Genomic DNA, 72,089 nt, shown 5'->3' on the forward strand with positions numbered 1-72,089 from the left:
TCTTGCTGACCTGCTGATCACTTATACCATCTCCAAGCATGGGATCGAGCCTGGTTGTTTTTACTTTACCTCCTCTTTCTAGTAGAAGATATGTACAGACCTTTCTTCTTCCGAGAAGAAGTGGAAGGAGAGGATGATAATTGTTAGGGGGAACTGGTTTGTATCCCAGTCGAGTAAACTCCATATTCCTCACAAAATTCTGGAAGCTAGGTATAGAGTATTCTCCCTCTCTTCACAGGAAGTGCTCTAGTTGTCTTCCATGTCAAGTTCTAACTTTTCGTTATACTTATGAATTTCTTGGCATTATTTCAGTGATCTTTCCCTCCTCTATAGCTAAGAACAGGCTCTCCTTTCTAGAGGGACAAGTCTGGAGTGAACCCCCATCTATTGAGGAGTTGCTTACTTTGTCCAACCTCCAAGAAATCGCTTCCAGTGCCACAGCTGCAGACCTTATGGATTTGGCACTTCCATCTTTCGACAGCTTCCCCTTGACTGAGGAAGAAAAACAGAGAGCTGAAGCTCTAAAAAAGAAAGCTGCTGAAGAGTAGCCTTTGGTAGTCATCAGATCTACTGAGCCTGAACAGGAAGTTAATGAGGCTCCTCTAAAGAATACAAGGCCGAATCCGTCTTCCACCAGCAAGGACAAAAATGTCCCCAAAAGTAGGGGGAAGAAGGCTTGGGAAACTAACCCAGAGGAGGAAGTTCAGGCTTATGTCCAAGCCGAATCTGGAGAACCTTGGAGAGCTTTCTTCTCAAGGGCTGACAAGTCAGTTATCCATTATGGGGATTCAATAGTCACTAACCCCTTTGTTGTTTTGGCTGTAGCCTGGGGGATATGGCTACCCAAGGATGAAGAGATCATTGGGAACATGGGGCTGGACTAGCTACTACTATTTGCCCCAGTTCATGCCGTAAAGGTTTGAACTTTCCCTTACCTCTGATATTTGTTTAACTTTCCTTTAGCATTAATCTCACCACTGCTATTTGGGTAGAGTATATACCATACCATAGCCCTACGCGCCACTGCTGAGGCTCAGTCCCTTTCACTTAAGAAACTAAAGAGGGGCCTTGCCAACGCTGAGAAGAAGGCTTCAAATGCTGCTCTGAATTTGAAGATAGCTTCCGAGGTGAGGGACGTCTATAAAAACCGCTTGGCTGCTTCTGAAACTAAGGTGGAGGCATTGGAGGCTGAGGTCTGGTGTTTGAAAGACACAATCGGCACCTGCGTTACTGCTAGAAAATAGATGCAAGGATGTTACACCACTTTGGTGTGCTTATCCAGTGCGAAGGCCTTCAGGTTTAGCTTCAACCAGGGCTCTAGTGACAAAACGAAGGATCTAGACGCCTTTGATGCTGACATGGAAGTGTCTTTTCCTTATACTGAGGGTCCACCAGCCTAAGAAGCTAAGGTGTTATTTGCCAAGATGCTGAAGTCTTATCAAAAGGACCATCTAGCTCCAAGTTCTTCAATTCCACTAGCTCTAAGGCCTTTACTCCCTTCAGAAACTGCTTCCAACCTGAATGTGGTTGATGTTTTCGACTCTGCTCTTTTTGATCCAAAAAGGAAGTAGGGTTGTGTAATTTCTTATTTTGAACCGATGAATGCTGAGATAATATATTTTTACTCCTTCGGCTGTAATGATTAAATTTATTTGGAGGTGATTTGCATGTCTGTGAGTGCTTCTGAGTTTCACATTATCACCAAGTAGTAATGTTCTCCTATCTTTGAGGAAGACTCACTGCTTGAGGGCTTCGTACTCCTTGATGTCCGAAGCAAAAACAGGAAAGATGATAAGAAGGGAATCCCTTTGATAGTTCGATTAATATTCGAGGATGGCTTTCCCATCTAGCAATCTAACCGTCAAGGGAACCCTTTTTGCCATTGATTCATATGGAGTAGATATATCAATACTCATTTTCCTTGTATTATTTCGATGTGGGACAAGTTATTTACTTGACTTAGTAATTGTCTTAGTCAGACTTATTGATTTTGGGGATAAAATGTCAAAGAATACAGCAACCTATACTTAGACTTTTGCTAATTCATTTGGGCTTTATCCCAATTCCTTATACTCAGATTCTTTGTGTCTGAGGCATGGAGTTCCTTGTCTTGGAGGAATATGTTGATGGCTTTAAAATACCAACCTTTTGATGCAGCATTCGTGCCATTGTGATCCGAGGATTTTGAAAAGAATTGGCTCAAGAAAGAGGGTTCCTTGATATGTTGATCTCTAAATTTCGCATGAAGATCTAGTTATCAAAGGGCACCGTTCTTGGCGATCAATGAGTATGGGATTGCACCATATATTGAACTCATGTCTTCTATCTGCTTTCGATGTGGGACAAAACTTTCCATGGGTTATATGCCATTGGGCCAAATAAAAAGGGCTTGTAGGTGTGTTACCAAAGAGAATTCTTGCCCCCGGTTGGTCTCAAACCTTATTGACGTAGCCTTGGATTTAAATCGTCCGATGTGGTATACTCTTCGGCTACACGCCTGAGAAGAACTGTATTGTGCCAGACTCTTGAGGTCCGAAGTGATGTATTCCTCGGCTATGAGCCTGAGAGGAACTGTATTGTGTCAGACTCTTAAGGTCCGAAGCGATGTATTCCTCGGTTATAAGTCTAAGAGGAAATGTATTGTGCCAGATTGTTGATGTCTGAAGCGCTGTGTTCCTCGGCTATGAGCCTAAGAGGAACTGTATTGTGCCAGACTCTTGATGTCCGAAGTGATGTGTTCCTCGGCTATGAGCCTGAGAGGAGTTGTATTGTGCTGGACTCTTAAGGTCTAAAGCAATGTGTTCCTCAGCTATGAGCCTGAGAGGAACTGTATTGTACTGGACTCTTGAGGTCCGAAGCGATGTATTCCTCGGCTATAAGCCTGAGAAGAACTATATTGTGCCGAACTCTTGAGGTCCGAAGCGCTGTATTCCTCGGCTATGAGCCTAAAAGGAACTATATTGTGATGGACTTTTGAGGTTCGAAGCACTGTGTTCCTCAGTTATGAGCTTGAGAGGAACTATATTGTGCTAGACTTTTGAGGTCCGAAGCGATGTGTTCCTCGACTATGAGCCTGAGAATAACTGTATTATGCCGGACTCTTAAGGTCCGAAGCCTGAGCTGGAAAACTTACCGAGTATGCAAAACAGGCCAGAGATTCAGAAATGATATGAGGCTAATAAAAAGAGTAACTGTGACTGAGAGGTCTCCCATACAATTGTTTAGGAGACTATCTTCCACAGAGACTCTCTTTGTGGCAACCAGATATGGTGTGCCACCTTTATATCAACTATACACCTCTTGTACTCCTATTCGATGTGGGACAAATAATATAATTTATAATATGGGCCAGAAAGGTAGGTTTTTAAAAGAATTATTGCAAAGAATGCTCACTGGTACCAAGGTTTTGAATACAATTTGGGCTGTGCCGTTACTATTACCAGCGGGCCCTCTTTGTAATGCACTAAAATACTTTAATATTTCCCTATATAAAGGAATGTATAGAGGTATATTTTTATCGATGTGGGACCATAGTATAATATATGTTCTGAGTGGTATAAATTTGTACTTTGTGTGCAAAAATGAGAAAAAAACATTGCAAAGAATTTCCAATGGGTACCTTTGCAATTTACACTCATTCTAAAGTACGTCCTTATGTAAAAGGACTTGTAGAATAATAGTTACAACAGTATAACCAAAAATCAAAAAATGATATAGCGTTGTTTTATTTTTTGTTGTAATATCAGTAGTAGGGTATATGTATTGCCCCCTATGACGACAAAGAAAGTAGCAATAAGTAATATCCCACATCACTAAAGTTTAGAGAGAAAAGGAGCAAAGAAGTGTATCGATCAAGAAACTTTTATTATGTGGGCTTATAAACAGCCATGTCTGTAGAAAAAACAGACATATACTATTTGTAAAAGAAAAGTAAATGGACTTTATTGTCTAATGATAGTACCTTTTTAGGTGTATTGCATTCCATGGACACGCAATTGGATGCCCATCAGCTTTAACCAACTAGTAAGCTCCTTTTCCTACCACTTCAGTGACTCTGTAAGGTCCAGTCCAATTGGGTTGTAACAATTTAACATGGGATGTCTCTTGCTTCAGCACCCAATCACCTTCCACAAAACTTCTGAACCTGACTCACTTTTTATAACTGTTATACAACTGTTGTTGGTATGTAGTGAGCCTAATTACTACAGCATCCCTATTTTCTTCCAAGAGATCGAGGCTGTGCTCGAGCTGTTGATCATTGTTTCCTTCGAGCACCAAATGGGTCTGAAGAGTAGGGACTACTGACTCCATAGGGATGATAGCTTCAGACCCATAAGCCATGGCAAAGGGGTTTCCCCCGTCGGCCTTTGCGGGGTGGTTCGATATGCCCAAAGTACCTGAGGTAGATTCTCGTACTACTTTAACTTGAGCTTCTCTAACTTTTTCTTCAAGCAACTAAAAATGGTTTGGTTAGTTATTTCAGCCTACCTATTCCCCTGTGGATGGCTAACTATGGCTAACTTTTACCTGATCCCATGCTCGACGAAGAATTTTCTTGTGCTTCTATTATCCAAGTTTGGATCATTATCCATCATGATAACCTTTGGTACCCCAAATCGGCATATTATGTTATTCCATAGAAAAATCTTTACTTGCTCATGGGTTACACTTGAATAAGCCTCTACCTCCACCCATTTTGTGAAGTAATATGTGGCTTGCAACCCGTATTCCTTTTGCTCCACAGTTTTGGGTAAAGGACCAACCATATCAATCCCCCATTGTGCGAATGCCATGGATTCACCATCGCGTGCAAGTCTTCAGCAGGCTGGTGTTTCATTAGACCATGTTGCTGGCATTTATCGCATCTCCGAGCATACTCTTCATCTGAGCCAGGTATGGCCAGAAATAACCTTGAGTTAGGACCTTATGTGCTAAAGATCTACCGCCAGAGTAGTTGTCACAGTCCCCGTCATGGATTTGTTTTAGTATCATAAGGGCCTCAGTGGGGCTTAAACATTTCAAGTAAGGACCTGAGAATTACTTCCTATACAATTGATTATTGATGATAGAATATTTAGCTGTGACGATTCTGAGTTTCCTTGCCTCGACTTTCTGGTTCGAAAGAGTTTCATGCTTGAGGTAAGCTTCCAGTGAATCTATCCAGCATGATTCTCGTGGGATATCTGGGATCACCGCTATCTCTTGCCGAGGGCTTATGCTAGGTTCATCCAGGATGTCAATTGGGACTATCTGGACCAAATCTTCGTCTGAAGAAGATGCTGTTGCGGCCAACTGATCTGCTTCAAAATTCTCATCACGAGGTACTTGGTGGAATTCAATTTGATCGAATCCTCATGTAGCACTCTCTACAGCCTCTTTGTATGCTTTCATTCTTTCTTCTTTAGGCTGATATTTGCCTGTTACCTGATTCACAATAAGTTAGGAGTCATTAAAACCTTTAGATACCTTACCTGAAGTTGGTTTGCTAACTAGAGCCCTGTGAGTAAGGCCTCATACTCGGCTTCGTTTTTAGTAGCAGGAAAAGTCAAACAGATTGATTACTACAGTTTGGTGTCTTCAGGGGTTGTGATAACGACTTTGGCCCCGGCACTAGTTAGGTTCGAGGAACCGTTTACCCGAAGCTCCCATTATGGTTCAGGAGGGTCTGGCTCTTTAGGTTTATCTTCATACTCAAGGAGGAAGTCAGCCAATGTCTGTCCTTTATGTGACACCTTTGGCTCATAAGATATATCGAAGGAACTAAGTTCGATGGCCCTAGTTATTCTTCCGAATAAGCCTGGCTTGGAAAGAATAACTCGCGTGGGATAGTTGGTTGGGACTATGATGCTATGTGACTCAAAATAGTGTCGAAGCTTCCTCTTTGCATATACCAATGCTAGTATGATCTTTTCTGCTTTGTGGTACCATGTTTCAGCATCTGTCATTGTCTTACTTATGTAAAAGACTGGATATTAATTCTTCCCTTCTTCTCTAATCAGTACAGCAGTTTTGGCTATGCCAGAGATTGCTAAATACATAATGAGAATCTCACCAGACTTTGAAGCAGACATAATTGGAGGTTCAGCCACGTAGCACTTCAATTAATTGAGAGTAACTTGCTGTTGGGGTCCCCATATATCCTTGTTCTTGGATCTTATTGCATTAAAGAATGGTTTGCACTTATCTGACAACCGGGAGATGAAGCGGGTAAGGGCTGCGATTCGGCCAGTCAGAACCTATACTTCCCTGTGAGTTTTTGGTTCTTGATTTTGTATTAGGGCTTGAGCCTGAGCTGGACTTACCTCGATTGCCCTCTTGTTGATAATATGGCCGAGGAACTGCCCTAAAAAAACCGCAAAGGAAAACTTTGAAGGGTTCAGCTTTATGTTATACTTTCTCAAAGTGTTAAAGACTTCTTGGAGGTGCTTGGGATGTTCCTCCTTCTTCACATTTTTAACCACCATGTCATCGATATAGGCCTCGATCGTCTTTCCCAACATCTCATCGAAGATCTTGTTAACAAGGCATTGGTAAGTTGCCCTAGCATTTTTGAGTCCGAAGAGCATGACTCTGTAACAGTAGGTGCCCTTCTCTGTTATGAAGGCAGTTTTCTCTTCATCTTCTGGATTCATAGGGATTTGGTAAAGCTAGAATACGCATTGAGGAATGTGAGTCTCTCAAAACTAATAGTAGCGTCAACTATCTGATCTATTTTGGGTAATGGAAAGTTGTCTTTAGGGCAATCTTTATTGAGATTGGTAAAATCTATGCACACCCTCCATTTCATATTTTTCTTCTGAACCACCACCACGTTAGAGAGCCATTGTGGGTAGTGCACTTCTCAGATGAAGCCTACTTGAAGCAATTTGTTTACTGCTTCAGCAATAATTCGATTGCGCTCAGAAGCGAACCTTCTGTGTCTTTATTTGACTGGCTTAAATGTCGAATCCACCTTCAAGTTATGGCATGAGACTGAAGGATTGATTCCTACCATATCTAAATGATCCCAAGCAAATGTATCTGCATTTCGTCGAATGACATCAATTAACACTTCCTTTTCTTTGGCAGTGGGAGAAAAGCCTATATAGGTGACTTTCTGGGGATCACCGAGGATTACTTCAACAGCCTCGAGAGATTCCTCGGTAATCTTTGTAGCTTCAGCTTCATCCCCCGCTTTCAAATACTTGGGCAGAGGGCTTCGTAATTGCTGTTTAGACAGACTTCCAGGAGTCGCAACTGATTGGGACTGCTTAAGTATCTTCTTTACCTCATTCTGTGTCAACATGTAGTATTCTTTGGCAGTGACTTGATCTTTCTAAAGATTAATAACCTCCTTACTATCTGGAGACAAGCATCGCATCACTTAATGAAGGGTAAATGGGACCCTGTTCAGTCGGTGGATCCAGCCTCTTCCCATAATAAGATTATAAGAATGATGGATCTCTGTTAGAACAAAGTTCTCATTCAATGTTCCTTTTACCCCAGTGACGGATAAATCAATTACCCCTAGGGGTTCTACCTTCGTGCCATTAAACCCCATCAAGGGACTGGAGGTGGGCCGAATTGATGATGATGGGATCTCTAACTGCTCAAAGACCGCCTTTGTGATAATATTGGCGCTATTACCCAGGTCTATCAGAACCATTTTAATCATGTAGTTTGCCACCAGAAGGCTGATGACTAGTTGATCCTCGTGGGGGAGTTGAACTCTAGATAAATCTGCATCGCCGAACCTAATACTGATACTGCCTGAGGTGATAATGTTCACCAAGGACAACTTTCTTAGCTTATGGGCTAACCTCAGCCTGGATCTATATACTTCTTCCAATTCTTGGTTATCCTTTGATCTCCTATGTATTGCATGGATGACCTTCACTTGATTACCATTTACCCTCTGAGGATTGACCTCCCGAGGCTTTATGTACTCCTTTGCTGTGAGCTAGTCTGCCAGCTCACCCCTAATTATCATATTTTCCACTTGCTACCTAAAGGATCTGCAATGATTGGTTGTATGCCCATAATCTCTATGGTAGGCGCAGTGCTTGTTCATATCCTTATGCTCCAAGGGTTGTTTCATTGGCTGAAGGGCTACGAATTTCATCTTGTTTTCTTGGAATAGCCGAGCCAAGGTGGTGCCAAGGGGTGTGAACTTTTCCTCTATCCTTTGCCTCTTTCAGGTGCCTGAGTGACCGGTGCTGAGGCGTACTGGCTTTTCTAACTTTTCAAATTTGACACCTTTTCTCGAGGCTTATTCTCTACTGTGATGAGGGTGGCATATTGCGTTCGGTGGGCTATATTCTCCTCAAGTTGGATGTAGATCTATGCCCTAGCTGTGACGACCCAAGTTTTTCAACCTGGTGTGTCAATAATGAACCGAAAGAATGACCCGATAACGGATCCAAAATGCAGAAACGAAAGAAAAAAAATGGCCACTAGAGATGTACATCATCCCTAAGGCACCAAAATGACTCCCCATGAAGCCATGGAACTCAAATGAGCCAAACAAATGAAGCAAGAAGGCCTAACCTGAAAGGAAGTGAACCAAGGGTAAAATAGTCATTTCAAACTGAAATGGATGCTACCGGGTATACCATTGGAAGGACAACAAAGAGTGAATGAAGTTGGACTCAAGAATCGCCTGATTCAGAGTCCAAACGGAAAAGATACAAAGAGAATAAAACGCACCCTCCGTTTAAGAGATGTCATGCACCTATCTCACTAAAATAAAAATAACTCTCACTATAGGTAGAGTTTTGAAATGTGGTTGGTACCATTGGAAATCCAACTTCAAGCTCTTGAACTTAGACTCAAGAACAAAGGGCTCTGAAGTTATGGTACTCTGAAGTCGATGTAAGGATTAAGAATGAAAAAGTTATGGTACTCTGAAGTCGATGCAAGGAAACTGCCCAAGGGAAATGAAGTGAGATGCTTCCAGGGAGGATCGGTCGACCAAAGGGCTCTCATCAGCCGGTTGAACCTCCATCGTCGGTCGGCTAAACCCCAATCATCAGACGGCCGAAATGATGAAAATCCTAAATTTGCTACTAGACGCTCCTCGAGCATGTGGTAGTCAGTTAATGGGCTTCATCAGCCAACTAACGCCTCTGCTGTTGTAATTTAAAAGCTGCTGTAGAGTGTGCAAAGCTTACCCTATCTAACTTTGATGCTATGCATGTATTCTATTTGATTCATAATGAGTTTAAACATGATTCCTAGCCTCAATGAAGTATAAACAACATGCAAAACCAGAAAGAAACTTGAAACTTACTCCTATACATGAATTTTTGTATAAAATCCATAAATCTTTCCATAAATAGTTCAAAACTTGTATCTTGAGAGTTTTATGAAATGTGAGCATGTCGGCAAGTGTAAAATGATGTTTTAGACGCACAAAAATGGCCTACAGCCCCATTTCAATCCATTTACAAAAATTGGCCTTTCAACCCCCATTTTCATAAAATAGGCAATTAGGGCAAACACAAGCTTTAAAAGTATACATGTAAACTTGAAATTTAATGGCCCTTGGCCTCATGTTATACATACCAAATAGCCTCCAAAATTATGCTTAGATACACATTAAATGTCAAACAAGCCATCTTAGCTTACAAAATACCATACATCCATGGTAAACAAAATATATAACATCCAAAAGTAAGCATGCTAAGCAAGTGCATTGTGAGGACCTGCATTTTTATCATTTTTTTTTGAACATTTTAGCATTCATGCATTTTATTTTTTATTGTCAAAAATATGATTATTTTGCAAATGTGAATTAAACATCATTATGTGTTAAGAAATATTATAAACTATGTTATGCAAATAGCATATTTGTCAATTAGTATTTCATAAAGGGCATTATGGAATTTTTGTTTTACAAATGGAATACATGGTATTTGATAATTTGATCAAGGGCAAAGTAGACTTTTACTATGCAAAATAGCATAATTGGCATTTGGTTAGTTGTGAAAGGGTATTCTTGTCTTTTATCATGCAAATGGCATGAATGGTATTTAGTAGGAAATAAATGGACTTTTGAGTCATTTCTTATGATTTTGGTTTTAATCCATGGAGGGGATGACATGTGTAGGTGTATGTGGTTGCACCATATCCATTCATTTTATAACATATAGTATTCCTAGTGTTTTGTTCTTAGAAACCATTTTGGCAAAACCCAATTTTCGTGCATTCTATTTCCTTTCCATAGTGATACCTTTTAAGCTAAATTTTGGAAGCTTTGTGTTGGGATTTTGATGGGTCTTTGTGAAGGAAAAATGTTCCTTAGATAGTGAGGGTTCTTTTGATATCAAACTTGAGTCCATTTGTTTTGTTGCTGGGTTTGGAAAGTGGTGTTAAACGAAGAGGGTTTTGGTTGCAAACAAAGAAGGAAAGTGTTCTTCACCTTCTAGTTGCTGATTTTGATCCATTTTTGGTGTGGTTTTGAATTGTTGAGCAAGTGTTCAAGCTTCCCTTGAGTTAGGATTGTCTAACCCTCAATTCCTTTGCCTTTAGTGAGTTATCTCTTTCAATTTGAGTTGCAAAGTGTATAAACAACCTAAGCTGATGCTGAAACTGCTTGGCTGAAATTGCATGCTGCTATTTTGCTCTAATTCATATAAATTCGTAATTTATCATTCAGAGATGATTTAATATTATGATAATATAGTGAATTAGCTTTCATTTAGAATTGGTTTCACATAAATTGGTTGAGAAATGAATTTACCATGAATTTTTGAAGTTAGAGGGTTCTTGCTGGGCATTCTGGGTTGGGGTAGATTCTGTCCGAGATTTTTTCATCAAACCTGCTTTAGATGGTATGGTATTTTGATGAAATAAAATTTTATCTTAAAAATATAGTATTTTAAATTTCAGTGGCCTTTGGATTCACTCCATTTGGATAAAAATTGAATTTACTATGAATTTTTGAAGATGGAAGCTACAGGCTGGAAATCAGTGTCTGACAGATTTTTATTTCGAAATTGTGGATTAAAACTGTTCCAATTGGGAAGGTATTTTGTTAAACTAAATTGACACTTTCAAATCACATTGTTTAAGCTTTCATTAGGCTTTGGACTCACTCAATTTGACTTAGAATTGAATTTGTTATGAATTTTCAAAGATGGAAGCTACAGGCTGGAAATCAGTTTCTGGCAGATTTTAGTTCAAACTTTTGGGTCAAAACTGTTCCAATTGGGAAGGGATTTTGTTAAAATAAATTGACACTCTCAAAGTACATTGTTTAAGCTTTCATTAGGCTTTGGAATCACTCAATTTTACTTATAATTGAATTTGTTATGAATTTTCAAAGATGGAAGTAACATGCTCCATGTGAACTGTTTACTGTTTAGCCTTGACTTATAATTGAATTTGCTATGAATTTTCAAAGATGGAAGTAACATGCTGCATGTGAACTGTTTACTGTTTAGAAACTTTGGAATATGACACAAATGTGCATTCATCTTGCATGGTCATGGGGTTAAGGTTAGAATGGAAAGAGGAAGTGAAAGTTCAGTAAAATGATTTTGAAAACCGGATAACAGGGAGGTGCCTTGTATCCATGAGTTAGGAATGTGGGATTGATTCAATGATTTCAAAACTGGACAAGGAGTTGCCTTGTCTGTGCAGTTAATGGAAATCTAGAGAAGACGTAGGAGTTTCCTACACATAATTATGTCACTAGGCCCCAAATGATTACAAGGAGTTGCCTTGGATCAGGGACAGATGATCAATTCTCTTCTCGTGGTACAGGGAGCAGCTCTGGCCAGATTACATTAACTTTTTGTGATGGAAATTGGATTTTGGGAAGTGAGAAGTGTCTGTGGCATTAGCATTAGCATCCGCATTGCATGGCACTTCATTTTATTATCCTACATGACATTAGTTCTTTCCCGAGTTTATATGATCCCATTATCCTTTATCTATTCTTTGTTTGGATTCACGGAGGTATTAAGGAGTGCGCTTTAGGCAATTCCTGCTGAGCTGTGGTTGCTCATTCCTATCTTATTCACATCTTTTCAAGTCATAGCATGGATGGTGTGGAGGGTGTTCCTCCTCAGCTGTAGACAGAGTCGGGGCTGGTGTTGTTGTGTTATATTCCGCATAATAGACTATGTTTTGTATTATATTTCCTAGAATTTTCCTGGCATGTAATAAATTTTCTTTCAGACTTTAAAACTTTAAAGTTTTAATATTTACATCTTATCTATTTATTTTCAATCTTGATTTTATAAAGAGAAATAGATAGGTGGATGTGTGGTTCAGACAGGTTACAGGGATATTCAGTGATTTTGAGACTATGATTATTTGTGTGTTGTGTTCACAATCTGGACTACGGTCTTGGGGCGTGACAGTTATGGTATCAGAGCATGGTTCCTATAACCTAGGGACGATGGGTAGAGGTCTGTCTACAGCTGTGTGTGTAGGGGCTTGCATTGTCTTGTGTGCTTACATGTTTATCTGGTATTTGTCTTATAAGCATGCTTATGTGAATATGTGATTATGTGTTGATTACGACAAAACATGCTATAGGTTTTATGGCTTTTATTCATATGAGTCAGTTTGGGACTATGGATAGTGACATTGTTATTGATGTGCATTTCATTGTAGTATGCCACCTCGTAGGAAGGACAAAGCACCGAGAGGCCAAGAGAGTGGGCCTGTAGTTGGACGGTCTGGGGAGAGTTCTGCATTTCACCCTATGGGACAGGGAGGTTTGCCACCGCTGGTGATGTCTGCAGGGGAAGATGAGACAAAAAGACGTCTCAAACTTATCTCCATATTTGTCAGGCTCATGCCTACACTGTTTGAAGGTGGGACTGATCCGTTGTTGGCAGATGATTGGTTTAACCCGGTGGAAAAGCATATTGATGCTCTGGCACTTGAAAATGATTCTGTGAAGATTCTGTTGGCTACCTACAACTTTACTAGGGATGCCAAATTGTGGTGGAAGTTAGTGTCTATTAGAGTGGACGTGAAGACATTATCGTGGGATGCTTATAAGGAGTTATTTTACAATAAGTTCTTTCCTACAACTAAAAGATGGGAGCTGCACAAGGAGTTTATCTCTCTGTTCCAGAACAATTCTATGACAGTGACAGACTACGAGAATAAATTCACTTCTCTTTCTCGTTTTGCTTCAGAGATTGTAAGTAAGGAATCAGATAAAGTCCATAAGTTTGTAGAGGGACTCCATCATCAGATTATGACTTTTGTGGCAGCACAGTGCCTACAGACTTATCCTGAGGCTGTAGAAAGGGCATTGATTGTTGAAGCTGAGCTGAATGATAAAAATCAAACTCGGGATCAGTGGAAGCGAGACGAGCCAGTGGTTCAGGGGCTGAGGGTCAGTCTAGCAAGAGGCATAGAGGGGTTCATCTAGGTCCGGAGGATAGCAGTCAGGCCGACCTACTCCTTCGACTTCCGTACCATCAGGAGCAGGTAGGAGTGAGGTTATATATTTCGGATGTCAGCTGCCTGGTCATTATGTGTCTGATTGTCCACAGTCTTTTTCTACGAGAGCTTGCTTTGGATGTGGGCAGCAGGGCCACAGGGTTAGAGACTATCCGAGGAGGAGTGGTGGCTCAGGTAGAGGTTCTGGTAGTGGTCGTGGTACATAACAGAGACCATTTCAGTCTGCTACAATACAGTCTGGGTCTAAACCACCACAGCCAACTTCATCTTCACGGGGATCGAGACCAGTTGGGAGGGGTAGTTTTACAGGGACTAGTCAGCAGTCCGGGGTTCAGGCTGGAGGTTCACAGGCTCAGATATCCCAAGGCCGAGTGTATGCACTTCTTGAGACATCTTCAGGACCGTCAGTGGTGAGGGGTATGTTTCCAGTCTTTAGATCTTGGGCTCGTATTTTGTTTGATTCTGGTGCATCTCATTCATTCATTTCATGCACATTTGCACTTGCATCAGGATTGGAGGTTGGCTTTTTGGACCGAGTGTTGAGTGTTGATACGCCAGTCAGTGGTTCATTAGTTGTGAGCAGAGTGGTGCGAGATTGTGCCATTGTGATTGCTGGGTGGACTTTGGTTCTTGATCTTATCCTTCTTGAGATGACAGGGTTTGACATCATTCTTGGGATGGATTGGTTATCATCATTTCATGCCACCATTGATTGCTTCAGTGGTAGAGTTTCAGTGTATACGCCGGAGGGAGATTGTTTTGTGTTTGTGGGAGATCGGGGTGATTCCTTGGTTTCAGCTTGTTATGGTGTTCGTGGTTGGGACTGTTGTGATTTCTTCTTAGCTAGCATTTTAGCTGAAGAAAATGGTGATGTGGGGACAGTTTATCCGTCAGTTGTTTGTGAGTTCTTGGATGTGTTTCCGAATGACTTACCAGATTTACCTCCTAGAAGAGAGGTTAAGTTTGCGATTGACTTAATGCCTGGTACTGCACCAATTTCTATGGCTCCGTATCGTATGGCACCAGCAGAGCTGGAGGAATTAAAGATGGATGATTTGAGGTTGAAGGGTTTTATTCAGCCTAGTGTTTCACCATGGGGCGCGCCAGTGTTATTTGCAAAGAAAAATGATGGTCCTATGAGGTTGTGCATTGATTATTGAAAATTGAATCATGCAACCATCAAGAACAAGTATCCTTTACCGTGGATTGATGATTTGTTTGATCAGTTGAGGGGAGCTATTTGCTTTTCCAAGATTGATCTGAGATCTGGTTACTACCAGTTACGAGTTCGGGATGAGGATATTCCGAAGGCAGCTTTTTGTACGCGGTATGGTCATTATGAGTTCCTTGTGATGCCTTTTGGTTTGACGAATGCGCCAGCGGCATTCATGGATCTGATGCACCGTGTCTTTCATAGATATCTGGACCAGTTTGTGGCAGTGTTTGTGGATGACATTTTGGTGTATTCACGATCTCGAGAGGATCACGAGATCCATCTGAGGATAGTGTTACAGATGCTGAGAAAGCACCATTTGTATGCCAAGTATTCCAACTGTGAATTTTGGCTGCAAGAGGTGAAGTTTTTGGGACATGTTGTTTCGGATAATGGGGTGTCAGTTGATCCTTCGAAGATAGAAGCAGTTCTAGATTGGGAACGTCCCAAGAATGTGTATGAGATTCGGAGTTTTCTTGGCTTAGGGGGTTATTACCGCAGGTTTGTGAAGGACTTTTCTCGCTTAGCTGCTCCTATGACTCGGATGACCCGAAAGGGAATCAGATTTGATTGGACTGAAGCTTGTGAGTTATCTTTTTAGGAGTTGAAGACTAGATTGACTACAGCTCCATTATTGGTGATACCTGAGCGTGGCTTGGGTTATGTTGTCTTTTGTGATGCTTCTCGGGATGGTTTGGGCTGTGTGTTGATGCAGGGTGGTAAGGTAGTGGCTTATGGATCTAGACAGTTAAAGATTCACGAGCTTAACTATCCCACCCATGACTTAGAGTTAGCAGCAGTTGTTTTTGCTTTGAAAAGCTAGAGGCATTATTTGTATGGTGAGAGATTCGAGGTGTTCTCAGATTACAAAAGTCTCAAGTACCTTTTCTCTCAGAAGGACTTGAATAACAAGTAGAGGCGATGGGTTGAATATTTGGAAGACTATGATTTTGATTTGCAGTATCATCCGGGTAAGGCGAATGTGGTAGCAGATTCCTTAAGCTGGAAGTCTCGTGGAGTTTTGGCTGCGTTAGCCATTCGGAAATGAAAGTTGTTGGAGGATCTAGCAGAGATGGGATTACAGTGTTATGATGATAGTGTTGGTTATGAGTTAGCCTTTCTTTTTAGTCTTGTGGTTCAACCTACTCTTATTACACGGGTAATTGAGGCACAGAGACAGGACTCAGATTTAGCTATCATTCATTAGTTGATTTCAAGTGGGGACACAGTAAAGGACTGGACCTTACACACGGATGGTGGTTTACGGTTCAGAGGTTTGCTTGTGGTTCCTACGGTTTGTCGGGAGGATGTGTTACGGGAGTTTCACACTTCTCGTTTTACTGTGCATCCAGGTGGTACTAAAATGTATCATAATTTAAAACGCCAGTATTGGTGGAATGGGATGAAGGCAGATGTAGCTCAGTTTGTTGCCAGATGTCTTACTTGTCAGCAGGTAAAGGCAGAGCATCAGAGACCTGCAGGTTTGTTGTAGCCATTGCCAGTAGTACAGTGGAAATGGGAATGTATTGCTATGGATTTTGTGACAGGACTTCCGAGGTCACCAAGGGATAATGAGTCTATTTGGGTCATTATTGTCTGTTAAGGCGACAGATTCTGCTGAGGCACTTGGCAGATTGTATGTTAAAAAGATTGTCAGATTGCATGGGGTTCCATTGTCTATTGTTTCGGACAGGGATGCCAAGTTCACATCGAAGTTCTGGGAAGGGCTTCATGCAGCGTTTGGTTCACCGTTGCATTTTAGTACGGCATTCCATCCGCAGACGGACGGCCAGTTGGAGCGTACTATCTAGATCTTGGAAGATATGCTTCGGGCCTGCGTACTTGATTTTGGTGGTAATTGGGAGGATCATTTACCTCTTGTTGAGTTTGCCTATAACAATAGCTATCAGTCGAGCATTGAGATGGCTCCTTTTGAGGCATTGTATGGTAGGCCTTATCGTTCTCCTGTTTGTTGGACTGTGGTGGGTGAGACAGCTGCCTTAGGGCCAAACATTGTCTTGGAAACCATTGAAAAAAGTAAGATGATTCGGCAACGGTTGTTGACTACTCAGAGCCGACAAAAAAGTTACGCAGATAGACGGAGACGACCATTATCTTTTGAGGTGGGAGACCACGTGTTTCTCAAGGTTTCTCTATGAAAAGGATTGCTACGGTTTGGAAAGAATGGCAAGTTGTCACCTCGTTTCATTGGGCCATTTGAGATTTTGGACCGGGTGGGCGAGGTTGCTTATAAATTGGCATTGCCACCACTGATGGATAGGGTCCATAATGTGTTTCATGTTTCGATGTTGCAGAAGTATGAGCCGGATCCATCACATGTATTGAGTTGGGTTGATGTTGACATTGATGAGGACGTTTCTTACGAGGAGGGACCCGCTCAGATTCTTGACACTCGGGACAAAGTGTTAAGGGCTAAAACGGTGACTCTCGTGAAGGTTTTGAGGCGACATCACGGTATTGAGGAGGCAACGTGGGAACGGGAACAGGATGTTTGTTCTGCGTATCCGAGTTTGTTTTCTTCACCAGGTATGACTTGATTTCGAGGATGAAATCCTTGTATGTTGGGGAGACTGTGAGGACCTGCATTTTTATCATTTTTTCGAACATTTTAGCATTCATGCATTTTATTTTTTATTGTAAAAAATATGATTATTTTGTAAATGTGAATTAAACATCATTGTGTGTTAAGAAATATTATAGACTATGTTATGCAAATAGCATATTTGTCAATTAGTATTTCATAAAGGGCATTATGGACTTTTTGTTTTACAAATGGAATACATGGTATTTGATAATTTGATCAAGGGAAAAGTAGACTTTTACTATGCAAAATAGCATAATTGGCATTTGGTTAGTTGTGAAAGGGTATTCTTCACTTTTATCATGCAAATGGCATGAATGGTATTTAGTAGGAAATAAAAGGACTTTTGAGTCATTTCTTATGATTTTGGTTTTAATCCATGGAGGGGATGACATGTGTAGGTGTATGTGGTTGCACCATATCCATTCATTTTATAACATATAGTATGCCTAGTGTTTTGTTCTTAGAAACCATTTTGGCAAAACCCAATTTTCGTGCATTCTATTTCCTTTCCATAGTGATACATTTTAAGCTAAATTTTGGAAGCTTTGTGTTGGGATTTTGATGGGGCTTTGTGAAGGAAAAATGTTCCTTAGATAGTGAGGGTTCTTTTGATATCAAACTTGAGTCCATTTCTTTTGTTGCTAGGTTTGGAAAGGGGTGTTAAAAGAAGAGGGTTTTGGTTGCAAACAGAGGGTTTTGATCCATTTTTGGTGTGGTTTTGAATTGTTGAGCAAGTGTTCAAGCTTCCTTCGAGGTAGGATTGTCTAACCCTCAATTCCTTTGCCTTTAGTGAGTTATCTCTTTCAATTTGAGTTGCAAAGTGTATAAACAACCTAAACTGATGCTAAAACTGCTTGGCTGAAATTGCATGCTTCTATTCTACTCTAATTCATATAAATTCGTAATTTATCATGCAGAGCTGATTTGATATTATGATAATATAGTGAATTATCTTTCATTGAGAATTGGTTTCACATAAATTGGTTAAGAAATGAATTTACCATGAATTTTTGAAGTTAGAGGGTTCTTGCTGGGCATTCTGGGTTGGGGTAGATTCTGTCCGAGATTTTTTCATCAAACCTGCTTTAGATGGTACGGTATTTTGATAAATTAAAATTTTATCTTAAAAATATAGTATTTTAAATTTCAGTGGCCTTTGGATTCACTCCATTTGGATAAAAATTGAATTTACTATGAATTTTTGAAGATGGAAGCTACAGGCTGGAAATCAGTGTCTGACAGATTTTTATTTCGAAATTGTGGATTAAAACTGTTCCAATTGGGAAGGTATTTTGTTAAACTAAATTGACACTTTCAAAGTACATTGTTTAAGCTTTCATTAGGCTTTGTACTCACTCAATTTGACTTAGAATTGAATTTGGTATGAATTTTCAAAGATGGAAGCTACAGGCTGGAAATCAGTTTCTGGTAAATTTTAGTTCGAACTTTTGGGTCAAAACTGTTCCAATTGGGAAGGGATTTTGTTAAAATAAATTGACACTCTCAAAGTACATTGTTTAAGATTTGATTAGGATTCGGAATCACTCAATTTGACTTATAATTGAATTTGTTATGAATTTTCAAAGATGGAAGTAACATGCTGCATGTGAACTGTTTACTGTTTAGCCTTGACTTATAATTGAATTTGTTATGAATTTTCAAAGATGGAAGTAACATGCTGCATGTGAACTGTTTACTGTTTAGAAACTTCAGAACATGACACAAATGTGCATTCATCTTGCATGGTCATGGGGTTAAGGTTAGAATGGAAAGAGGAAGTGAAAGTTCAGTAAAATGATTTTGAAAACCAGATAACAGGGAGGTGCCTTATATCCGTGAGTTAGGAAAGTGGGATTGATTCAGTGATTTCAAAATTGGACAAGGAGTTTCCTTGTCTGTGTAGTTAATGGAAATCTAGAGAAGACGTAGGAGTTGCCTACACATAATTGTGTCACTAGGCCCCAAATGATTACAAGGAGTTGCCTTAGATCAGGGATAGATGATCAATTCTCTTCTCGTGGTACAGGGAGCAGCTCTGGCCAGATTACATTAACTTTTTGTAATGGAAATTGGATTTTGGGAAGTGAGAAGTGTCTGTGGCATTAGCATTAGCATCCGCATTGCATGGCACTTCATTTTACTATCCTACATGACATTATTTCTTTCCCGAGTTTATATGATCCCATTATCCTTTATCTATTCTTTGTTTAGATTCACGGAGGTATTAAGGAGTGCGCTTTAGGTAAATCCTGTTGAGCTGTGGTTGCTCATTCCTATCTTATTCACATCTTTTCAGGTCATAGCATGGATGGTGTGAAGGGTGTTCCTCCTCCGCTATAGACAGAGTCGGGGCTGGTGTTGTTATGTTATATTCCACATAATAGACTATGTTTTGTATTATATTTCCTAGAATTTTCCTAACATGTAATAAATTTTCTTTCAGACTTTAAAACTTTAAAGTTTTAATATTTGTATCTTATCTATTTATTTTCAGTCTTGATTTTATAAAGAGAAATAGATAGGTGGATGTGTGGTTCAGACAGGTTACAAGGATATTCAATGATTTTGAGACTGTGATTATTTGTGTGTTGTGTTCACAATCCGGACTACGGTCTAGGGGCGTGACATGCATGTCCATAAGCAAAAATATTCCCAAGTGCTTATAAGCCTCTAAGGATGATGAGCATCCGAGAACATTGTATCCTTACCTATTAAATAACCCACACAACTAGGATGAGTAATCAAGTTACTCGTAGAAAGAAGCATATGTGTGTACCCTAAAGTTTTAATGTCATTGCAAGATCAATATAGACGAATACAAGAGAGCATTCCACTTAACGTCTATGTTCAAGGTGTTCTAAGGAATCATCTTCAGCTAACTTAATTAATTCTATAACAATGCAACAACATTATCAATATAAATTTGAGGTTATTTGAAATTAATTTGGAATCTAGAGAATTTAATTATTTTTATTTAATTAAATTCTATCTAATTGCTCCATGGATTTAATTGTGTTTTGGAAGTTGTTTCTATGTTTAAATCATGAACTTATACTTGTTGTATATTCACTTGGTTACATTTTGAGCATTGGATACCATAGTTGTTATATTTATATTCATGAGAATTTATTTTTCTTATTGAATATATCATTGTCTTGTGTAATGAGTTGCACATTTTGTATTTGACATCTTTCATGCCATAGTAGATATGGACTTAGAACATGTATTGTATGTGTTTCCAATTTTAGTGTGCGTGGTAGATAGTTGATTATCTTGTATATACATGTTGATATATACGTTGTTGCACAACTTGTTGATTTTAGAAACTTGGGGATGTCATTGTTTAACTAAGGCTAGGACATGGTTCTAGTACGGGGGATTGTCCCTCTACAAGTCTAGTGCACACATGGGGAGGTTACCCGTGGGCTAGTAACCCTAAAGTAACTATGGTGTCAGTCTAATCCGGCTTGACGTCCAAGTATCCACCTGGTTTGATTTCGCATTACATTTCAAGTTGATAACTAGATGATATCATAACTTGTTGTTCCTTATTTGATTTCTGGTGTCTTCTCGGGCGGTGCACAAAACAATGCACAAAACTTTAAGTTTGGAAATTAGTGTCAAGTGGGCACAATAATTTAAATTTATAAATCGCTTAACACCTATACTATATAATATGAGTGAGAAAGGATCGTCCCAAGGGATTGAGTGTCGTACTAGGTTGAGGAATCAAAATTAGAGTTAGTAGGTCGAGTGAACAAAATAGTGGTTGGTTGGTTGAATTAAACTAGATGCAAATTAAATTAAAGTAAACAATAATGCAATAGAGAGAATAAAAGAGAGAGAGATCTTGGGGTTTAGAGATCACCACTAAGCATAGCTTTTCTACACCTTTAATAAATGATTAATGAGGGGAAGAACATGTATTACAACAAAGTGTGTGTGAGTGGTTGTTTCAACAAGCATGGATGACAAAGTAACGACCCAGTCATTTGCCTTCCTTTCCTTTTTCTTGAAATTTTACGAATGAATTTTTTTCGTTTAATTATCTTTTCTGAGCTCTATTTCTTGTCGCTTAGTGTCATCTCGAGTGCTCGAAAATGGTTTTTGAGACTCTTTTCCGTGGATTGACAACTTCCTTTGAGGACCAAGTCATTTCTGCGTTTTCACTTTTCGAACACTGTGCGTCTTTCATCATTTTCCTTGTTTCGTCTTTTTCCGTATTCTGTCTTATCTCCATTGGTCAGTTTTTGGCACAACCTCACTTCTCATGCTCGGAGTTGGTTTTTGACTTCACATGCCTTCATCTTGAGTGGTTTCTTCGAAATACGTATCTTTACTTTTGCAAGAAAGTACTCTAGTTACTCCGGGTGTCCACAGGGGCATAGATGCACAATTCTTCAGAATCTTTTTCATTTCTTGGGGTGTTTTTTACAAATATCTTTTGAAGATATTTTATTTCAGGGGCATCTAAGAAAATATCTTTTAGAAGATATTTTCATTCTGGGGCAGTTTCGCAGTTACCCCTTTTTGTAGGGGCCATTATGCAATTAATGAAAGTTATTGCAAAATGTCTCGTCTGGAGCCTGAATCCTCGTACGGGATTCATTTTCACATTTTGTCGAGTCGTGGACTCTTAGAATTCCGTTCTGGTCATTTTTCTCCAGTTTCAAAGTTTCTGGACACAGTTGCTGCCGAACTTGTTCCGGGCATAACTTTCTGTTCGGGACTCAGTTTTTGATGCTGTTTCTTCCATTATTCATATTTTCTCATTTTGACTCTTTTTTGTTCATGGAGTTTTTCTGTTTGAGCGCGTCTGCTCAAAATCCACTTTTCCAGACCTGGCGGGGCCCTTTCGGGGCAGTTTTTGAGACTTACTATAAATAGGATGCCCTAAAGTGAAAAATCAGATTTTCACTCTTCTTCTCCACCTCTTGGCTGGAAGCCATGGAAGCTCCTTGGCTGCCACCCTTTGACCTTCTCCTCCACTTGATTTGCTAAGTGAAATCTCTTCGGCCTTTACGTTTATCGCTCCCCTCGACGTGATCTACCATTCCCCTCGACGTGATCTACCATTCCCCCTTATTTGAATTCATTTCTTACCATTTCTTGAGTTTGGGTTAAGAGTCAAGTTTGGATTTTCATGGGGCTTCTTGGAGATTCATATAGATCGTGTTGTCCCCGACAAAACCTAGGAGTTTTGTCGGATTCTGAGCCGTTTCAATTTGGTGGGGATTTGGGATTTTCCACCCAAATTAAGGTAGGAGGTGTTATAGGTTTAATTCTTGTTATATAACATGTTATTGATGCTTCTACAACTTGATTGCATACTTAAATATGAAACCTAGAGATTTTATTATTTATTTTTCTGTTACGGGATCTGATTTTTCCGGTTGCTCATAACTTGGTTTGAACATGTAGTATGATTTTATATTGCCCCTTGATATGCTCATTGTCGTGTATAAAAATTGGAACATTTGAATAAGTATTAAAGAATTTATTTAATATTTATCTTAGGTGAAAGATTAATTCACATGGTCTTAACTAGCTTAAAATTAATATGTGTTAGCATATTATATCAGGCCTTAGCATGCTCTTCAACATAGTTGAATCTGAAAATAATTGGAGGTGTTTTGAAAATTAGTAATTATTAATTAATTTGCCCCGAGTGCACTATTCACTCTATTTAAATTCCGACTTGATATTCTTGACTTACATGCTATATAGTTTCACATATATTTGATTTAGAATATTCGGTTAGATTTTTAAACAATTTATTTAATTAAATTCCTTGTTTAAGATTTAATCCTCATGGTGATATACAACTTGGACTTAAATTGTGGCATGCTAGAAAATTAAGCTTAGGTATAGTTGTTCACATGTATTAATTTGGGACTATTAGAAGTTATTTTAGAACCTTGGGATTTAAATTAGCATGATTTAATTAAAGTTCTACCTTGTTGTTCTAACAACCTAATTGAGTTTTAGAATGGACATAGGTGACGACCTTGCCATATCCTTTAACATGTGTTAAATTGAGGTTAATTGGAATTGAATTAGAATCTATAGAATTTAATTGTGTTTATCTATTTAAATTCTATCAATTTGCTCCATGATCTAGTTGTGTTTTAGAAGTGGTTTTTATATTCAAATCATGGACTTAGAGTTGTTGTATATTCATTTGGTTATGCTTTGAACATTGGATAACATAGTTGTTATGTTTGTACTTATGAGAATATGTTTTCCTTATTGAATATATTGTTGCCTTGTGTAATTATTTGCACATTTCGTATTTAACATCTTTCATACATAGCGTGTAACAAATTGCACACTGAAGATTCGACATTCATCATATCATATTAGTTGTGGATTTAGAGCATGTATTGTATAGGTTTCCAAATTTGGTTATGTTTGGTAAATAGTTGATTATCTTGCATATTCCTGTTGATATATGCGTTGTTGCACAACTTATTGATTTTGGAAACTTGGGGATGTCGTTGTTTGGCTATGGCTAGGACGTGGTTCTAGTACGGGGGATAGTCCCTCTATATAGTCTAGTGCGCACATAGGGAGGTTACCCATGGGCTAGTAACCCTAAAGTAACTATGTTGTTGGTCTGATTCGGCGTGACGTCCGAGTATCCACTTTGTTTGATTTCGCATTTCATTTTCAAGTTGATAACTAGATGATGTTGTAGCTTGTTGTTCCTTATTTGTCGTTCCATTTTAAGTTACACGATGTTAACTTTGCGAAATTGTGATTTATGCGTTGTATTGGGAGTTCCAATGTTGGTTAAATTGCATCGATATTGAAAATTATGTTTTGACGTTCTAACAAAGCTTAGGATTAATCTTATTGATTCATTTAGAACTTAGACGATAGGTGGCATGAACCACTACCGTTATTTTGAGCTTTAGATTCGAAGTTAATGGCTTTGAGAACTTATACCTTGTTGCATTGTATAACATGCTCTTTTGTTGTTGAATTGCATGGATAATGTGATTCTTGTTAACTTGTATTCAAATATACTTTTGTCATGTTGAATGGATTACTCTAGACCTAGTTCAATTGTATTGAAAATGCAATTCATGTTAATCTATGCTCAAGCATTCTTCTTGTTGTGCTCTTTGGATTATCCCAACCATGATTCGTTTCGTACACGTATGTATATCACAATTCTTGTCGCTTAGACTCTAAGGTAGCTTAAGATGCTCCCAGAGTCTCACTTGGACATAGACGTTAGGTGGCATGAGCCCCTTTAACATGTTTCACCTTAAGGTCATAAATTTGTAAAACGTAGGTCGATGCATGCGTATTTCCTACGAGTAGCTTTATGTTACTCACCCCTATGATACTAGGGCATATTTCAGGTAGAAGAATCAAAGTTAAGGTCTTCATTATGCTTGGATGGTTTGTGAACTTGGAGACTTCCATTTTTGGTGAAGGTTGGCTTGCAATGCCAATTATAGTCTTATACGTCAACATGTGTACATTTGATTCCTTATATGTAATGTGTACACGAGTACACTCTTTACGATGTATTTGGCATGTGTGAGATGAGGCCGGAGGCCAATGACATGTAATTTGTATCCTACGTAAATTTTAACTTCATGGAATATTATGAAAGTATTGAAAAATATTGAGTTGTTGCTTCACCATGGTTGCATTGGGTGTGGGAATTCCATTTTGATTCTTCCATTAGCATTCATTCATCATGTATGAAGTATAGCCAAGGGCCAAATAGCTTTTTGAAACCATCTCATGATTTTAAATTCCAAATTTTCGTTCCAAACTTCGTTTTTGGCATTTTGGCCGTTGGGGGGTCATATTTTGTATCAGCCATATTTTTGAGCCATGGACCATTGTAGCGCGTATAAATAGGTAAGTTACGTTTGCGTGCATAGTCGTTTCCGGGCAAAACCTCATCATTTGTGTTTTGAGCCTCCAACGGACTCATTTTGTGTTTTTGTTGCATATTCTGATCTACGGGTATTCTAGACTTTGTAATTCAGTTTTATTTCCTTATTTGGACATATTTGAATAGAAAACATGATTTTAGGGGAGGTTTCTTTTTCGTTTTTTTCCAGAAAATGTCATCTTGGCATCGGAAATCGCATCCGAAGTTCCGCTCTCAGTTTTTAAATTTAGCAGCTTTTTGGACACTTTGGACCAATTTTCTTGGGAGGGCATTTTGGACATTTCACAGTGCGTATTTTTTTATTTTCTTTCACGGTCACGTAGAAAACTCGATTTTGAGGGGGGTTTCTTCTTTGTATTTTTCCAGAAAATGTCATCTAGGCACTTAAATTTCCATTTTTTTTCGGAAAAACCCTTACTGCCAGGTTTTTGGGTTGCACCCTTACTGCCTCTTTAGATCTAAACGGTTAGATAGGATCTCGTAACCGGTTAGATGAGTGTGGGCAGCATTTTTGTCACTATTTTTGGCCTCCTAAACGGGTAGGAAGGTCTCCTAACCGGTTAGATGATATAGGGTTTGCACTTTTTGACCGTTTTGCCCCTTCTTCTTCCGTTAGCCATATCTTCTTCATTCGGACTCCGAATCAAGCGATTTTTGAGTCTAAGTTCATTGATTTTTCATTGTCTTTCCAATGTCATGCTTGGTGGCACCCACTTTTAAGAAAAAAATGATGATTTTGCCCCTAGGTTCAATCTTGCTAGTTTTTGAAACATTGCTTCCCCATTTGATTCCTTTGGGTTCCGTGACCTCGTTGAGGGTCATAATGGTGTTTTAGAGCCATGTTGTGTCTCTAGAGACTGTTGTTTTGTCTTTTGCTTCCGCACTTTGGATCTGTTATCGGGTCATCTTTCGTTTCATCACGGACGCACCGGGTCGAAAAACTTGGGCCGTCATAGGTGGTATTAGAGCGTTCGGGTTCAAAAACCTTAGGATGATAGGTTTTGGGTGCATATCATGCTTTTGGTGGTGTACCTTGATTTATTTATGTGCCTATGATAACATGTTTTGGTATTATAACATGTTTACGTGCTTTGTTTGATAACATGCTCGGTGTGATGACATGTTTTCTGCAGTTATATGCTTAGGTGTTTAAAAGCATCTTTGTTTGACATGTTTGTTTATATGGCACCTTGAGTAGATAGTCCGTTGCTATGTTGCATGCTAGCTACTTCTTTTATGTCTGGTTTTGACAGTGTCCCTTAGGATCTGTCGTATCCCTTGGATGCCTTCTTATTTCACGAGTTTCTTTCTTGGATAGGAGGAATTCATTCCGTAGGGACCTATGTAGGGATTCTTCTTGTCTATTCTATCGGTTGATGCGAGTAAGGCTCATGTGAGCGTAGAATCGCAATCCTTGTCTGGTGGAGTGAGACGTGTGCCAGGGAGACACCGTTTCATTTCCTTTTCCTTTGAGGCTTCTAGATCTAAGGCCTTAAGCGTAGCGGTGCCTAGGGTGTTGTTGTCAGAGTTTTGGGATTGGCCAAGATGGTCTGGCCAGACATTATTCGACCATACCCCACTCTCGCAGATACCTGGTTTTTGCAGTGCTTTTGGTAATGATCATTCTGACATTGATGTCATCCATATCAAAAGTTTTCTCAGAATTGACCTAGTTTGGGGTATGTTACGGACTAGTGCCTTATACCGTCATGCTACCTTGTTGATGAGTAAGTGTGGGCGGGTTCTGGTTGCTGTTCGTACTACCTTGTCACTCTCTCCTTTCATCGTGATTCAACGTTCCTTTGTCTTGGAATTCTCTCGGTGGTTGACGTTGAGTTAACGTGCCACCTCGTAGGTGGTGTTGTCTCAATTCATGGTTTCGCGTTCCTTTAGTTGATCTTTAGACTTCAGAATTTGTCCTTCAGTGTATTGTGAGCTGTCCTTTGATTTGACCTTTTGTTTGGTCATTATTTTGTTCTCTCTGGTAAGTTCCTAATTTCGGGGACGAAATTCTTTTAAGGAGGGTAAGTTGTAACGACCCGGTCATTTGCCTTCCTTTCCTTTTTCTTGAAATTTTACGAATGAATTTATTTCCTTTAATTTCCTTTTCTGAGCTCTGTTTCTTGTCGCTTAGTGTCATCTCGAGTGCTCAAAAATGGTTTCCAAGACTCTTTTTCGCGGATTGACAACTTTCTTTGAGGACCGAGTCATTTCTGCATTTTCACTTTTCGAACACTATGTGCCTTTCGTCCTTTTCTTTGTTTCATCTTTTTCCGTATTCTGTCTTATCTTCGTTTGTCATTTTTTGGCACAACCTCACTTCTCATGCTCAGAGTTGGTTTTTGACTTCACGTGCCTTCATCTTGAGTGGTTTCATCAAAATACGTATCTTTACTTTTGCAAGAAAGTATTCTGGTTACTCCTGCTGTCCACAGGGGCATAGATGCACAATTCTTCAGAATCGTTTTCATTTCTTGGGGTGTTTTTCATAAATATCTTTTGAAAATATTTTATTTCAGGGGCATCTAAGAAAATATCTTTTCGAAGATATTTTCATTATGGGGCAGTTTCGCAGTTACCCCTTTTTGTAAGGGCCATTGTGCAATTAACGAAAGTTATTGCAAAATGTCTCGTCTGGAGCCTGGATCCTCATACGAGATTCATTTTCACATTTCATCGAGTCGTGGAATCTTAGAATTCCGTTTTGGTCATTTTTCTCCAGTTTCAGAGTTTCTGGACCTAGTTACTACCGAACTTGTTCAGGGCATAACTTTCTGCTCGGGACTTAGTTTTTGACGCTGTTTCTTCCGTTGTTTATATTTTCTCATTTTTAATCTTTTTTGTTCATGGAGTTTTTCCGTTTCAGTGCGTCTGCTCAAAATCCACTTTTCCAGACTCGGCGGGGCCCTTTCGGGGCAGTTTTTGAGACTTACTATAAATAGGATACCCTAAAGTGAAAAATCAGATTTTCACTCTTCTTCTCAACCTCTTGGCTGGCAGCCATGGAAGCTCCTTGGCTACTACCCTTTGACCTTCTCCTCCACTTGATTTCCTAAGTGAAAACTCTTCGGCCTTTACGTTTATCGCTCCCCTCGACGTGATCTACCATTCACCCTTATTTGAATTCATTTCCTACCATTTCTTGAGTTTGGGTTAAGAGTCAAGTTTGGATTTTCATGGGGCTTCTTGGAGATTCATATAGATCGTGTTGTCCCCGACAAAACCTAGGAGTTTCGTCGGATTCGGAGCCGTTTCAATTCGGTGGGTATTTGGGATTTTCCTCCCAAATTAAGGTAAGAGGTGTTATAGGTTTAATTCTTGTTATATAACATGCTATTGATGCTTGTACAACTTGATTGCATGCTTAAATATGAAACCTAGAGATTTTATTATTTATTTTTTTGTTATGGGATCTGATTTTCCCAGTTGCTCATAACTTGGTTTGAACATGTAGCACGATTTTATATTGCCCCTTGATATGCTCATTGTCATGTATAAAAATTGGAACATTTGAATAAGTATTAAAGATTTTATTTAATATTTATCTTAGGTGAAAGATTAATTCACATGGCCTTAACTAGCTTGAAATTAATGTGTTAGCATATTATACTAGACTTTAGCAAGCTCTTCAATATAGTTGAATCTGAAAGTAATTAGAGGTGTTTTGAAAATTAGTAATTATTAATTAATTTGATTAATTAATTTGCACCGAGTGCACTATTCACTCTATTTAAATTCCGACTTGATATTCTTGACTTACATGCCATATAGTTTCACATATATTTGATTTAGAATATTCAGGTAGATTTTCAAACCATTCATTTAATTAAATTCCTTGTTTAAGATTTAATCCTCATGGTGATATACAACTTGGAATTGAATTGTGGCATGTTAGAAAATTAAGCTTAGGTATAGTTATTCACATGTATTAATTTGGGACTATTTAGAAGTTGTTTTAGAACCATGGGATTTAAATTAGCATGATTTAATTAAAGTTCTACCTTGTTGTTCTAACAACCTAATTGAGTTTTAGAATGGACATAGGTGATGACCTTACCATGTCCTTTAACATGTGTTAAATTGAGGTTAATTGGAATTGAATCGGAATCTATAGAATTTAATTGTGTTTATCTATCTAAATTCTATCAATTTGCTCCATGATCTAGTTGTGTTTTAGAAGTGGTTTCTATATTCAAATAACGGACTTACACTTGTTGTATATTCATTTGGTTATGCTTTGAACATTGGATAACATAGTTGTTATGTTTGTAGTTACGAGAATATGTTTTCCTTTTTGAATATATTGTTGCCTTGTGTAATGATTTGCACATTTCGTATTTAACATCTTTCATGCATAGCGTGTAACAAATTACACACTGAAGATTCGACATTCATCATATCATATTAGTTGTGGATTTAGAGCATGTATTGTATAGGTTTCCAAATTTGGTTTGTTTGGTAAATAGTTGATTATCTTGCATATTCCTGTTGATATATGTGTTGTTGCACAACTTGTTGATTTTGGAAACTTGGGGATGTCGTTGTTTGGCTATGGCTTGGACGTGGTTCTAGTATGGGGGATAGTCCCTCTATATAGTCTAGTGCGCACATAGGGAGGTTACCTATGGGCTAGTAACCCTAAAGTAACTATGTTGTCGGTCTGATCCGGCGTGACGTCCGAGTATCCACTTTGTTTGATTTCGCATTTCATTTTCAAGTTGATAACTAGATGATTTTGTAACTTGTTGTTTCTTATTTTTCATTCCATTTTAAGTTACATGATGTTAACTTTGCGAAATTGTGATTTATGCGTTTTATTGGGAGTTCCAATGTTGGTTAAATTGCATCGATATTGAAAATTATGTTTTGACGTTCTAACAAAGCTTAGGATTAATCTTATTGATTCATTTAGAACTTAGACGTTAGGTGGCATGAACCACTACCGTTATTTTGAGCTTTAGATTCTAAGTTGATGGCTTTGAGAACTTATACCTTGTTGCATTGTATAACATGCTCTTTTGTTGTTGAATTGCATGGATAATGTGATTCCTGTTAACTTATATTCAAATATGCTTTTGTCATGTTGAATGAATTACTCTAGACCTAGTTCAATTGTATTGAAAATGCAATTCATGTTAATCTATGCTCAAGCATTCTTCTTGTTGTGTTCTTTGGATTATCCCAACCATGATTCGTTTCATACACGTATGTATATCATAATTCTTGTCGCTTAGAGTCTAAGGTAGCTTAGGATGCTCCCCGAGTCTCACTTGGACATAGACGTTAGGTGGCATGAGCCCCTTTAACATGTTTCACCTTAAGGTTATAAATTTGTAAAACGTAGGTCGATGCATGCTCATTTCCATCGAGTAGCTTTATGTTACTCACCCCTATGATACTGGGGCATATTTCAGGTACAAGAATCAAAGTTGAGGTCTTCATTATGTTTGGATGGTTTATGAACTTGGAGACTTCCATTTTTTGTGAAGGTTGGCTTAGAATGCCAATTGAAGTCTTATATGTCAACTTGTGTACATTTGATTCCTTATATGTAATGTGTACACGAGTACACTCTTTACGATGTATTTGGCATGTGTGAGATAAGGCCGAAGGCCAATGACATGTAATTTGTACCCTACGTAAATTTTGACTTCATGGAATATTATGAAAGTATTGAAAAATATTGAGTTTTTGCTTCACCATGGTTGCATTGGGTGTAGGAATTCCATTTTGATTCTTCCATTAGCATTCATTCATCATGTATGAAATATAGCCAAGGGCTAAATAGCATTTTGAAACCATCTCATGATTTTAAATTCCAAATTTTCGTTCCAAACTTCGTTTTTGGCATTTTGGCCGTTGGGGGGTCATATTTTGTATCGGCCATATTTTTGAGCCATGGACCATTGTAGCGCGTATAAATAGGTAAGTTACGTTTGTGTGCATAGTCATTTCCGGGCAAAACCTCATCATTTGTGTTTTGAGCCTCCAACGGACTCATTTTACGTTTTTGTTGCATATTCTGATCTAGGGGTATTCTAGACTTTTCAATTCAGTTTTATTTCCTTATTTTAACATGGTTGAATAGAAAACATGATTTTAGTTTCATTTTTTTTTCCAGAAAATGCCATCTTGGCATCAGAAATCGCATCGGAAGTTCAGCTCTCAGTTTTTAAATTTAGCAGCTTTTTGGACCCTTTGGACCAGTTTTCTTGGGAGGGCATTTTGGACATTTCACAGTGCATATTTTTGGATTTTCCTTCATTGACACATAGAAAACTCAATTTTGAGGGGGGTTTCTTCTTTGTAATTTTCCAGAAAATGTCATCTAGGCCCTTAAATTTTCATTTTTTTCGGAAAAACCCTTACTGCCAGGTTTTTGGGTTGCACCCTTACTGCCTCTTCAGATCTAAACGGTTAGATGGGATCTCATAACCGGTTAGATGAGTGTGGGCAGCATTTTTGTCACTATTTTTGGCCTCCTAACCGGTTAGGAAGGTCTCCTAACCGGTTAGATGATCTAGGGTTTGCACTTTTTGACCGTTTTGCCCCTTCTTCTTCCGTTAGCCATATCTTCTTCATCCGGACTCCGAATCAAGCGATTTTTGAGTCTAAGTTTATTGATTTTTCGTTGTCTTTCCAATGGTGTGCTTGGTCACACCCACTTTTAGGATAGAAATGATGATTTTGCCCATACGTTCAATATTGCTCGTTTTTGAAACGTTGCTTCCCCATTTGATTCCGTTGGGTTCCGTGACCTCGTTGAGGGTCATAATGGTGTCTTAGAGCCATGTTGTATCTCTAGAGACTGTTGTTTTGTCTTTTGCTTCTACACTTTGGATCCGTTATCGGGTCATCTTTCGGTTCATCACTGACGCATCGGGTCGAAAAACTTGGGCCGTCACAGGTGGTATCAGAGCATTCGGGTTCGAAAACCTTAGGATGATGGGTTTTAGGTGCATATCATGCTTTTGTTGGTGTACTTTGATTTATTTATGTGCCTATGATAACATGTTTTGGTATTATAACATGTTTACGTGCTTTGTTTGATAACATGCTTGGTGTGATGACATGTTTTCTGTAGTTATATGCTTATGTGTTTAAAAGCATCTTTGTTTGACATGTTTGTTTATATGGCACCTTGAGTAGATAGTCCGTTGCTATGTTGCATGCTAGCTACTTCTTTTATGTCTGGTTTTGACAGTGTCCCTTAGGATCTATCGTATCCCTTGGATGCCTTCTTGTTTCACGAGTTTCTTCCTTGGATAGGAGGAATTCATTCCGTAGGGACCCATGTAGGGAATCTTCTTGTCTATTCTGTCGGTTGATGCGAGTAAGGCTCATGTGAGCGTAGAATCGCAATCCTTGTCTAGTGGAATGAGGCGTGTGCCTGGGAGACCATTTCATTTCCTTTTCCTTTGAGGCTTCTAGATCTAAGGCCTTAAGCGTAGCGGTGCCTAGGGCGTTGTTGTCAGAGTTTTGGGATTGGCCAAGATAGTCTGGCCAGACATTATTCGACCATACCCCACTCTCGCAGATGCCTGGTTTTTGCAGTGCTTTTGGTAATGATCATTCTGACATTGATGTCATCAATATCAAAAGTTTTCTTAGAGTTAACCTAGTTTGGGGTATGTTACAGACTAGTGCCTTATACCGTCATGCTACCTTGTTGACGAGTAAGTGTGGGCGGGTTCTGGTTGCTGTTCGTACTGCCTTGTCACTCTCTCCTTTCATTGTGATTCAACGTTCCTTTGTCTTGGGATTCTCTCGGTGGTTGACGTTGAGTTAACGTGCCTACTCGTAGGGGGTGTTATCTCAGTTCATGGTTTCGCGTTCCTTTAGTTAATCTTTAGACTTCAGAATTTGTCCTTCAGTGCATTGGGAGCTGTCCTTTGATTTGACCTTTTGTTTGGTCATTATTTTGTTCTCTCTGGTAAGTTCCTAATTTTGGGGACGAAATTCCTTTAAGGAAGGTAGGTTGTAACAACCCGGTCATTTGCCTTCTTTTCCTTTTTCTTGAAATTTTACGAATGAATTTTTTTCGTTTAATTTTCTTTTCTAAGCTCTGTTTCTTGTCGCTTAGTGTCATCTCGAGAGCTCGAAAATGGTTTCTGAGACTTTTTTCCGTGGATTGACAACTTCCTTTGAGGACCGAGTCATTTCTGCATTTTCACTTTTCGGACACTATGCGCCTTTCGTCCTTTTCCTTGTTTCGTCTTTTTCCGTATTCTGTCCTATCTTCGTTTGTCATTTTTTGGCACAACCTCACTTCTCATGCTCGGAGTTGGTTTTTGACTTCACGTGCCTTCATCTTGAGTGGTTTCATTGAAATACGTATCTTTACTTTGTAATAAAGTACTCTGGTTACTCCTGCTGTCCATAGGGGCATAGATGCACAATTCTTCAGAATCTTTTTCATTTCTTGGGGTGTTTTTCATAAATATCTTTTGAAAATATTTTATTTCAGGGGCATCTAAGAAAATATCTTTTCGAAGATATTTTCATTCTGGGGCAGTTTCGCAATTACTCCTTTATTTAGGGGCCATTGTGCAATTAACGAAAGTTATTGCAAAATGTCTCGTCTAGAGCTTGGATCCTCATACGGGATTCATTTTCTCATTTCGTCGAATCGTGGAATCTTAGAATTCCGTTCTGGTCGTTTTTCTCCAGTTTCAGAGTTTCTGGACCCGGTTGGTGCCGAACTTGTTCCGGGCATAACTTTCTACTCGGGACTCAGTTTTTGACGCTATTTCTTCCGTTGTTCATATTTTCTCATTTAGAATCTTTTTTGTTCATGGAGTTTTTCCGTTTGAGTGCATCTACTCAAAATCCACTTTTTCAGACCCGGCGGGGCCCTTTCGGGGCAGTTTTTGAGGCTTATTATAAATAGGATGCCCTAAAGTGAAAAATCAGATTTTCACTTTTCTTCTCCACCTCTTGGCTGGCAGCCGTGGAAGCTCCTTGGCTGCCACCCTTTGACCTTCTCGTCCACTTGATTTCCTAAGTGAAATCTCTTCGGCCTTTACATTTATCGCTCCCCTCGACGTGATCTACCATTCCCCCTTATTTGAATTCATTTCCTACCATTTCTTGAGTTTGGGTTAAGAGTCAAGATTGGATTTTCATGGGGTGTAATACCCCTAATTTCAAAAGGATAGTCCTGGTATTTAATTTATTCTTTTAATTGAATTTTCAATTATTTAATTATTTATTTGACATATTTGTTATTTGTACTTGTTTATTGTTGTTTGTACTTCTTTATTTTTGGTATAAGTGGTTTAATTGCGTTGTTTTAATTTTTGGTTTAATTGTTTAATTAATTGTTTCTGTTTTAAATAATTATTATTATTTTTTTGTTTTAATTAGTTGTTGTAATTATTGATTAATGGTAGGCATTTATTTAATTAAATTTAGTTAGTGTGCACGTGATTGTATTGCATGCATATACGTTTTTGTATTGGTTTTTCAATTCAGCCGTCGTAGTTTTAACTTAGTTTTTCTATGGGCCGTGTAGATTATGTTTAGGGTTTAATTGAACCTAAGGTTAGTGGCCTATAAACATTCAAGTAATTTTCTGACTAGGGTTTTAGCAAAAACTGTTACGATATAGTAAGGGCTGAGGGAATTGGAGACGGCTGGGAAGGAAAACAGAGAGCCAACAGAGAGAGTTTCGCCGGAAAACTGAGACGAACATCGGTGTAAGGCAAGCTCTATCCTTACTCTCTCCCTTAGGTTTTGTGTTCTTTGCATTCCTAAATAATTCTAGGATTGATTTAATCAATAAAAACGTTATCTGTTTATACTAGAACTTGATTTATCACAGTATGTGTGTTTGCTTGCAAAACTTGCTAAAACGTGATGTTGCTTGCAAAATTCTCTGTTTAAACCTATGAATGGAATGTAATTAAGACTTAAACATGGACTGGGAACACTCTGGGATTGGATAACAACTTCTGGAAATCATAGCAGTAAGGTACAGAAGGTGCAACGGGCGTCAGAATTGGAGAAGAAGGAGTAGAGAGGGAGAGAGCCGGCTCTCCCTTGGAGAGAGCCGGCTCCTTTGTGTTTAGAGGCAGCTCCCAACATGTGGAGCCGGCTCCAAGATCTAATGGAGGTGGCTCCATATTTTGGGAGACGTCTCCTTTGGTGATTTTTTTTGTTTTTTTTTTTGTTTTTCTGTGTTTTCCAGTCAGTTTTGCATACAGTTGTTGATTCTGGAGTCTTCAGTTAAGTGTAGAATTCAATATGGAAGGTCTAATTTATGCACATGGCTAGATTAAAGCTTCAGATGTAGTATTAATTAACTCTATTTCCTTAGAATAGCTTGGACAGTAGGGACTTAATCAGGTAGCTACACTATGTTTAAATTTGTAAAGCTAGTAATGTTTAGTTCTCTGCCATAGTAAACTTATGAGACAGATGATATAATTGGAACATGTATAACTCTATATCAGTAGCGTCTATCTGAATTACACTTGTCTAGAATATGTTAGTCTTGTAGAATAATAATTCTTAAACTTAGCAATAATGGGATTTTGTAAAATCAACCTAAGTTAAGCATGTACTTATACATCCTTTAGTTTTGTCATGATGCTTGCATTAATATTGTTAGTATCAACTGTTGGTGGAATGGATTTTGTTGATGTTTACTTTAAATATCTGTAATATCAATTGCTGAGGGTTGAATGATAATCTGAAATAATCCTATCATTATACCGGATTATATGGTACAACTTAAACTGAGTAGGTTTATGTAAATATCGTGACTATGTTAATTGATGCTTATATTATAATTGTTAGTATCAGTAATGGATATAAATCTGGACATGTTTACGTATATAGTTTAACTATGCGTATTTATGATTACCTGATAACTGTTAGTATCAGTGATGGATGTATGGATTTAGTTGATATTTACCTTTAGCGACTATGTTATCAACTGCTGGACGAATGGATTGTATACACCGGTATAGGACGATGGTATACTAGGAATGGTTTGGTTTCAAAAATACCAAAACCTACCTACTCTGGATTAATAATGGGATTCGCTAAAAGTTAAGTCCTATTGTTTGTAGTGTCATGGCAACAACTAGTTGAGCGGCACTACTAGGATACATGATGGATTTTAAATATATTGTTATGGTACCTCGGTATGAGCTTGAGTCTCAGGATCGACGGTTAGGAAGCGTATATGCATTGGGATGCATAGCTGGATACGATGGTTAGAGGTGTACCCTGTTTAGGTATAGGTACATATGCCCACTTCGTGTGCATTTTAGCATGTTACCTCTATTCTGGTTGAGACCGGCCTGTAGTCCAGTGAGAGTCCTTTATTGTGACTATATATATATCTACGGACTATTAGCTATTGTTGAATTGTTTAGGATGTACATGCGTATCGGGCCTCTGTTTGGATTGTAGTAGTATAGAACTTGCGTGTGGGCCTGACCCACTTCTATTTTTCAGGTACACGACAGTTCCAGGCTTAGACGTGTTCGTGCTGAGTAGAGGTCTCTATTCACTCTTCCGACGATGTAGGGCTCTCTCTATGGTTTTATTTTTGGATGTTTATTACAGTTGTTCTATCTTCCGTTTGGATATTTAATAGGGGTCCACTAGATATGGATTCCCGAGTTATAAACTGATGGAGTTTTGGAGTTTGGGTTTGATGGATTTTAATAATTATAATATTTTGCGGATTCTATTTTTAGTTCTTTCCAGCTTTAATTTCATTTCTTAATTCATTTTGTATTCCGTGTTCATTATAAAATACTTTAATTGTTTGATATTCCCTCGGGCTCGGGCCTGGGCCTGATCAACTTGTGTCTCGGATCCGAGGGGTATCACAGTTGGTATCAGAGCACTACAGGTTCAAGTGTCTCTAGGATGTTTTCGTATTAAGTCTTCCGCGTAGCGTTTTCTCTTTATTAGAGCTTTAAGTTTAGGATTCATTGTATTACTTACTGTTCGTATAGAAATGGTACTGATGTCTGTCTTTTCGTGTTAACAGATGGTTAACGCTAGAAACGGACAGAACATGCAAGGAACTAGGAAGGAAAGGAGAGCGGCACGTAGACAACAATATCTCCTACGGCGTCAGCAAATGGGGGAAGAGTAGCAAAGGCTTGGATTTCAGGATGACATGGGTCAGTTTCAGGAGGAACAGGAGAATGTTCAACAGACTCTGGACCAGGTCAGGGATCCAGAGATTCCTCCTCACCTCAATGACCTCGTTGCTCGGGCTATAGAAGCTTGAGTAATAGCTGCACTTCGGAATCAACCTCAGGTACAGCCGGCACCACTACCAGCACCGGTTGTTCAGATGGATTCTTGGGGAAAGGCTAGGAGCTCTTTCACAAAGGGGAGTCCACCTGTGTTCTCAGGCTCTACCGATGCGAGAGTAGCTCACTAGTGGAAGCAAGACATTGAGCGTCATCTTCGTTTGGTTCAGTGCACAGAGGTTCAGAAGCAGATGCTTGCTACTTTCAAGCTAGTTGGGGATGCACTACAGTGGTGGGAGTCAGTTACCACCTCAGAAGAGAGGATGACACTGTCTTATGATGAGTTTAGTGCTCGCTTTGACGAGAAATATTTTCCCTATGCAGTCAGGGCAGCTATGCAGACCGAGTTTCTAAGTCTGCAGCAGGGAAACATGACAGTGGCAGAGTATGAGCAGCAGTTCACACGCTTGTCTCTCTTTGCACCGGAGAAGGTGGATACAGAGGAGAAGAAGCGTAACAGTTTCGTCAAGGGACTGATATGGTCTATCAAGAGAGCTATTACAGGTAGTCCAGCCTATACTACCTATGCTCAAGTGGTAGACGCCGCTCTACAACAGTATCAGTTGACTGTAGACATCAGACAGGCTTGTGGTGAGAAGCGGGGTGATAAAGACTCTACTAATTAGTCAGCTGAAAAGGGGAACGGCAATGGTCACCGGCAGAATGACAAAGGTAAGTTCCAAGGGCAACAGCCTTGGAAGAAGCACAAGGGTGGTTCAGATGCTTATCGGAATGGGGCACCTATTCAGAGGCAACAGAATGGGGGACCACAGGCAAGACAGGGTCAACCACAGGCTAACCAACAGAGGAGGCCATTTGGGACTTTCCAGGGTAGTTGTTACACTTGTGGAGAGTATAGTCATACCATCAGGCAGTGTCCTAAAGCAGGATAGGGACAGGGACAGAGATAGTATGTGCAGCAGGGACAGAGGGCGCCAGTGCCTCTACCAGCTCCACAGGTTCCACGGATTCAGGGACAGACACATCTGGCTTTACCGGCACCGCCGCAGACTCAAGGACAGGCACCACAGCAGTTGCACTATGGCAGGGTGTATAACCCCAAGCAACAGGATGTTCAGGCACCTCAGACTATTGAGGGTAAGTTTCCTATTCATGGTTTACATGGACGTGTTTTATTTGATACGGGTGCTACACACTCATTTGTAGCTAGGACTTTTGTTGTTTTATCTGGGATGAGGATGAGGGTATGGACTAGACCTCAGGGTATTTCTACACCATTGGGTGATATAGCTATTATACATGAGAATGATGGGCCTGTGACACTAGATATTGGCAGACTCAGATTTCTAGCCAATCTACTGGTCCTGGACATGCACACTTATGATGTGATACTTGGGATGGATTGGTTATTTCACTACCATGCCCAAGTTGATTGTTTTGATAGATCTATTATTTTTACCATACCTGGTCAGGATATGTATGTAGTAGCTATGCCACGTTCTAAAGGAGGCGGTAGTACCTATTTGTTCCATGTGGAGGAGGAAAAGGATGAGGGGATTACTGTGTCATTGGATAACATACCAATTGTACAGGATTTCCCGGATGTATTTCAGGAGATTCCAGGGTTGCCACCTAGTTGCGAGATCGATTTTATGATAGACTTAGCTCCAGGCACTGCGCCTATTGCTAGGGCACCCTATAGGATGGCACCGGTAGAGATGAGAGAGCTGAGGGATCAGATTCAGCAGTTACTCAGCCAAGGTTTTATTCGTAGGAGTACATCACCTTGGGGAGCACCGGTTCTATTTGTTAAGAAGAAGGATGGTTCGCTTCGTCTGTGTATAGATTACAGGGAGTTGAATAAGGTTACGATTCGTAACAAGTATCCTTTGCCCAGGATTGATGACTTGTTTGATCAGTTAAGGGGAGCCACATACTTCTCCAAGATTGATCTGCATTCTGGGTATCATCAGCTGAGGGTTAGGGAGCAGGATGTTCCTAAGACAGCGTTTCTCACGAGATATGGTTCTTATGAGTTTCGTGTTATGCCGTTTGGGACGACTAATGCACCTGCAGTGTTCATGGACTTAATGAATAGAGTCTTTCGGGCTTATTTGGATCAATTTGTTATTTTTTTATTGATGACATCTTGATCTATTCTCGGTCGGAGGACGATCATGCTAGACATCTTTACATAGTCTTGTAGACGCTTCGTGAACACCAGTTATATGCCAAGTTCAAGAAGTGTGAATTTTGGCAGTGGGAGGTGAAATTTCTGGGTCACGTGGTGTTAGAAAAGGGGATAGCAGTTGATCCCGCCAAGGTTTAGCTGTGGTAGAGTGAGGATAGCCTACTTCACCTACCGAGATTCGAAGTTTTCTTGGTTTGGCAGGATATTATCGTCGGTTCATCCAGGGGTTCTCCAAGATAGCAGGACCACTAACTCATCTGACCAAGAAGGGTGTACAGTTTGTGTGGGATGAGCACTGTCAGCGAGCTTTTGATGAGCTGAAAAGGAAGTTGACTTCTGCACCGGTTCTTGCTACTCCATAGAGTGGGATCGAGTATCTTGTTTACACGGATGCTTCGTTGCAGGGTCTTAGATGTGTATTGATGCAGGAGGAGTGACCGATTTCTTATGGATCTCGGAAACTTAGTCCTCATGAGCTTAATTATCCAACACATGATTTGGAGTTGGCAGCAGTGGTCTTTGCTTTGCGTATTTGGAGGCATTATCTGTTGGGTGAGTCATTCAGATTATTTAGTGATTACAAGAGTCTGCAGTACTTGTTCACTCAGCGGTAGCTGAATATGAGACAGCGCAGGTGGTTGGAGTTTGTAAAAGACTATCATTTTTCTATACAATACCATCCAGGGCAAGCAAATGTAGTGGCGGATGCACTCAGTCGCCGACCTGTTGGTAGTCTTTCTGCTCTATTCACTACTGAGTGGAATGCTTTGAAGAATGTAGATGAGTTGTCAGATGCTTTTATGGCTTGCATGGTGGTTACACCTTTCATCATTCGCAAGGTTTTACAAGCACAACTCACCGATCAGTAGTGTGTCGACAAGGTCACAGAGATAGCTTCCAGAGAGGTTTCATTCTACTATGTTGGGGCTGATGGAGGTTTAAGGTACAAGGGACGGTTAGTGGTACCTTGTGCTGATAATTTGAGGAAGGATGTGATGACTGAGACTCACCACTCTAAGTTCTCTGTTCATCCAGGAGGCGATAAGATGTATCAGGATATGAAATGACAGTTTTGGTGGGCAGGTATGAAGAGGGACATTGCTCTTTTTGTTTCTCAGTGTAGTACTTGTCAGATGGTTAAGATTGATCATCAGAGGCCGCCAGGAGCTCTACAGTCACTACCAATTCCGGAGTGGAAATGGGAGAGCATATCTATGGATTTTGTGGAAGGGTTGCCAAATTCTTTCAAGGGGCATAATTCCATATGGGTCATTGTGGATAGGTTGACCAAGTCAGCTCATTTCTTGCCTATTTGCACTGACTACACTTCGGAGCAGTTGGCGAGGCTTTACATTTTAAAGATTGTGAAGCTACATGGCATTTCATTGTCTATTATATCGGACAGGGATTCGAGCTTTGTATCTGGATTTTGGAAGAGTTTTCAGCGGGCTTTAGGTACGGAGTTACACCTTAGTACTGCTTATCATCCTCAGACTGACGGACAGACTGAGAGGGTGAATCAGATTATGGAAGATATGCTTCGGTCGTGTGTTCTGGATTTCAAGGGCCACTGGGAGGAATATTTGCCACTTGTGGAGTTTGCTTATAACGATAGTTTCCAGAAGACTATTGGGATGGTACCTTTTAAGGCATTATACGGTCGACCGTGTCGATTACCTGTTTGTTGGATGGAGGTTGGAGAGAATCGATTCTTAGGTCCTGAGTTCATCAAGGATACCTCTGAAAAGATTGCTCTTATTCGAGATCGCATGCATACTGCCCAAAGTAGGCAGAAGAGCTATGTTGATCGTCGCACTCATGCTTTGGAGTTTCGGGTTGGGGATCAGGTTCTTCTCAAAGTATCTCCTATGAAAGGTGTTATGCGCTTTGGGAAGAAAGGGAAGTTGTCTCCGCGGTTTGTCGGTCCATTTATGATTACGAATCGAGTTGGAGCTGTTGTTTATCGGTTGGCGCTGCCGGATAATTTGGATCGCGTGCATAATGTATTCCATGTTTCCATGTTGCGGAAATTTCTACGAGATGAGGATCAGTATCAACATATCGATGTTGGGGAGATTGAGTTGCAGCCGGACGCAACTTATTCGGAGCCACCGTGTCGTATTGTTGACCGTCGGGATCAGATTCTTCGTAATAAGGTTATTCCTTTGGTTCGTGTCTAGTGGAGTCATCACAATGAGGCTGAGTCCACTTGGGAACGGGAGGATGTTATTCGCTCGCAGTTTCCTGGATTAATGGAAGAAGGTAAGAGTGAATTCCGAGGACGGAATTCCTTTTGTTAGGGGGGAAGAATGTAATACCCCTAAATTCAAAAGGATAGTCCTGGTTATTTGTACTTGTTTAAATTGTAAATGTTTGTTACTTGAGTTATGACTTGTTTTATTGTTATTTGTACTTCTTTATTTTTGGTATAAGTGGTTTAATTGCGTTGTTTTAATTTTTGGTTTAATTGTTTAATTAATTGTTTCTGTTTTAAATATATATATTTTTTCTTTTAATTAGTTGTTGTAATTATTGATTAATGGTAGGCATTTATTTAATTAAATTTAGTTAGTGTGCACGTGATTGTATTGCATGTATATAGGTTTTTGTATTGGGTTTTCAGTTCAGCCGTCGTAGTTTTAACCTAGTTTTTCTATGGGCCGTGTAGATTATGTTTAGGGTTTAATTGAACCTAAGGTTAGTGGCCTATAAACATTCGAGTAATTTTCTGACTAGGGTTTTAGAAAAAAACTGTTACGATATAGTAAGGGATGAGGGAATTGGAGACGGCTGGGAAGGAAAACAGAAAGCCAACAGAGAGAGTTTCGCCAGAAAACTGAGACGAACGTCGGTGTAAGGCAAGCTCTATCCTTACTCTCTCCTTTAGGTTTCGTGTCCTTTGCATTTCTAAATAATTCTAGGATTGATTTAATCAATAAAAACGTTATCTGTTTATATTAGAACTTGATTTATCACAGTATGTGTGTTTGCTTGCAAAACTTGCTAAAATGTGATGTTGCTTGCAAAATTCTCTGTTTAAACCTATGAATGGAATGTAATTAAGACTTAAACATGGACTGGGAACACTCTGGGATTGGATAACAACTTCTGGAAATCATAGCAGTAAGGTACAGAAGGTGCAACGGGCGTCGGAATTGGAGAAGAATGAGTAGAGAGGGAGAGAGCCGGCTCTCCCTTGGAGAGAGCCGGCTCCTTTGTGTTTAGAGGCGGCTCCTAACATGTGGAGCTGGCTCCAAGATCTAATGGAGGCGGCTCCACATTTTGGGAGACGTCTCCTTTGGTGATTTTTTTTGTTTTTTTTTTTTTTGTTTTTCTGCGTTTTCCAGTCAGTTTTGCATACAGTTGTTGATTCTGGAGTCTTCAGTTGAGTGTAGAATTGAATATGGAAGGTCTAATTTGTGCACATGGCTGGATTAAAGCTTCAGATGTAGTATTAATTAACTCTATTTGCTTAGAATAGCTTGGACAGTAGGGACTTAATCAAGTAGCTACACTATGTTTAAATCTGTAAAGCTAATAATGTTTAGTTCTCTGCCATAGTAAACTTGTGAGACGGATGATATAATTGGAACATGTATAACTCTATATCAGGAGCATCTATCTGAATTACACTTGTCTAGAATATGTTAGTGTTGAAGAATAATAATTCTTAAACTTAGCAATAATGGGATTTTGTAAAATCAACCTAAGCTAAGCATGTACTTATACATCCTTTAGTTCTGTCATGATGCTTGCATTAATATTGTTAGTATCAACTGTTGGAGGAATGGATTTTGTTGATGTTTACTTTAAATATCTGTAATATCAATTGCTGAGGGTTGAATGATAATCTGAAATAATCCTATCATTATACCGGATTATATGGTACAACCTAAACTGAGTAGGTTTATGTAAATATCGTGACTATGTTAATTGATGCTTATATTATAATTGTTAGTATCAGTAATGAATATAAATCTGGACATGTTTACGTATATAGTTTAACTATGCGTATTTATGATTACCTGATAACTGTTAGCATTAGTGACGGATGTATGGATTTAGTTGATATTTACCTTTAGCGACTATGTTATCAACTGCTGGACGGATGGATTGTATACACCGGTATGGGACGGTGGTATACTAAGGATGGTTTGGTTTCAAAAATACCAAAACCTACCTACTCTGGATTAATAATGGGATTAACTAAAAGTTAAGTCCTATTGTTTGTAGTGTCATGGCAACAACTAATTGAGCGGCACTACAAGGATGCATGACGGATTTTAAATATATTGTTATGGTACCTCGATATGAGCTTGAGTCTCAGGATTGACGGTTAGGAAGCGTATATGCATTGGGATGCATAGCTGGATACGATGGTTAGAGGTGCACCCTGTTTAGGTATAGGTACATATGCCCACTTCTTGTGCGTTTTAGCATGTTACCTCAATTCAGGTTGAGACCGGCTTGTAGTCCAGTGAAAGTCCTTTAGTGTGACTATATATAGATTTACGGACTATTAGCTATTGTTGAATTGTTTAGGATATACATGCGTATCGGGCCTCTGTTTGGATTATAGTAGTATAGAACTTGCGCGTGGGCCTGATCAACCCGTATCTCGGATCCGAGGGGTATCACATGGGGCTTCTTGGAGATTCATATAGATTGTGTTGTCCCCGACAAAACCTAGGAGTTTCGTCAGATTCGGAGCCGTTTCAATTCGGTGGGGATTTGGGATTTTCCTCCCAAATTAAGGTAGGAGGTGTTATAGGTTTAATTCTTATTATATAACATGCTATTGATGCTTGTACAAATTGATTGCATGCTTAAATATGAAACCTAGAGATTTTATTATTTATTTTTCTGTTACGGGATCTGATTTTCCCGGTTGCTCATAACTTGGTTTGAACATGTAGCATGATTTTATATTGCCCCTCGATATACTCATTGTTGTGTATAAAATTTGGAACATTTGAATAAGTATTAAAGATTTTATTTAATATTTATCTTAGGTGAAAGATTAATTCACATGGCCTTAACTAGTTTGAAATTAATATGTGTTAGCATATTATATTGGGCCTTAGCATGCTCTTCAACATAGTTGAATCTAAAAGTAACTGGAGGTGTTTTAAAAATTAGTAATTATTAATTAATTTGCCCCGAGTGCACTATTCACTCTATTTAAATTCCGACTTGATATTCTTGACTTACATGCCATATAGCTTCACATATATTTGATTTAGAATATTCGGTTAGATTTTCAAACCATTCATTTAATTAAATTCCTTGTTTAAGATTTTATCCTCATGGTGATATACAACTTGGAATTGAATTGTGGCATGCTAGAAAATTAAACTTAGGTATAGTTGTTCACATGTATTAATTTGGGACTATTAGAAGTTGTTTTAGAACCTTGGGATTTAAATTAGCATGATTTACTTAAAGTTCTACCTTGTTGTTCTAACAACTTAATTGAGTTTTAGAATGGACATAGGTGATGACCTTGCCATGTCCTTTAACATGTGTTAAATTGAGGTTAATTGGAATTGAATCAAAATCTATAGAATTTAATTGTGTTTATCTATTTAAATTCTATCAATTTGCTCCATGATCTAGTTGTGTTTTAGAAGTGGTTTCTATATTCAAATCGTGGACTTAGACTTGTTGTATATTCATTTGGTTATGCTTTGAACATTGGATAACATAGTTGTTATGTTTGTACTTATGAGAATATGTTTTCCTTATTAAATATATTGTTGCCTTGTGTAATGATTTGCACATTTCATATTTAACATCTTTCATGCATAGCGTGTAACAAATTGCACACTGAAGATTCGACATTCATCATATCATATTAGTTGTGGATTTGGAGCATGTATTGTATAGGTTTTCAAATTTGGTTGTGTTTGGTAAATACTTGATTATCTTGCATATTCCTGTTGATATATAAGTTGTTTCACAACTTATTGATTTTGGAAACTTGGGGATGTCGTTGTTTGGCTATGGCTAGGACGTGGTTCTAGTACGGGGGATAGTCCCTCTATATAGTCTAGTGCGCACATAGGGAGGTTACCCATGGGCTAGTAACCCTAAAGTAACTATGTTGTTGGTTTGATCCAGCGTGACGTCCGAGTATCCACTTAGTTTGATTTCACATTTCATTTTCAAGTTGATAACTAAATGATGTTGTAACTTGTTGTTTCTTATTTGTCGTTCCATTTTAAGTTACATGATGTTAACTTTGCGAAATTGTGATTTATGCGTTGTATTGGGAGTTCAAATGTTGGTTAAATTGCTTCGATATTGAAAATTATGTTTTAACATTCTAACAAAGCTTAGGATTGATCTTATTGATTCATTTAGAACTTAGATGTTAGGTGGCATGAACCACTACCGTTATTTTGTGCTTTAGATTCTAAGTTGATGGCTTTGAGAACTTATACCTTGTTGCATTGTATAACATGCTCTTTTGTTATTGAATTGCATGGATAATGTGATTCTTGTTAACTTGTATTCAAATATGCTTTTGTCATGTTGAATGGATTACTCTAGACCTAGTTCAATTGTATTGAAAATGCAATTCGTGTTAATCTATGCTCAAGCATTCTGCTTATTGTGTTTTTTGGATTATCCCAACCATGATTCGTTTCATACACGTATGTATATCATGATTCTTATTGCTTAGACTCTAATTTAGCTTAGGATGCTCCCCGAGTCTCACTTGGACATAGACGTTAGGTGGCATGAGCCCCTTTAACATGTTTCACCTTAAGGTGATAAATTTGTAAAACGTAGGTTGATGTATGCTCATTTCCTACGAGTAGCTTTATGCTACTCACCCCTACGATGCTGGGGCATATTTTAGGTACAAGAATCAAAGTTGAGGTCTTCATTATGCTTGGATGGTTTGTGGACTTGAAGACTTCCATTTTTGGTGAAGGTTAGCTTAGAATGCCAATTGTAGTCTTATATGTCAACATGTGTACATTTGATTCCTTATATGTAATATGTACATGAGTACACTCTTTACGATGTAGTTGGCATGTATGAGATGAGGCCAGAGGCCAATGACATGTAATTTGTATCCTACGTAAATTTTGACTTCATGGAATATTATGAAAGTATTGAAAAATATTGAGTTTTTGCTTCACCATGGTTGCATTTGGTGTGGGAATTCCATTTTAATTCTTCCGTTAGCATTCATTCATCATGTATGAAGTATGGCCAAGGGTCAAACGACATTTTGAAACCATCGCTTGATTTTAAATTCCAAGTTTTCGTTCCAAACTTCGTTTTTGGCATTTTGGCCGTTGGGGGGTCATATTTTGTATCGGCCATATTTTTGAGCCATGGACCATTGTAGCGTGTCTAAATAGGTAAGTTATGTTTGCGTACATAGTCGTTTCCAGGCAAAACCTCATCGTTTGTGTTTTGAGCCTCCAACGGACTCATTTTGTGTTTTTGTTGCATATTCTAATCTAGGGGTATTCTAGACTTTTTAGTTCAGTTTTATTTCTTTCTTTTAACATGATTGAATAGAAAACATGATTTTAGGGGAGGTATCTTTTTCGTGTTTTTCCAGAAAATGTCATCTTGGCATCGGAAATCGCATCCGAAGTTCAGCTCTCAGTTTTTAAATTTAGCAGCTTTTTGGACCCTCTGGACCAGTTTTCTTGGAAGGGCATTTTGGCAATTTCAAAGTGCGTATTTTTCAATTTTCCTTGCGATTCTTGTAGAAAACTCGATTTTGAGGGGGTTTTCATCTTTATGTTTTTACAGAAAATATCATCTAGGCTCTCAAATTTCCATTTTTTCCAGAAAAACCCCTACTTCCAGGTTTTTGGGTTGCACCCTTACTGCCTCTTCACATCTAAATGGTTAGATGGGATCTCGTAACCGGTTAGATGAGTGTGGGCAGCATTTTTGTCACTGTTTTTGGCCTCCTAACCAGTTAGGAAGGTCTCCTAACTGGTTAGATGATCTAGGGTTTGCAGTTTTTGATCGTTTTACCCCTTCTTCTTCTGTTAGCCATATCTTCTTCATTCGGACTCCGAATCAAGCGGTTTCTGAGTCTAAGTTCATTGATTTTTCATTGTCTTTCCAATGGTGTGCTCGGTGTCACCCACTTTTAAGCTAGAAATGATGATTTTGCCCCTAGGTTCAATCTTGTTTGTTTTTGAAACGTTGCTTCCCCATTTGATTCCTTTGGGTTCCATGACCACGTTGAGGGTCATAATGGTGTCTTAGAGCCACGTTGTATCTCTAGAGACCGTTGTTTTGTCTTTTGCTTCCGCACTTCGGATCCATTATCGGGTCATCTTTCGGTTCATCACTGACGAACCGGGTTGAAAAACTTGGGCCGTCAGAGACAAAGTAAGCATATATTGTCTAAACAACATAGTGGATAACACAACATATCAAATTAAGCCATTAATCTTTTCTTTGAGCTTACAATCCAAACACATCACAAGGTTAGAGATACATGTTACTTGCTTTTCATAAGTATGGAACATCAACAGCAAGCATGGATTGTCCTCCCATTTAACAACTACTCTACAACTAAGCTAATGACATGAAATTAAACTAATTAAACTAAGGAAGAGGTACAATCCATCAAGCAATGAGTATGAACCATCAAATAAACCACAAGAACATGATATTAAGCACTATGTCTTGACAATCTCTAGATCTATAGCATCAATACATGTGATACCTCCTAATTTTGGAACACGGATTGATCAAGTCCGCGCACAAAATCAAGGGATATCAAAACAATTTAAGTATTTAACAAGCACAGAATACAAAGATGAATAATAAAGAATAAATAAACCGCTAAAGAAAACTAATAAATAAATATTACTTAATGATTCTCCAACAATTACAATTTGGAAATCCCATAACTCAAGGACCCCTTAAAACATTATCCAATAATCCAATACTATTTAAAAGTACACAAGATGAATAGACGAATGATAGTCTCCCAGCTGCGGATCCTCAATCTCGAGACTGGAACCTCTAATAACCTGAAAAATAAATCGTGGGTTAAACCCTACGAGCAAGTTCACTCTACCAGGGCTCTGAAAACCAATAAGCAGATCATCTCTGATCAAAACCAAACCTAATAAAGTTTTAACTTTAATAAAGCACGATATACATGTCTATATATAATTATATATACTATACTAATCACATCCATTAATAGGTTTATTAAATTTCCATATCTATTAAATAATTATTAAAATAATATTTATACCTAGACCAATCTACCATTTCATTTTATAAAAACTCCTTTGACCTTAATCCCATCCTAGTCAGTTGTTTAATCATTTAAACAACAAATTATAATAAAAGAAATACTCTATTTAATCCCAACCCGATAATGATTTTAATTGTTTAAATCACATATCCAAAATCCAAGTTTTGACAAATCATCCACGTCTTCCCCAATATTATTTTATTAATGTAAAATAATACACTAACCAGTAAATACTAAACTATTCTCATTTAAGAATATCTAACCCTAATCCAATCCATACATACAACAACCATAGATGATATTTTAATCATCTAACACATAACAACGTAATTATGCTTTGGCAAATCAACCATGCCATTGTAAATATTTTTATTTATATATTGGCAATTCAACCATGCCTCCATAAGTATATTTATTTATACATTGGCAATTCAACCATGCCTCCACAGGTATATTTATTCATACATTTAATTAGCAATTCATCCATGCTTTCCATATATGTATTCTATTCATACAAATATTTAGGTAATATATTTAATCATTTGACAATTCATCCATGCCCACACTTTAACCATGAATTAACTTTAAAATTAACAATACGCTAAATCATACATAGCCATCACATGCATATTATACGCATATCATTAATTTAACAACCAGCCTATTAAGATATGCCAAATAAGAATGATAATATTAATCATCTTAAATGATTTATATATATATATACCTACACATATGTTATTTAATGTATATATGTGTTTAACACCTTCTTTAATAATCCTTGATTATTTAAAATCAATATACATACATACATACATATATATATATATATATATATATCTATATATATATATTCATCCTTCCATACAACTCATAGACAAATTAAACTATATATACACATATATAAATAATTATATATATATATATATATATACACTTCCTTCCATAACAAATTATTAATTTATTATATTTACCCAAATTAGTGCAACTAAATATGTCAGAAATAGTTTCCTTTAAATACTCCATACCGGTTTAAATAGTTTTCCGACACCGTCTCACTAAAACATAAATATCTCTTATTAGGATAAGAATCTGATAATGAAATTGGTACCATTGGAAAGAGGACGAAAAATCCTTGAATTTGAGCTCAAGAATGACCCAATTTCGATTTAAGATGACTAAGTTATGACCGTTTTAATTTTATGTCACAAACAGACAAAATAATTGGCTAAGCTCAAACACTACTGTGAGCGCGCCCACACTTAATTAGCTCACTTGAGCTCACACAAATGCACCCACACCAGATTAGCTCACTTGAGCTCACATGTATGCACCCACACCAGATAAATCTTCTGTTGACCAAACTTAATCCATGGTCCAGATTCACATGCGCACTCTTTTATGTACACCGTAATGCACCGAATCATTCCACTTATATTTAAACTATTCCAATGGCCTAGATCAGTGATGTAACCTTTTACTATGCATTCTACCACACTAGATCATACCTCGAATCACCCATCTCCTGATTTATGCGCCGATTCACACAGAGTGCATAGAATTAATTTAAAATTTAATAAAAATAATTCTAAAATAAATTCCAGAATATAAAAAAATTACAAAACAAATTCTAAAAATATTCTGAAAAGTACAGAAAAATTCCAGAAAATATAAAAACCAAAATTAATCCCCTTAGGTCACAGTTCCACCTATACATTGATTTTAATATATATATCCAACATCTACATATACAAATAAAATCTAATAATCCAAAATTAAAAATATATAATAATTCATACTTTTAAATAATCATATCTAAACACAATTTAATAAAATAAATTAACTTGATGCTTTTAATTAATCCAAATTAATAATTTAATTAGAGCCTTAATACTTAAGATGAAATCCTTATAGGTTCTAAGAGGAAAAATAGAGAAAACTCGCCTGAAGGTTTCGAAATGAAACCGACGCTTCAAGCTTTAATTATCTCTTCCAATTCCGACGTCCTCCTTTTCAGATCCGACCTCCTCCTTGTCAGCCCTTCTTCTTCCTCTCTCTCTGTCTGTTTTATTTTTCTAACGTGTAAAACCTTTAACCCTAAAGCCTTATGTGTATTTTTATACACCTTAAATTCCAAATCCTATTCCAACTAGTATTATGAATTAAAATAATAATCTTTAAATAATTTATATCTATAAACATATATATATATATAAATATATATTCCTTCCATAATTAACTCATTAGTTAATTAAATCATATATACTTATAAATATCAATAAATATATATCTATATATATATCTTTCCATAACAATTATTAATTAATTATATTTATATATAATTATATATATATATATATATAAATATAATTGATACAAAAGTGATCATTTAAATAATTAAATAACCACGGACCTTCATTAATTAACCCAATAAGGTTTCATACAAGCCCAAGACCACATCTTTTGGTCCAACTTTCCTTAAGCCCAATCCAATTAATTTAAATAAATAAGATAATTAATTAAATACAGAAATTAAAATAACTAATTACATGAAGCACATAAACAAACAAGAATTTACAACTAAGTCATATAATACCAATAAAATCAACACACCAATAATTCAATCAATAATCAACCACACAAACAATCAATCATCATACATAATCACGAAATATAACTTAATTAAAATAAGATAATTAATCTAGCACTCAATAAAATAAAATAAATCATTGAAAAATAAAATAAAATAATTAATCCTAATTAATAAATCTTTTAAAATTATCGGGGTATTACATTCTTCCCCCCTAACAAACGGAATTCCGTCCTCGGAATTCACAAATCCATGAAATAAAAACTTTGATTATTTAATTTCAAATTTCATTATTCCTTTTATCCGTGTGGAAATTAACCCATCCACACATATTCATTATTAGCAGACACATCACGTAATTAGCTAATTCCATATTTATATAATTGATAAATATAAGTACACACTAGAGACTCTCACTGAACTAAAGCAGTTTCAACCGGATAGTGGGTATCTCATGTAAAACGCACACAAAGGTGGTTACGAGTCCTCCTTCTACCAGAGCCCACACATCCTTAAACCCAGCTACCCATCTCAATCGGCAATATACGCCTCCATCCTAACCACTGATCCTGAGACTCAAGCTTATATCATGGCCCATATATGTGTGTGTGTATGTATATATATATATATATATATATATATATATATATATATATATATATATAATCCATTATATCCACATAAAAGTAAACTATCCAACCATATTATTTCAATGGCATACCATCCAACTATTTCGTTGACCTGACACGAATAAGTAGGACTTAACGCTATGGTTAATCCGTTCCCTTATAAATATATAGGTAGGACTTAACTTCTTTGGTTAATCCGTCCCTGAAATACCACCGTCCCATACCGGTGTATTAAACCATACAATTCATAAATAAATAGGTAGGACTTAACTATTCCGTTAATCCGTCCTTAAAATACCTCCATATTATTTTATTGGTACATAAATCCATAAAACCCATACTTCAAAATTAGGGGAAGACTCAACGATTTACCAATACCTTCTAAATCGGTGTCTTACCATTTTCCTGATAAGACTCAATGATTTACCATTAGGACACACTAACGGACCGAATATAGAATACAATGAATCCTAAACTTAAGCTCTAAGTAAAAGAGTACACAATGCGGAAGTCACACAACGAAAGACACCCTAGGGACACTTGAACCTGGAGTGCTCTGATACCAACTGTGATACCTCCTAATTTTGGAACACGGATTGATCAAGTCCGCGCACAAAATCAAGGGATATCAAAACAATTTAAGTATTTAACAAGCACAGAATACAAAGATGAATAATAAAGAATAAATAAACCGCTGAAGAAAACTAATAAATAAATATTACTTAATGATTCTCCAACAATTACAATTCGGAAATCCCATAACTCAAGGACCCCTTAAAACATTATCCAATAATCCAATACTATTTAAAAGTACACAAGATGAATAGACGAATGATAGTCTCCCAGCTGCGGATCCTCAACCTCGAGACTGGAATCTCTAATAACCTGAAAAATAAATCGTGGGTTAAACCCTACGAGCAAGTTCACTCTACCAGGCCTCTGAAAACCAATAAGCAGATCATCTCTGATCAAAACCAAACCTAATAAAGTTTTAACTTTAATAAAGCACGATATACATGTCTATATATAATTATATATACTATACTAATCACATCCATTAATAGGTTTATTAAATTTCCATATCTATTAAATAATTATTAAAATAATATTCATACCTAGACCAATCTACCATTTCATTTTATAAAAACTCCTTTGACCTTAATCCCATCCTAGTCAGTTGTTTAATCATTTAAACAACAAATTATAATAAAAGAAATACTCTATTTAATCCCAACCCGATAATGATTTTAATTGTTTAAATCACATATCCAAAATCCAAGTTTTGACAAATCATCCACGTCTTCCCCAATATTATTTTATTAATGTAAAATAATACACTAACCAGTAAATACTAAACTATTCTCATTTAAGAATATCTAACCCTAATCCAATCCATACATACAACAACCATAGATGATATTTTAATCATCTAACACATAACAACGTAATTATGCTTTGGCAAATCAACCATGCCATTGTAAATATTTTTATTTATATATTGGCAATTCAACCATACCTCCATAAGTATATTTATTTATACATTGGCAATTCAACCATGCCTCCACAGGTATATTTATTCATACATTTAATTAGCAATTCATCCATGCTTTCCATATATGTATTCTATTCATACAAATATTTAGGTAATATATTTAATCATTTGACAATTCATCCATGCCCACACTTTAACCATGAATTAACTTTAAAATTAACAATACGCTAAATCATACATAGCCATCACATGCATATTATACGCATATCATTAATTTAACAACCAGCCTATTAAGATATGCCAAATAAGAATGATAATATTAATCATCTTAAATGATTTATATATATATATACCTACACATATGTTATTTAATGTATATATGTGTTTAACACCTTCTTTAATAATCCTTGATTATTTAAAATCAATATACATACATACATACATATATATATATATATATATATATCTATATATATATATTCATCCTTCCATACAACTCATAGACAAATTAAACTATATATACACATATATAAATAATTATATATATATATATATATATATATATATATACACTTCCTTCCATAACAAATTATTAATTTATTATATTTACCCAAATTAGTGCAACTAAATATGTCAGAAATAGTTTCCTTTAAATACTCCATACCGGTTTAAATAGTTTTCCGACACCGTCTCACTAAAACGTAAATATCTCTTATTAGGATAAGAATCTGATAATGAAATTGGTACCATTGGAAAGAGGACGAAAAATCCTTGAATTTGAGCTCAAGAATGACCCAATTTCGATTTAAGATGACTAAGTTATGACCGTTTTAATTTTATGTCACAAACAGACAAAATAATTGGCTAAGCTCAAACACTACTGTGAGCGCGCCCACACTTAATTAGCTCACTTGAGCTCACACAAATGCACCCACACCAGATTAGCTCACTTGAGCTCACATGTATGCACCCACACCAGATAAATCTTCTGTTGACCAAACTTAATCCATGGTCCAGATTCACATGCGCACTCTTTTATGTACACCGTAATGCACCGAATCATTCCACTTATATTTAAACTATTCCAATGGCCTAGATCAGTGATGTAACCTTTTATTATGCATTCTACCACACTAGATCATACCTCGAATCACCCATCTCCTGATTTATGCGCCGATTCACACAGAGTGCATAGAATTAATTTAAAATTTAATAAAAATAATTCTAAAATAAATTCCAGAATATAAAAAAATTACAAAACAAATTCTAAAAATATTCTGAAAAGTACAGAAAAATTCCAGAAAATATAAAAACCAAAATTAATCCCCTTAGGTCACAGTTCCACCTATACATTGATTTTAATATATATATCCAACATCTACATATACAAATAAAATCTAATAATCCAAAATTAAAAATATATAATAATTCATACTTTTAAATAATCATATCTAAACACAATTTAATAAAATAAATTAACTTGATGCTTTTAATTAATCCAAATTAATAATTTAATTAGAGCCTTAATACTTAAGATGAAATCCTTATAGGTTCTAAGAGGAAAAATAGAGAAAACTCGCCTGAAGGTTTCGAAACGAAACCGACGCTTCAAGCTTTAATTATCTCTTCCAATTCCGACGTCCTTCTTTTCAGATCCGACCTCCTCCTTGTCAGCCCTTCTTCTTCCTCTCTCTCTGTCTGTTTTATTTTTCTAACGTGTAAAACCTTTAACCCTAAAGCCTTATGTGTATTTTTATACACCTTAAATTCCAAATCCTATTCCAACTAGTATTATGAATTAAAATAATAATCTTTAAATAATTTATATCTATAAACATATATATATATATAAATATATATTCCTTCCATAATTAACTCATTAGTTAATTAAATCATATATACTTATAAATATCAATAAATATATATCTATATATATATCTTTCCATAACAATTATTAATTAATTATATTTATATATAATTATATATATATATATATATATAAATATAATTGATACAAAAGTGATCATTTAAATAATTAAATAACCACGGACCTTCATTAATTAACCCAATAAGGTTTCATACAAGCCCAAGATCACATCTTTTGGTCCAACTTTCCTTAAGCCCAATCCAATTAATTTAAATAAATAAGATAATTAATTAAATACAGAAATTAAAATAACTAATTACATGAAGCACATAAACAAACAAGAATTTACAACTAAGTCATATAATACCAATAAAATCAACACACCAATAATTCAATCAATAATCAACCACACAAACAATCAATCATCATACATAATCACGAAATATAACTTAATTAAAATAAGATAATTAATCTAGCACTCAATAAAATAAAATAAATCATTGAAAAATAAAATAAAATAATTAATCCTAATTAATAAATCTTTTAAAATTATCGGGGTATTACAATACACATAGACATGCATCAATAACACAAGAAATAGAGACAAACACATGAACATCTATTCTAGCATACATAGACATATGGATTGAATGAAATGATCAATTGGAAGCATTAAACCACATAAATCATTGAATAAACAAGATCTATATATATATAAGTGTCAAGACATGAATCACAATACAAATCCCCTCAAAAATATATAATTTAAGAAGTAGAAAGCATGCTTAGGGCTAACTCTAGCCCTAAGAGGATGTTTAGCCACTCATGGATGATGTCCTCCAACCATCAAGGGCAAGCTCCATGGAAGAAATCTGCTCTTCTTCATGGAAGAAATCTGCCCTAAGGTTTTTTGGTTGATGAAGAGTCTCCAATGGTGTCTCTAGCCTCCTCTTCTTCTTTGCTTCCTCACTAAGAGTTCTACAAGGTATGATATGATATAATACAAAAAGTAATCCTTATCCTTATATAGGTAGGTCAAATGACACCCAAAATGAGCTGGGGTCATACAACAAATATTCCCCAATGATTGGATAAAGAACAACTTTTTGTGAGCTGAAAATTTAACTTTTTCGCACTGGAGGAAGTTTGATCGATTGAACCTTGGACTTAGATCGATCGAACATGGCTGAAATCTATCGAACTTAGGCTGGATCGATCCTCAATGGCGGCACCTTTTTGGATAAAAACAAATCTGAGATATTTTGAAGATATTTTTGGGAAAAGGACAAAAGTGGTTATTAGAGTGGTACATCTGGATAAGATCAATCATTTGGATAAGGACAAGAATGTTTTATCGATCAGAAAAGGAACTTGGATCGATCGAACTTTTGTGATCTTTGAACAGGGACAAACATGGCTCAGATCCATCTTGAAGTGCTGAGATCGATGAAAGTTGGATTAATCAAACTTTTCTTGAGATCGATCGAAGTTGTTGAAATTCCACCCTTTGCTTTCTTTTGCTCTACTTTGCTCCTTTCTTTGATTCATCCCAGAATTGCTTCAATTATGCTCTTATTTGGCTGAGTTAGCTTGTTTTCAGGATAAGTATTTAAAAATGGAAATAACACGAAATCAATACAAAACGGGAGAATAAGATAGATAAAGGTTCTAGAATACCTAAGCTTAAGGGGTTTAAATACGCACTTTTCAACCCTCATCACACCCCCAAACTTAAATATTGCTAGTCCCTAGCAATGAACTAGAAAGTAAAGGAATGAAATGAACAACTATACAACTATGAACTAGAAAGTAATAAATGGATAACGCCACTTTCGTAGGGAACACGATTACATTTAGTATATGCAACAAGCTTTTAAACCCCTAGGTCACCCCTAGTGGATGAGTGAAGTCTCATGAGGGTTTCCAGAAATGATACCTACAAACATTAAGCTCATTCTTTCAAAAGAGGCACCAATATTGTAAACAAGTATTGGGAGAAAACTACCTCAAGTATGCAATGTTTCAAACATTTCTAAGCAATCTCCTAAAATTTCAACATCAAGCAAGTAAGTATGGTCCTTCACACATCAAAAAAATGATCATGAAAATCAAAACAACTCTAGAATCCTTTTTGAGTGGACCGGCATCAAGTATGTTACTATCTTAGCCAACTAAAGAATTAATCACATCCTTACCCTCAAACTAACACACAAATCTAGTACCGATCATTAAGACAAAAAGTGGACCTTTTATTAAAGTTTTTTTATTTTAGACGCGCTTATTCTTTTCACTCAATTTTTTTTTTTTTTTTTTTTTTTTTTAGGATCAAAGATGGAAGTATGGTGCAATGTGTTGATCTATTAAGCTTTCTAGCGATCCATGAGGTCGAGCGTTAGGTCAATGACTCCCAAACTAGACGGCTTAAGGGCATTAGGCGTTCAAACACCCCTACGGACTTACAAGCTCAAATCGACTATGCTACAAATCAAAACAACCTCCGTCTAATCATTTCCCACTTCTCACCTTTTGGGAGAAGTCCTCACTTTTTTTATTACTTTTGCAACTTTTTTTTTTTTTTTAATTCAATTATTAACCTAGAGTTTGGACCCTCCACCTTTCGGTGCGAGAAGTTCAGTGTTTGATGAGGCTAGAATCCCGGCTACTTAGTGAAAATGGGTTGTTATCCACCTTTATCAAAATGAAAGCTTTCAATGCACTACTAGCCTAATTGGGATATAACCAATTCAATAATCAACAAAGCATGTACCCCACAAATGAATGCTAGTGTGCGCCTGTGCTAGTGTAGAATACTAGAGTGAATCTCAAAACAATCACAAAATCAAGATGATGTGAACCATAAGTGTAAGCAAGATATCAATTTTTCAAAAAATGTACTCCTAAATGGCATCCAAAAGGCATACAAGGACTATTGGACTCTCAAGTCAAGCAATTCTTAAATTCTAAGCAATATAGTCCTCAAAAGATCAAAATCATAGCTAATCATGGACCAATCATAGAAATTCTCTCAAATACACAAGACATGCTCAAAAATTTGAATTATAAAACAAACACTGCAAAGCACCATTACCCCCAAACTTAAATGGCACAGTGTCCTCAATGTGCAAAGGGAACAAAAGAAAAGAGTATACCAGTGCAATTAAGGCAAAGAATGGCGAGGACAGAAGTATCCAAAGTGGGTGGCATAGCCCCCCCAAACTTGGGATGAACTGTAGTCCTGAAATTTGGCACTCGGATAAACTCATCAGATAGCAAAAGGGATAATAATAGTGCACAGTGGTCATCCAAGTGTAAATGGGATAGCAACTGAAAATTAGAGAAAGGTAAAAGGGTGGTCCTGAAAATTGTGCAGCACTCTCTCTCACTAAAGTCACTGAGATGCACCTGATGGAGTCAAACAGACAGATATAAGAATATAAGAATATGACATCCATAAAGAAAGTATAGAGAAATCAAAACCATATATAAAAATAAAGTATAGTACATCCAGTAGCAAAGCCGACAGACACGGCTATAAAAATAGTATAATAGTATCAAAAACATGATGAGATCACAAATATATAAAATAGCAGGAGGAAAGGGATAGAGAGATCAGGAAGAAGAGGTAGGACGGGCAGGTCGCGCTCTGCAGATGTCTCTGGATAGATCCCTGAATGCAGTCATGACATCCGTACGGAGGGTAGCAATATCAGCTCTTAGGGCGACAGTCTCTGCACGGATAGATACCACTGTGTCCTCCAGAGTCTGAAGATGCTCTCCAAAGCTGGGTATGTGATCTGGAGCCTCAGGTGTGGCTGGATTAGAAGAATGATGATCCTGAGTCTACCCTTGTGCGTGAATGGGTGACCCAACTAGAGAGTGCTGCTCTGTGTCCTCTGTAGGCTACTCTAAATCAATATCCATGTGTACGGCAGCCGGATCGACTGGTATGTCGTCTGTTGCCGGGTCTGCTGCTGCTGCTGCCTCCTCAGCCTCTAGTTCCTCTGCTGCCTCTACTACATCATCCTATAATCTCTTGATAATAGCATTGTAGCTCTTATCCCTGCCCTTCTTCAGGAAATGACAGGATCCTCGCTCAGGGTGCTCCCGTGGATGGAAAGGATAGCACTGGTCTAGCAAGATCTGGGTGATGAGGTGGCTAAATGGGAGAGACTTAGCCGATTTGGGCCGTTCCTTGCTAATGTGATCATCATAGAGCTTCCTCATCATACTCCAGATGAGCGCAGGGATAGACAGCCAATGCCCTTTATATAAAGCGTACAGAGCTGTCAAATAATCGTCTATCCACTGAATCTTATGGCCGGCCATGAAGATGTTGAGGAACAAGACTGAGTCAAAGAACCACAAGTCATCTGGCAAATAGGTGTGGGTGGCGGAGGTTTAGCCATCGGCATAATGATCTGTAAGAAAATCGGCCATATCTGCATATGAAGGCCGGTATAGCCTGAGATATGCCTCCTGTAGATCTAGAGGGCAGTCATGTGGACAATGGCATGATTTGGATAATGTGTCCACGGTGATAGAAATCAGATGGCCATTAATGGAGGTCCTCAGCTCCGCCGTGTTACGCGGGGCAGGCCGGAGGTTCTGGAAGAACATCTGTACTAGCCTCGGGTACACCGGGTATGTGACAGGGGCAAGAATGGCTGCAAGGCCCCTCCATAGTATATCATCATAAGCCGATCGGGTAAGTACCAACCGGGAAAAGAAGTCTGTGTCGAAGACTGACTCGCACGCCACTAGAAGGTGTAAGTATCTGCGTAATGGCTGGTCTAACTCCTGGGGTGGCTAAGCTGGCTGTGGTGGTGGAGATGGTATGTGCTCAGCCTCAGTGTTACTGTGTGAAGGAGATGCACTAGCATCAGAGTGTAATCTGCTATCAGAATGGGGAAACTGTATGGGCTCAGCTGGCTCCTCCTGTATGGGGTCCTGGGCAAGAGATGGACCGGCTCATCATCCAAAGTCTACCTGCCTCGGCGGTGATATTGTCTACGGGCTACAGTCTTGACTCTAGCCATGGCCTGCAAAATAAAAGGAAAAACTTGCAAAAGAAGTCAATGCCAGAATAAAGAATTTAAAGCACAAAATAGAATCATGTATGTCAAGTAAGATAGATAAAATAGATAAATGACATGAATCTATGGAAGTGACAAGACGTGAACATGCTAAGCAGTATAAGTGTAAAATGCATCCAATGTGGAGAATCACAGGCATTGGGCATGAATAAGATAACATGGACATAAGATAAGATGCATGGAATGTGTATATACAATCTGTGAAGTTTGATCGATCACAAAAAATGTGAGATCGATCTCTCATGATCAATCTGAGAAATTAAGTAACTAAGTTCGATCGATCTCACTCGATTGATCTAAGAAATATGTTCGATCGATCGAACTCAGCAAAGAATGTGGACAGTCACAGATCTGTGACATGAATGGCACGGGGCCTTCACGAACATAGTCGTGGGCCCATCAATACACAAATCATCAATCCTAATCACTTAACGATGCCCATACTCCCAAAATAAATCGAAAATTAAAAATCTAACAAAATATATATACACATATATACAAAGTGTGTCAAAGCTTCATCAATGGAAATTTGCATCATCAAAATAGCATGGATCTAACATTTAAAGCATGTATGAAGCAAATCGAAGCTTGAAATACAAGATGAGATGCGGATCTTACCCAAATCGAAGGATGAGATGAAGCTCGCCGGAGATGGGGAAGAGTGGGTGCAGTGACGATGAGAGGGATAGGGTTTTGAGAGGGTTAGATCGATCTGTGAAATCGATCTTGAAACCCTCGGTTTCATTTTTAAAAACTTCCCCGAACCAGTTCGATCGATCAAACTGAAATGATCTCTCTTTAAAATTTTTTTTTTTAAATTTAAATTGAAAATTAAAAATTAAAACTAAAAATTAAAAATTGAAAATAAAAATTTTTGAATTTTTGAAGAATTAAAATAAAATAAAATCTTTTGGAATTTTTGGAAAATAAAATAAAATAAAATAAAAATATTTTTGGAATTTTAAAATTAAAAAGTCAAGCAAAGTCAAAGATAGTGAGATGAGGATCAGAGATCGATCTAAACAAAATGTCTGACAGAGAACTAAAAATATGTAGGTTTGGGTTCAGAAATTTTTCTAAGTGTTGGAACTCAAGATCGATCGAATTTGAAGTTTGGATCAATCTAAGGACTTATGATCGATCTAATAACAAATTCGATCGATGGGACAGAGAGGTGATTTAGATGCAGGTGGATGCAGGTCGAAAATTTTCTAAGTGTTGGATGCAGGTCGAAGTTCGATTGATCGAACTCTCATTTGAGATCGATCGAACTTATGCAAAATGCTCAATTTCAACATAAAAGTGCATGCAGTCCTAATCACAGTTCCTAGCCATGCATATAAACCAAAAAAAATTATCTAGACTTTGCAAGAATTGAAATTAATGATAGAAATGAGGGAGGAATAGGGTTTTGATACCCTACGAAATGTCTTGCTAGTCTTTAACGTCTCTAGCAAGACGTTGGGCTCTTTTAGCCTGGATCAAACATCTTGTAGTGCATCCCCTCCTCAATGGGGTGATAAGTGCTTTGAACTCCATCCAATAAATGCTTCTCTAAGGAACTTGTTGGATTAAGCTCAAAAGACGTTTTCGGTCCTTGGTCACAACAATCTTTGGGCTTCCACGCCCTTTCAAAACAAGATTTTGAAACAACTTTCTTTGGTTTCAAGGTTGAAGATGGACTTTTAAAACTTTGGTCTCACACAAAAACTTAATTCCTTCACTTTTAAGGTCATGACATTTTTCTACAACATTAATCTCTTCATGCTTGTCAAATGAATTGGGGGTTGGATTGAAAATATTCAACTTTACCTTCATGTGGCCAAATGAGATCTTTATTATCCCCATCCTACAATTAATGTTGGCATTCGTGGTTGCCAAGAAAGGACGGCCAAGGACAATAGGAATTTGGCTCTTAGGATTTGGGATCGGTTCCGTGTCAATGACAACAAAATCAATGGGGAAGAAGAATTTATCAATTTTAATCAATACGTCCTTGATATACCCCTAGGCTTTTTGATTGATCGGTCGGCAAGTTGTAAAACTACCGACGTTGGTTTTAAGTCTCCTAAGCCTAATTTGACATAAACCGAGTATGGAACAAGGTTAACACTAGCTCATAGGTCAAGAAGAACTCGATTAATGATATGATCACCAATGATGCATGAAGTAGTAGGTGAACCGGGGTCCTTAAACTTTGGAAGAGTGTTATGCTGCAAAATTGAGCTCACTTGCTCTGTTAAGACCACTTTTCTAGGTGTTTGGCTTTTGTTCTTCCTCTTTTGGGTGCACAAGTCTTTCAAGAATTTGGCAGAAGCCAGAATTTGCTTGATTGCATCCAAAAGTGGAAGATTAACTTTCACTTGCCTAAACACGTCCATGATTTCATTGACTTTGGCCTTTTGCTTGTCATTTGAAATGGATCCTTTTAAGGCATCCGAAATGGAGCTTTTGGTTCAAAAACCTTTTCAGAATTTTTCTTTGAAGTCTCTTCAACACAAGAAGTTTTCAAATCATTTTGCACATCTTTCTTTTCAAAATCACTTTTCATAACTTTCTCATTTATATGGTCATGCACATGCAATGAAGGAGGAATATGATATGAAACGGGACGGGTGTCAACTTGTTGTTGCACTGGTTCACTCTCTTCATTGGACATACACTTGGTTGTCCACAATCCTTCCACTTCCCAAGGTAGTCACCGCATTGACATGCTCTATTGTGTGACCTTCCGATGAGGAATGAGTCTCCACAACACATTATTGCTTTTGTGGGGCATTCAAAGGCATTTTTCCCTTCTCTCTTGCATTTAAAGTGCTAGCTATTTACCCTACTTGGGTTTCTAGCTTTGCAATGGATTGAGAGTGAGAATGAAGTAATTGTGTGTTTGCCTCTAGAGTGCCCAAAGCGGTCAAAACTTTCTCTTCAAAAGCGGGACTTCTAACATTTCCTTGGGAATATGATGGTTGATTAGGAAAATGAGAATTTGAAAATTGGTTTCCGTGTGATTGATATGATGATCTAAAACCTTGGGAACCTTGGTCTTGTAGTGGAGGTGGAATGTATTTTCCTTGAAAACCGCCTTGATAAGGGTTTAAGCCCTCCCCTTGGTTTTTCAAAGAGAAATTTGGGTGATTCCTCTAACTATGATTTTAATGATTTCCATAAGGATTGTTCCCTTGATTAGTAAAAACAGCATTTGCTTGTTCATGATGCTCACTTTGCACATGTCTATGAGGATAATTGGAAGTAGAATGTAAAACACTTGAACAAGTCATACATGTCTCATTAGATGCATGATGAGAATGGTTAGGGAAGGAAGATACTTGATTCGCCAACTTTTGGTTGATCAAAAATTGATCAAACCTTTGAGATAATGATTTCATTTTGGCGGCAATTTCATTGGAGTGGTCGACTTGATGTAAGCCAACACTCTTCCTACCACTAGAATTTCTACCATTCTTCGAAGATAAAGTACGATGCAAAGAATTTTCACTCATGCTCTCATAAAGACGCCACACGTCATCCTTATGCCTATCAATGTAAGAGCCACCCATGGAAGCATCAACCATGCCTTTGTAATTGTCCGATAAGCTCTCAAAAAAATATTAAACTAATTGCCATTTAGGCATGTCATGATGTGGACACTTCCTAAGCAATTCATTAAAGCGTTCCCATGCCTCATGAAATGTTTCTCCATCCCTATGTGAAAATTCTTTAATTGAGGTTCTTATGGCATTGGTCTTAGAAATCGGATAGTACTTCTTCAAGAACTCTTGTTGCATTTCCGCCCAAGAAGTTATTGAAAAAGGCCTAAGATTGTTTACCAATATTTTGCCTTATCTTTAAGGGTGAATGGAAAAAGGTTAAGCCTTAAGACCTCTTCCAGCATGTCCGTATATTTTACGGTGGAACATACTTCAAGAAACTCATCCAAATGCTTGTAAGGTTCTTCACTTAGTCCATGATAGTTAGGAAGCATTTGAATTGTTTGTGGCTTGATTTCATAGTGGTGTGTTCAAAATGGTGGCAATTGAATGCATGTGGGTGCATTATATTCATTAGGTATATAGTGATCTCTTAAAGCAAGGGGATGATTAGCAATTGGAGGTGCAACATGGGCACCTTGATTTCCTTGAATGATGGGAGGTGGTGGAGAATAGATTGGCCTTGGCATTCCTAATAGAACTTACATGTTATTATGATGCACATTGGGGTGGAGGATACCTTGTTGGTCTATGTGACCAAGGGCCTCCACATGGTCCTCATTGTGTCCTTCCATTGATGAAATAGATTGACTAGAACTACCTCTTCCCCTAGGATTTCAAACAATGGATTCAATATGAAAATTTAAAAGGACAAGAGTGGGTCTCAATGATCTACGACCATGCATACACAATGCAACACAACCAACAATAACAACAAACACTTCACCTTCATAACAAGTCAATAATCAACAAACTTCTCCACATACAATGTTTTTCATACTCCCATGCTTAAACAAAATGCAAGAAAAGTATATTGCCTCCACGCGGGCTCACGATTTATCTAAGAATTGAAATATAAGCCTCCACGCGGGCCGACGATTTAACTAAGGGATGAGTAAAGAAAAGCTCACAAAGGTCCTTTACCACTTCAACTCCAAATTTATAGCTTAGCTTAGCAATTTTTAGATTTTTAGCATTTTTCCTTTGCTTGCTTAGCTCTTTTGCTTGGAATACTCCTTTGCTCACCTTCTTAGGCCAATGCTGCTTGTCAATCAAGAACAAACACAATAAGTAACAAAAATTGAAAACAAAGTAAAGACACGATCAAAAGAGTACTAATTCCTAATTGATTCCACAAATATGACGTTGTCAATCAATCAATCCCCAGCAACGGCGCCAAAAACTATCCCCGATAACGGTGCCAAAAACTATGGTGTCTTCTCGGGCAATGCACAAAACAATGCACAAAACTTTAAGTTCGGAAATTAGTGTCAAGTGGGCACCATAATTTAAATTTACAAACCGCTTAACACCTATACTATGTAGTATGAGTGAGAAGGGATCGTCCCAAGGGATTGAGTGTCATACTAGGTTGAGAAATCAAAATTAGGGTTAGTAGGTCGAGTGATCAAAATAGTGGTTGGTTGGTTGGTTGAATTAAACTAGATGCAAATTAAATTAAAGTAAACAATAATGCAACAGAGAGAATAAAAGAGAGAGAGATCTTGGGGTTTAGAGATCACCACTAAGTATAGCTTTTCTACACCTTTAATGAATGATTAATGAGGGAAAGAACATGTATTGCAACAAAGTGTGTGTGTGTGGTTGTTTCAACAAGCATGGATGACAAAGTAAGCATATATTGTTTAAACAACATAGTGGATAGCACAACATATCAAATAAAGCCATTAATCCTTTCTTTAAGCTCACAATCCAAACACATCACAAGGTTAGAGATACATGTTACTTGCTTTTCATAAGTATGGAACATCAATAACAAGTATGAATTGTCCTCCTATTTAACAACTACTCTACAACAAAGCTAATGACATGAAATTAAACTAATTAAACTAAGGAAGAGATACAATCCATCAAGCAATGAGTATGAACCATCAAATAAACCATAAGAACATGACATTAAACATAGACATGCATCAATAACACAAGAAATAGAGACAAACGCATGAACATCTATTCTAGCATACATAGACATATGGATAGAATGAAATGATCAATTAGAAGCATTAAGCCACATAAATCATTGAATAAACAAGATCTATATATATAAAAGTATCAAGACATGAATCACAATACAAATCCCCTCAAAAATACATAAATCAAGAAGTAGAAAGCATGCTTAGGGCTAACTCTAGCCCCAAGGGGATGTGTAGGCACTCATAGATGATGTCTTTCAACCCTCAAGGGCAAGCTCCGTGGAAGAAATTTACTCCTTGGTTGATGAAGAGTCTCCAATGGTGTCTCTAGCCTCCTCCTCTTCTTTGCTTCCCCACTAGAAGTTCTACAAGGTATGATATGATATGATACAAAAAGTAATCCTTATCCTTATATAGGTAGGTCAAATGACACCTAAAATGAGCTGGGGTCGTACAACAAATATTCCCTAATGATTAGATAAAGGACAACTTTTTGTGAGCTAGAAATTTAACTTTTTCGCATTGGAGGAAGTTTGATCGATCGAACCTTAGACTTGGATCGATCGAATATGGCTGAGATCTATCAAACTTAGGCTGGATCGATCCTCAATGGCAACACCTTTTTGGATAAAAGCAAATCTGAGATATTTTGAAGATAATTTTGGGAAAAGGACAAAAGTGGTTGGTAGAGTGGTACAATTGGATAAGATCAATCATTTGGATAAGGACAAGAATGTTCGATTGATCGGAGAAAGAACTTGGATCGATCGAACTTTTGAGATCTTTGAACAAGGACAAACATGGCTCAGATCCATCTTGAAGTACTGAGATTAATGAAAGTTGGATCGATCGAACTTTTCTTGAGCTCGATCGAAGTTGTTGAAATTCCACCCTTGGCTTCCTTTTACTCTACTTTGCTCCTTTCTTTGATTCATCCCAGAATTGCTTCAATTATGCTCTTATTAGGCTGAGTTAGCTTGTTTTGGGGATAAGTACTTGAAAATGGAAATAACACGAAATCAATATAAAACGGTAAAATAAGATAGATAAAGGTTCTAGAATACCTAAGCTTAAGGGGCTTAAATACGTACATTTCAGCGCTCATCAATTTCCTATTTTGAGTTTAAGATGTTAACTTTGAGAAATCATGCTTTATGCGTTGTATTAGAAGTTGCAATGTTGGTTAAATTGCATCGATATTGTGATTTGTGTTTTAGTGTTCAAATGTAGCTTAGGAATGATCCTATAGATTCATTTGGAACATTGACCTTAGGTGGCATGATCCACTTTAATGGTTTTCGTATTTTAGATTTCAAATTGATGACTTTGAGAATCTATATCTTGTTGCATTGTATAGTATGCTTCTATATCATTTAATTGCATAAATATTGTAGTTTATGCTAGAAATTCTCTAGGGTAGCTTAGGATACTCCCTGGGTCTCATTTTGGCTTAGACGTTAGGTGGTATGAGTTCACCTTAAGGTGATAATTTTGTAAATTGCTAGGTCGATGCATGCTCATTTCCTACGAGTAACTTTATGTTACTCACCCCGAAGTTACTAGCGATTTGTTTCAGGTATGAGGCTTGGTTCGTGATGCTCATCATTCCTTGGATGACTTGTAGCTTTTAAGTTTCCATTTCATGCAAATGTTAGCATGAAATGTCATTTTGTAGCCTTATATGTTAAAACTTGTATCCTTGATTCCAAATATGTAATGTACATCTAAGTACACTTTTTGGATGCTTATTTTGTATGTATGACATGAGGCCAAGGGCCATTAATTCTAAGGTTTACAGATATATTTTTTTTAAAACTTGAGATTTTAGTACTTGGTACTATTCATCGACTTTTTTTTGAAAAATGTGTCAAACGATCTGAAACTTCTGGGGGTCTTGTGGGTGTATTTTAAGATTGAATTTTCAATTTAGACAATTTAAAAACCTCCCGAAGCCCCATTTCCTTTCCTTTGGCAGTAGCTCGGAAAGATTTTAAATTTCTTGACTTGATTTTCTTGGGGGTATTCTGGGCATTTTATAGCGCATTTTCTTTGTTTCTGTCCATGTTGTTGGGTAGAAAACTTGATTTTGGAGGGGGGGTTTCTTCTTTATGTTTTTCCAGAAAAATTCGTTTGATGGCCCATTTTTGCTCTCAATCGCGGACAGATCTTGTAGCGGCTTTTTGACCCTCTTGACCTCTTCTGATTTAGAGGCAATTTGGGTATTTCATAATGAGTTTTTTGTGTTTTCATCCACATTTTTGGGTAGAAAACTTGATTTTGGGGGGGGGGGGGGGGGTTTCTTCTTCGTGTTTTTCCAGAAAAATTCGTTTCGAACCTCGTTTCGGCTCTTAGTTGTGGCTGGAACTTTTTTTCCCCTAGCATGTCATGGTGCTTGTCGGCGTGCTCGTCTCGACGTCATGATGTCAACTTTTGTTTTCGCTTTTTCTCTTCGTCCGGACTCCAAATCGAGTGAACTATTTTTTTGAACTTGATTAATTTTTCACTATCTTTCCAACGGTGTGCTCGGTTGTACCCAGATATTCCTGGATAATTACCAGTTTATCCTTTTAGCCTTAGGGGCTCATTTTTCTTCATCATGCCATTTCTCCTTCGTCTGGACTCCGAATCATGTGATTCTTGAGTCCATCTTGATTAGTTTTTTGTTGTCTTTCCAGTGGTGTGCTCAGTGGCACCCGAATCTATATTTTCAAAATGATTATTTTGCCATTAGGGGCTAAATTGTTACTTTTCTGATCTTTTGTTTCCGCGTCAGTTCTCATTGAGTTCCAGACCTCATAGAAGGTCATCAAAGTGTCTTAGAGGCATGTTGTGCCTTGGGAGACCATTGTCTTGTTTCTTGCTTCCACATCTTGATCCACTATCAAGTCAATCTGCGATTCATCACAGGACGTACTAGCTTGAAGAACCAGGGTCGTCACATAATTACTTTATTTAATTACACTAAAACCCCAAAAGTTAAGAATATTATCAAAGAAACTATGCATCCATACCCTTTACAAGAAAAGTAAACATCTAGCATGCTTTTTTACAAAAGTAAAAATATACATATCATGGAAATTAAATATCATGGATGAATGCAAAGCCGAAATCAAATTCGAGCACAAAAAGTGAGGTTATGCAAACAAAAACGAAAATCGGGAAAAAGATGAAAATGGGAAAAAAAAAAATTAAAAATTAAAAAATTAAAAAATAAGAAGTGCCGAAAAAAGAAATGAGAGAAATGACCGGGTCATTACAAGACCAAAGTAAAATCTTTAGCCCAGTACTTAGCCACAAAGGATTTGAAGTAAGGATAATATGGCTTCTTGCCTATTACGTATCCCACCACAAAAGATTACCAAAAAGTTACTTCCTCAACAACATCTGCATCCGTGATTGTGACTTTCACACCCTAACACTCTTGATGATATTGTACGTTCTTAAAAGTGGTTTGAGAAGCATAAAAAAAACTACTATATTTAGGTTTTGGGGGAGAACTCCGAACTGGAGAACTTGCCGGTGCCGTGGGGGTGGAGGTCTGACCCTCCACCATGAAAGTCGTACCTCCCTCAGCCATAACCCTAATCGTTCTTAGATCGCCTATGAAATGAGAGAGAAAAGGGTAAAAAAGTCTACATTTAAGAGAACTTCAAATCAACAAAATGACCTAGGGATATTGTGCATCCCGAAACCACGTCTTCTTGCCTGAAATAGGTCGCATTCAGCGAGGGGTGAGTAACCTGTATTACTCGTAGGGAATGAGCATGCATAGACCTAACGTTTTACAAGTTTGTATAAATTAATCCTTGTGGTTCATTTTACTTAACGTCTATGTCAAAAGTGAGACCCAAGGAGCATCCTAAGCTACCTTAAAACATTTTTACCATAAACCACATTTTTATGCAACTAAACAGTATAGGAGCATACGGTACAACGCAACAGTATACAGATTATCGAAGTTATCAACTTGAAATCTAAAATTCGAAAACAACTAAAGTGGGTCATGCCACTTAACGTCTATGTTCTCAAGGTACATAAAGTGATCATCTTAAGCTATACAAGTAATTGAAATGATAAACGCATGGCATCCGAGTGTACATACACAAGTACACTAACCATATAGAAACTTAAGCACAAATCCACAATTTCAAGAAATCCATGATTTGTAATTTGGAAATTAATGGGAAATCAAAAAAGAAAAAGACTAAAATATGTGGCCATGAGACCATACAAGTTATTCCGGGCAATTACGACCCGCAAGGTACTACCAAGTGCGTACTATGACTTAGGAGGATTCTTATCCTCCGTACTAGAGCAAAACCCTAGCCATCAAACATCTTATATCCTTTCAAGCCTCTAAAAACAGTCAAGTCCATGACATTTATATAATCACAAGGCATGAAACTACCTACCAAGCACAAGTAAGTTGAAACCACACAATCCATGTCTAATGGTTTCAATTCTAAAATGGCATATATAATGTCAAGTCTTTACTATGACAAAATGTAAAATACAATATCATCTACTTAACAATTTAAATCATGCCTCCATGGTAAACTTTAAACCCTAATTCTATGACATTACAGCAAGAAGTTTACAAGGCTAACACTATCAATAATTCGCAAGAATCTCATATTACTACTACATAGTAACAAGTTAGCAATTTAACTTCTAATAATGCACAATAAGCACTTCATATTCATAATACTATGAAATCACAAGAATTTAGTAATCTACTAAACTAGATAACTTCTCTACACAAGTTATATCTACTCAAATATTTGATTATATCAAAAGAACCATTAAATAAATTTTAATTAATTCATTTAATTAAAATCTCTGGATTTCAAAACTTATTCGAATATTCTCAAATTCACATATGTTGAAGATCATACCAAGGCCTAATTTAATATCATATTACAAGTCAATTTCAAGCTAGATACAACTATGTGAATTAAATTTTCATATAAGAAAATAGTTAAATAAAAATTTTAATACTTATTCAAATGTTCTCAATTTAATATATGTTAATAAACATATCAAGACCTAATTTAATAACATGCCACAATTTAATTCCTTTACACATACAACCATGCATGTGAATTTAATCTTATACAAAGAAAATAATTAAATTAAATTCTAGATTATAAACAAAATCATGCATACAAGTTGTATAAGCTTGAAAAACATTCAAGACAACAAAAATATAAACCTATAATGTGACGACCATGGATATTTCAACCCAGTGTGTCCTGTGATGATCCGAAACGGATCCAAAATACGAAAGCAAAAGATAGAACAATGGTCTCTAGAGACACAACACTCCTCTATGACACCAATGTGACCCTCAATGAGGTCACGAAACCCAAAGGAGGTAAATGCGGAAGCAACGTTTCAAAAATGGATAAGAATGAACCTAAGGGTAAAATGGTCATTCCACACTGAAATGGGTGCCACCGTGCACACCATTGGAAATACAATGAAAAATTAATGAATTTAGACTCAAGAATCACCTAATTCAGAGTCCGAATGACAAAGATATCAAGTTCTGAAGTCGAAGGAAGGGAAACCCTATCCCGGTTCAAACCAAAAACAGACACTACCTTACTAAAACTTGATTATCTTGAGCTACAAGAATAATATGAATCTAAAATTGGTACCATTGGAAAGTTTACTTCAACGCGGTCGATTTAGACTAAAGAATCGGTTGATTCAGAGTTAAAACGAATAAGATATGATGATTTGAAGTCGGAGGTGCAGTTCTGAACCAAGACACACATACACCCATGAACAGTACCTCGAGTGCTCGAGCAAGGGCTTTGAGTGCTCAAAAATTGCCCCGAGAGTTCTGTCCAAAGTTAGAAGCTCGAACCCCCCTTTAGAGCGCTCGAACTGCTATAGGCTGCACCTGAAATGCAACCTTGAAATGCAATTTTGAGGACTTT

The 72,089-nt window shown here is 37.5% G+C and overlaps 2 protein-coding genes and 1 pseudogene across 2 annotated transcripts; all 3 read left to right on the plus strand.

Moving 5' to 3' along the window:
- Positions 1–12,385: 12,385 nt before the first annotated feature.
- LOC132274002 (uncharacterized) lies at positions 12,386–19,704 on the plus strand. Its single transcript, XM_059775139.1, has 5 exons — positions 12,386–12,456; positions 12,604–13,339; positions 13,617–17,167; positions 17,871–17,979; positions 19,522–19,704. Exons 1-3 carry the CDS (start codon positions 12,386–12,388, stop codon positions 14,565–14,567), a joined length of 1,758 nt encoding a protein of 585 aa, XP_059631122.1. The 3' UTR covers positions 14,568–17,167; positions 17,871–17,979; positions 19,522–19,704.
- On the plus strand, positions 16,444–59,558 carry LOC132274009 (uncharacterized). The gene is made up of 3 exons (XM_059775151.1): positions 16,444–16,657; positions 16,784–17,167; positions 59,485–59,558. The coding sequence occupies exons 1-3, from the start codon at positions 16,444–16,446 to the stop codon at positions 59,556–59,558; spliced, it is 672 nt and encodes a 223-aa protein (XP_059631134.1).
- Positions 59,559–64,133: 4,575 nt separating this feature from the next.
- On the plus strand, positions 64,134–64,232 carry LOC132275539 (small nucleolar RNA R71; annotated as a pseudogene).
- Positions 64,233–72,089: the final 7,857 nt, after the last annotated feature.

Source organism: Cornus florida, unplaced genomic scaffold (assembly GCF_030987335.1).
Source record: "Cornus florida cultivar Cherokee Brave unplaced genomic scaffold, ASM3098733v1 CherokeeBrave_3.0.0_Hap2_Chr09, whole genome shotgun sequence".
Lineage (NCBI taxonomy): Eukaryota > Viridiplantae > Streptophyta > Magnoliopsida > Cornales > Cornaceae > Cornus > Cornus florida.

Coding starts and splice junctions, on each gene's coding strand:
- LOC132274002 (XM_059775139.1), top strand. CDS start 12,386: ATGGGTAGAGGTCTGTCTACAGCTGTGTGTGTAGGGGCTTGCATTGTC. Junction 12,457..12,603: donor TGTGCTTACATGTTTATCTG/GTATTTGTCTTA, acceptor ATTTCATTGTAG/TATGCCACCTCGTAGGAAGG. Junction 13,340..13,616: donor CAGTGGTTCAGGGGCTGAGG/GTCAGTCTAGCA, acceptor GGTACATAACAG/AGACCATTTCAGTCTGCTAC.
- LOC132274009 (XM_059775151.1), top strand. CDS start 16,444: ATGCTTCGGGCCTGCGTACTTGATTTTGGTGGTAATTGGGAGGATCAT. Junction 16,658..16,783: donor CTTGGAAACCATTGAAAAAA/GTAAGATGATTC, acceptor CTCTATGAAAAG/GATTGCTACGGTTTGGAAAG. Junction 17,168..59,484: donor GAGTTTGTTTTCTTCACCAG/GTATGACTTGAT, acceptor GCCCTTCTTCAG/GAAATGACAGGATCCTCGCT.